This window comes from Mus caroli, unplaced genomic scaffold (genome assembly GCF_978045245.1).
Source record: "Mus caroli unplaced genomic scaffold, Mus_caroli_1 scaffold_1, whole genome shotgun sequence".
Lineage (NCBI taxonomy): Eukaryota > Metazoa > Chordata > Mammalia > Rodentia > Muridae > Mus > Mus caroli.
Window position 1 is genome coordinate 44,636,409 of NW_028227256.1, and position 72,089 is coordinate 44,708,497.

At 37.4% G+C, this 72,089-nt stretch overlaps 1 protein-coding gene, 1 non-coding gene and 1 pseudogene across 2 annotated transcripts; 1 reads left to right on the forward strand and 2 right to left on the reverse strand.

The window, feature by feature from the left end:
- The first annotated feature begins 3,956 nt into the window (after positions 1–3,956).
- Positions 3,957–5,897, forward strand: LOC110297159 (heat shock cognate 71 kDa protein pseudogene; annotated as a pseudogene).
- Positions 5,898–32,142: 26,245 nt separating this feature from the next.
- On the reverse strand, positions 32,143–32,518 carry LOC147006032 (large ribosomal subunit protein uL16-like). The gene has a single exon (XM_085837658.1). It carries the CDS (start codon positions 32,474–32,476, stop codon positions 32,174–32,176), a length of 303 nt encoding a protein of 100 aa, XP_085693784.1. The 5' UTR covers positions 32,477–32,518; the 3' UTR covers positions 32,143–32,173.
- A 22-nt stretch (positions 32,519–32,540) lies between these two features.
- Positions 32,541–32,678, reverse strand: LOC115032411 (small nucleolar RNA SNORA70). Its single transcript, XR_003838086.1, has one exon. It is a non-coding gene; the product is annotated as a small nucleolar RNA SNORA70 (small nucleolar RNA).
- Between the last annotated feature and the right edge of the window lie 39,411 nt (positions 32,679–72,089).

Below are 72,089 nucleotides of genomic sequence, written 5' to 3' on the forward strand. Positions count from 1 at the left end.
CAATTCTCCTCAAACTATTTCACAAAATAGAAACAAAAGGTACTCTACACAATTCATTGTATGAAGTCACAATGACTCTAATACCTAAACCACATAAAGACCCAGTAAAGAAAGAATACTTCAGACCAATTTCCCTTATGAATATCGATGCAAAAATACTCAATAAAATTCTCACGAACCCAAGAACACACCAAAACAAACATCCATCATGATAAAGTAGGCTTCATTCTAGGGATGCAGGGATGGTTTAATATATGGAAATCCATCAACGTAATCCACTATATAAACAAACTCAAAGAAAAAGCACATGATCATCTTGTTAGATGCTGAGAAAACATTTGATAAAATTCAAAACCCATTCATGATAAAAGTCATGGAAAGAACAGGAATTCAAGGCCCATACCTAAACATAATAAAAGCAATATACAGCAAACCAGTAACCAACATTAAGCTAAATGGAGAGAAACTTGAAGCAATCTCACTAAAATCAGCCAGTAGACAAGACTGCCCACTTTCTCCCTACTTATTCAATATATACTTAAAGTCCTAGCCAGAGCAATTAGACAACAAATGGAGATCAAGGGGATACAAATTGGAAAGGTGTTGGGAATTATTAAGACAACACAATTGTCCTGATCTCTGAATTGGGCCTCTTCCCCCGAGAAGAAAAGGGGGTCAAAAGCGGGCCATGATGCACCACTCCTAGAACGACCACAGATTATTCCATCCCTAAGTGCTGGATGTCCTGACCACAAGATGTACCCTGATACCACCAAGTTCCTGCTTCCCCGTGTAGTCAGCAAAAGAAAAATTTCTGCTGCCCTATCCCTCCTGCTGAGAAGTACTTCCTCCTTTTTCTTGTGCATTTCCGCTGCCCCATTCTTCGTGCTGAGAAGTACTTCCCCTTTTGCTTGTGCATTTAAGCCTTGAGCCTTGCTGAATACATTGAGACCTTGATGCTAATCAGACTGCTTCCTTGTGTCGTACATTGCATTTGGTTCTTGTCTCTCCGTACCCCCATTTGGTTCTTAGGAGAAGGTCCCTTCGAGATCCTTGAATAACTGCACCTGCTGGACAGGTCAGAAAGGAAGAAGTCAAAAAATTCACTTTTTGCAGATGATATGGTAGTATATATATATTTAAACCTAAAAATTCCACCAGAGAACTCCTAATCCTGATAAACAGCTTCAGTGAAGTAGCTGAATATAAAATTAACTCAAACACATCAGTGGCCTTTCTCTACAAAAAGGATAAACAGGCTGAGAAAGAAATTGGGGAAACACACCCTTGACAATATTCACAAATAATATAAAAGACCTTGGTATGACTCTAACTATGGAAGTGAAAGATCTGTGTGATAGGAACTTGAAGTCTCTGAAGAACAAAATCAAAGAAGATCTCAGAAGATTGAAAGAATTCCCAAGCTCACGGATTGGCAGGATTAATATAGTAAAAATGGCTATCTTTCAGAAAGCAATCTACAGATTCAATGCCATCCCCATCAAAATTCCAATTCAATTCTTCACAGAGTTAAAAAGGGCAATTTGCAAATTCATCTGGAATAACAAAAAACATAGCATAGCAAGAACTATTTGCAAAGATAAAAGAATCTCTGGTGGAATCACCATGCCTGACTTCAAGCTGTACTACAGAACAATTGTGATAAAAACTGCATGGTACTGGTAAAGCAACAGTCAGGTAGACCAGTGCAACAGAATTGAAGACCTAGAACTGAACACACACACCTGTGGTCACTTGATTTTTGTCAAAGGAGGTAAAACCATCCAGTGGAAAAAAGACAGCATTTTCAATAAATTTTGCTGGAACAACTGGCGGTTATCATGTAGAAGAATGTGAACTGATGCATTCTTATCTCCTTGTACAAAGCTCAAGTCTAAGTGGATCAAGGAACTCCACATAAAACCAGAGACACTAAATCTTATAGAGAAAATATGGAAAAGCCTCTTAGATATGGGCTTAGGGGAAAAATTCCTGAACAGAAGAGCAATGGCTTGTGCTGCAAGATCAAGAATCGACAAATGGGACCACATAAAATTGCAAAGCTCCTGTAAGGCAAAAGACACTGTCAATAAGACAAAAAGTCCACCAACAGATTGGGAAAGGATCTTTATCAATCCTAAATCAGATAGGGGACTAATATCCAATATATATATATATATTGGATATCTTGAGTTCTTCATATATATATATATATATAAAGAACTCAAGAAGGTTGACTCCAGAAAATCAAATAACCCCAATAAAAATGGGGTACAGAGCTAAACAAAGAATTCTCACCTGAGGAATACTGAATGGCTGAGAAGAACCTGAAAAAATGTTCAACATCCTTAATCATCAGGGAAATGCAAATCAAAACAACCCTGAGATTCCACCTCACACCAGTCAGAATGGCTAAGATCAAAAATTCAGATGACAGCAGATGCTGGCTCTTCTGTTCAGGAATTTTTCCCCTATGTGGAGAAAGAGGAACAATCCTCCATTGTTGGTGGGATTGCAAGCTGGTACAACTACTCTGGAAATCAGTCTGGCGGTTCCTCAGGAAATTGGACATAGTCCTACTGGAAGATCCAGCAATTCCTCTCCTGGGCATATACTATGAAGATGTTCCAACTGGTAATAAGGACTCATGCCCACTATGTTCATAGCAGCCTTATTCATAATAACCAGAAGCTAGAAAGAACTCAGATGTCCTTCAACAGAGGTATGGATACAGAAAACTGTGGTACATTTACACAATGGAGTACTACTCAGCAATTAAAAACAATGAATTCATGAAATTCTTAGGCAAATGGATGCATCTGGAGGATATCATCCTTAGTTAGATAATCCAGTCACAAAAGAACCCACATCATATGCAGTCACTGATAAGTGGGTACTACTCAGAAACTTAGAATATCCAAGATACAATTTACAAAACACAGTAAACTCAAGAAGAAAGAAGAACAAACTGTGGATACTTTGGTCCTTCTTAGAATGGGAAACAAAAGCCCAAGGAAGGAGTTACAGAGACAAAGTCCAGAGCTGAGGTGGAAGGAAAGACCATCCAGAGACTGTCCCACACGGGGATCCATCCCATACAGAACCATCAAACCACCAAACACTATTGCATATGCCAAAAAGATTTTGCTGAGAAGATTCTGACATAGCTCTCTCTTGTGAGTCTATGCCAATTCCTGGCAAATACAGAAGTGAATGCCCGCAGTCATCTACTGGATGGATCACAGAGACCCTAATGAAGGAGCTAGAGAAAGTACCCAAGGAGCTAAAGGTATTTGCAACCCTATAGGAGGAACAACAATATGAACTAACCAGTGCCCCCAGAACTGTGTCTCTAGTTGCATATGTAGCAGAGGATGGCCTAGTTGACCAGCAATGGGAGGAGTGGTCCTTAGTCTTGTGAAGATCATATGCCCCAGTACAGGGGAATGCCAGGGCCAGGAAGCAGGAGTGGGTGGGTTGGGGAGCAGGGCAGGAGGAAGTTGTAGGGAGCATTGTGGATAGCATTTGAACTGTAAATAATGAAAATATCTCATAAAAATACATGAAGATTTAAAAAAACAGTGCTGATTCTGAGTTAAGTGTGGTTATATTTGCTAAATAAAATCCATAATCTCAGACATTTGCATTTTCATAGTGACAGAGTATTTATTTATCATGTACATACACATATATGGGGCACCTTTCCATTCTTAAAGATTTTTTAAAAATTTCTTTAAACAATGTCTTGTAGTTTCATGTACAATTATTTCAACCTTTTAATTTTTATTCTTAACTACTTTATGAGTTTTAATGCTGTTGCAAACTTATCTTTTTGTTGCTGTTTGTTGTAAAAAATAGAACAGTTTAAAATATAGAATTGGGCTCATTGAACGCGGAGGCAGCTGTCGGGCATTCGTGTGGTCTTGTCGTCAGCGCAGCAGGGCCTACATGCAAGCAACCATGTCTAAGGGACCTGCAGTTGGCATTGATCTTGGCAACACCTACTCCTGTGTGGGTGTCTTCCATCATGGAAAGGTGGAAATTATTGCCAATGACCAGGGTAACCGCACCACGCCGAGCTACGTTGCTTTCACAGACACAGAGTGATTAATTGGGAATGCGGCCAAGAATCAGGTTGCAATGAACCCCATCAACACAGTTTTTGATGCCAAACGTCTGATCGGGCATAGGTTTGATGATGCTGTTGTCCAGTCTGATATGAAGCACTGGCCGTTCATGGTGGTGAATGATGCAGGCAGGCCCAAGGTCCAAGTGGAATACAAAGGGGAGACAAAAAACTTTTTACCCAGAGGAAGTGTCCTCCATGGTTCTGACAAAGATGAAGGAAATTGCAGAAGCGTACCTCAGAAAGACTGTTACCAATGCTGTGGTCACAGTGCCCGCTTACTTCAATGACTCTCAGCGACAGGCAACAAAAGATGCTGGAACTATTGCTGGCCTCAATGTACTTTGAATCATCAATGAACCAACTGTTGCTGCTATTGCTTATTGCTTAGTTAAGAAGGTCAGAGCTGAAAGGAATGTGTTCATTTTTGACTTGGGAGGTGGCACTTTTGATGTGTCAATCCTCACTATTGAGGATGGAATTTTTGAAGTCAAATCAACAGCTGGAGACACCCACTTGGGTGGAGAAGATTTTGACAAGCAAATGGTCAATCATTTCATTGCTGAGTTTAAGCAAAAGCACAGGAAAGACATCAGAGAGAGCAAGAGAGCTGTCCGCTGTCTCCGCACTGCCTGTGAGCGGGTCAAGTGCACCTTCTCCTCCAGCACCCAGGCCAGTATTGAGATTGATTCTCTCTACGAGGGAATTGACTTCTATACCTCCATTACCCAGGCTCGATTTGAAGAACTGAATGCTGACCTGTTCCGTGGCACACTGGACCCTGTAGAGAAGGCCTTTCGAGATGGCAAACTGGATAAGTCACAGATCCATGATATTGTCTTGGTGGGTGGTTCTACCAGAATCCCCAAGATTCATAAACTTCTGCAAGATTTCTTCAATGGAAAGAACTGAACAAGAGCATTAACCACGATGAAGCTGTTGCCTATGGTGCAGCTGTCCAGGCAGCCATTCTATCCAGAGAACAAGTCTGAGAATGTTCAGGATTTGTAGCTCTTGGATGTCACTCCTCTTCCCTTGGTATTAAAACTGCTGGTGGAGTCATGCCTGTACTAGTCAATCACAATACCACCATCCTCACCAAGCAGACACAGACTTTCACTACCTACTCTGACAACCAGCCTGGTGTACTCACTCAGGTGTATGAAGGTGAAAGGGCCATGACCAAGGACAACAACCTGCTTGGAAAGTTTGAGCTCACGGGCATCCCTCCAACACCCCGTGGGGTTCCTCAGATTGAGGTTACTTTTGACATCAATGCTAATGGTATCCTCAATGTTTCTGCTTTAGAGCACTGGAAAGGAGAACAAGATCACCATCCCTAATGACAAAGGCCGCTTGAGTAAGGAAGATATTGAGTGCACGGTCCAAGAAGCTGAGAAGTACAAAGCTGAGGATGAGAAGCAGAGAGATAAGGTTTCCTCCAAGAATTCACTGGAGTCCTATGCCTTCGACATGAAAGCAACTGTGGAAGATGAGAAACTTCAAGGCAAGATCAATGATGAAGACAAACAGAAGATTCTTGACAAGTGCAATGAAATCATCAGCTGGCTGGATAAGAACCAGACTGCAGAGAAGGAAGAATGTGAGCATCAGCACAAAGAACTGGGGAAAGTCTGCAACCCTATCATTACCAAGCTGTACCAGAGTGCTCGTGGCATGCCTAGGGGAATGGCCTGGTGGCTTCCCAGGTGGAGGAGCTCCCCCATCTGGTGGTGCTTCTTCAGGTCCCACCATTGAAGAGGTGGATTAAGTCAGTCGAAGAAGAGGGTGTAGCATTGTTCCACAGGGACCCAAAACAAGTAACATGGAATAATAAAACTATTTAAATTGGAAAAAAAATATAGAATTGGAGGTCTCTTTACCATAACCATTTAATAATTCTAGAGTGCTATGTGTACATGTGTGTCTTTGATACTAAGTATATAAATACAAACTTTTCCTTCTACATAATGTTATTTTTGTATATATATTTTCATGTATGACAATTTAGTATTGGATTACAAATTGCTGTCCTCTTCCCTGGAAAAGACTATTCTCTGAGTATCAGGATTTTTGATTGCTTATAATCCTCCTTCTGAAAAATTACTATCTATGGTCTCAGTAACATGAAGTCAGTCAAGTTCCAAATTTATTAGGTTTGAAGCTTTGTGAACTTTCTTCAGTCCATGCTAGCCTTTCTATTGGTGTCATCCTTGCTTAGATTCTTTGCAGGTAGTCAGAAGACTTTATGGATGCATATTTTGACATTCCTAGCAGTCAAAAATCAAAAATCTAAAAGAAACTCTGTAATCCTCTCTTCATCTTGTCTTTCTTTTAAAATTTTATTTAATCTTTTTTATAGTCCAGATTATATCCCCTACCAGTCAACCCTCTGACTGTTCCACATCCCATACCTCCTCCCAAACCCCATGCATCTCCAGGGCGATGTCCCCACACCTACACCCACCACCCCACTAGACCTCTCTACTCCCTGGGGCCTCCACTCTCTTGAGGGTTAGGTGCCTCTTCTCTGACTAAGTCCAGACCCTGAAGTCCTCTGCAATATATGTTTTGGGAGTCACTTGTCATATGGTGTATGCTGTGGCTGCTGTCCCAGGTTTTTAGAGATCTCAGGGCTCCAGGCTTTTGAGACTGCTGGTCCTCCTACAGGGTTGCTATCCTCCTCAACTTCTACCAGCATTTTCCTAGTTCCAACACAAGGGTCAGCAGCTTGGGTGTAAATATCTGCATCTGACTCAGCTTCTGGTTGAGTCTTTCAGAAAGCAATCATGATAGGCCCCATTTTTTGTGAGCTCACCATAGCCTCCCCTGGAGCTGAATCCCAATTTAGGCCTGTCACTGGACCTCCTTTTCTCCAGGCTTTTCTCCATTTTTGTCCCTGCGGTTCTTTCAGAGAGGAACAATATGGGTCATAGTTTTTGACTGTGGGATGGCAAACCAATCCCTCACTTGATGCTCTGTCTTTCTACTGAAGGTGGGCTCTACAACTTCCCTCCATACACTGTAGGGAATTTCATCTAAGGTCCCTCCCTTTTTGTTCTAATAGTCCTCACCTCCCAGGTCTCTGGGACAGTCTTGGGCGGGGGGGGGGGGGTTCCCCTACCCCCTACCTCCCAAGGTTTCCTGTTTCCATTATTTCTGCTCGCCTTGAGGTCTTTAGTCCTATTCCCAGACTCAATACAAGATCAAGTTCTGCTCTTTCTTCCCCTAACTGTCCTCTTTCCCACCCTTCCTCTTTCTCCCCTCCTGTGATTGCTCTCTTGTCCCTCCCAAGTGGGACTGAGGCATGCTTTCTTGGACCCCTTGACTTGTTAACCTTTTTGAGTTCTGTGGATTATATCCTGAGAATTCTGTACATTTTTTTTCTAACATCCACTTATTAGTGAGTACATATCATGCATATTGTTTTGGGTCTGAGTTACCTCACTCAGATGCTATTTTCTAGTTCCATCCATTTGCCTGCAAAATGCATGATGTCCTTATTCTTAATAGCTGTGTAGTATTCCACTTTGTAAATGAACCACATTTTCTGTATCCATTCTTATGTTGTGGGACATCTGGGTTGTTTCTACTTTCTGGCTATCACAAACAAGACTACTATGAACATAGTGGAATATGATGTATGGTAGAGCATATTTTGGGTATATTCCCAATAGTGAGTCGTATAGCTGGATCTTCAGGTAGCTCTATTTCCAATTTTCTAAGGAACCTCCAGATTGATTTTCAGAGTGGTTGTAACAGTTTGCAATCCCAACAACAATGGAGGAGTGTTCCTCTTTGCCCATTTTCTGGCCTACATGTGTTGTCACCTGAGTTTTTGATCTTAGTCATTCTGTTTGGTGTAATGTGGAATGTCAGGGTCATTTTGATTTGCATTTCCCTGATCACTAAGGACTTTGAACGTTTCTTTAAATATTTCTCAGCCATTTGAGATTCCTCAGTTGTGAACTCTTGGTTTAGTTCTGTACCCTATCTTTTGATTGGTTTGTTTGATTTTTTTGGTAGTTAACTTCTTGAGTTTTTATATATTTTGGATGTTAGCTTTCTATTAGATGTGGGGTGGGGGTGGGGTAGGTGAAGATTTTTTTTTTTTAATTTGTAAGTTGTCGATTTGTCCTATTGGCTACAGCATTTGCCTCACAGAAGCTTTCCAGTTTCATGAGGTCCTATTTATTAAAACTTGATCTCAGATATTAGCCACTGAAGTTTCATTTAGGAAATTTCCCTCTGTGCCAATGAGTTCAAGGCTCTTCCTACTTTCTCTTCTATTACACTGAGTGTTTCAGGTTTTATGTTGAGGTTCTTGATCCACTTGGACTTGAGCTTTGGGAAAGGTGACAAATATGGATTTATTTTCATTTTTCTGCATACAGAGTGCCAGTTAGACCAGCACCATTTATTGAAGTTTCTGTCTTTTTTCCATTGTTTATTTTTGGCTTCATTGTCAAAGATCAAGTGTCTGTAAGTGTGTGGTTTTATTTCTGGGTCTTCAGTTCTATTCCATTGATCCACATGCCTGCCCCTGTACCAATAGCAGGCAGGTTTGTTTGTTTGTTTGTTTGTTTGTTTTTTATCAGTATTGCTCTGCAGTATATCTTGAGGTCAGGGATGGTGATTCCCCCAGCCATACTTTTATTGTTAAAAATTGTTTTTGCTACTTTGGTTTTTTGCTTTTCCATATGAAATTGAGAAATGGTCTTTCCATATCTTTGATGAATTGTATTGGGATTTGGGTGGGGATTTCATTGAATCTGTAGATTGCCTTTGGTAGAATGGCCATATTAACTATGTTTATTCTGCCAATCCATGAGCTTGGGAGATCAATCCATTTTCTGTGATCTTCTTTGATTTATTTCTTGAGAGATTTGAATTTCATTTTGTACAGATCTTTCACTTGTTAGGTTAGAGTTACCACAAGATATTTTATATTATTTGTGGTTATTGTGAAGGGGTTTGTTTCCCTAATTTCTTTCTCAGCCTGTTTATCCTTTGTATAAAGGAAGGCTTCTGATTTATTTGAGTTAATTTTACATCTGACCACTTTGGTGAAGTTGTTTATCAGCTGTAGAAGTTCTCTGGCAGAATTTTGGGGGTTGCTTATGTATACTATCTTATTTTCTGCAAATAGTGATACCTTTACTTCTTTGCCACTTTTTTTTTAATCTCTTTTTGTTGTCTTATTGTTCTAGCTAGAACTGCGGGTACTATATTGAATAGATATGGGGAAGTTGGTATCCTTGTCCTTGATTTTAGTGGGATTGCTTCAAGTATCTCTACATTAAATTTGATATTGGCTGTTGGTTTGCTGTAAATTGCTTTTATTATGTTTAGGTATGGGGCTTGAAGAGGTGTTGTATTTGTCAAATGCTTTCTCAGCATCTAAGGTGATGATCATGTGATTTTTTTCCTTTAAATTTATTTATATAGTGAATTACATTAATGGATTTTTATATATTGAGCCAACCTTGCATCCATAGAATGAGGCCTATTTGATCATGGTGAATTATGGTTTTGATGTGTTCTTGGATTCAATTTTTCAAGAATTTTATAGAGTATTTTTGCATAGATATTCATAAGTGAAATTTTTCTGAAGTTCTCTTTTTTTTGGTTGGGTCCTCATGTGGTTTACATATCAGAGTAATTGTGGCTTCATAGACTGTATTAGGTAGTGTTCTTTGTGTTTCTTTTTATGAAATAGTTTGAGGAATATCATCTTCTCATTCAAAATTATCCCTGACCCTTCTGTTCAGTAGTTTACCTGTAGTTGTACTGTTGGGACTGAGATTCACAACTCCAGTTCTTGCTTTTGATTGGTTGTGTTTTCTTTAATCTGCTATAAGGAAATTCTTTTGAAAATTGAGACAAGGATTGAATTTATATGTAGGTATAAAAACAAAGGTTTACAATGTAGTTATGGATTGTGCTGGTTTAATAAATTGGTGTCTTTAGCTTCTTCTTCAAGAGACACTACTTCAGTTTCCCTTGTTATTGCTCTAGGTTTCCAGTACCACAACAGTAAGGACATCTAAAAAAGACACAATCAATAATACTATGAACTATGTGCCTAAAATTACCTATAATATTTGGAAATTACTGTATAAATATCCATACATTGTTTAAATGAAACTTTCCCTTCTGGGGTAAAATGCTTCTCCAAAGAGCCATAAACCATCTACCAAAAACTCCAACAGCATTCACAAGAAACATGCTTTTTAGTTGTTTGCCACAGTTTTCCAAGAGATTCCCAAGCATTGTAGGTCCATGGATTTCCCCAGAGGTAGAAGTGAAATTCCTATCATTGAAGATACCATGCACTTCAGACACATGGTCCAAAGGTCCCCAAGCTGGAGCTAATTTGAGAAGTTCCTTTATGACAGATACCTTTCATGGTATTGGAAATTTCCACATAAATTTCCAAAGAAGGAAAGCAACCTACACCCATATCCAGCTACAGTACTTATAAACCACAAAAGTTACTTGCATAATAACCAGTAATGAGGGGCAGTAGTGGCACACACACTGTGTCACTTACCAAAAGCATTCCAGTGGAGTTTAACACCTCCTCAACAAGAAGGAAGTAATGCCTGACACAGGAGTCTTTCTTCTGAAAATTTACTATTTATGGTTTCAGTAGCATGCAGTCAGTCATGTTTCAAAATTATTATGTATATTCCAGAAAAAAACAATTCATAACCAGGCAGTGGTAGTAAATGTCTTGAGTCTACCATTCAGGAGGTTAAACATGGAGGTAGAGGCAGGTTAAACGTGGAGTTTGAGGTCAGCCTGTTTTATAGTCATGACTACTCAGAGAAACCTGTTTTTAATACAACAAAAACAAACAGACAAAACAAAAACAATAACAACAAAGAAATCATTGACAAAATTAAATTGAATGTTATTATGAGAAGCATGGTAAAATTTACTGCATATGCCTCTCACTAAGAAGGTAAGTAGTTACTTTGTCTAGTGTGCTCTACTATATCATTCTATACTATGCTATATTACTTGATGACTAATTTAGTTATTATATCGGTTTTCCTAATGTTGCAATCCTTGTGTTATTTTACTCAACACTAGCCTCAAACTGATATTGATAATTTGAATATGCCAAAGAGAAGCTATTATTGTCTTCCTTTTAGACAATAAGAAAAAGTATTTCATCTAAGGAAAGACAATGGAGACCTATTCTGAGTTTGCTGATATCTACAAGCATGAACCTGTATGCAGAATTGTGAATTAGGAAAATGACAGTTTAGCTAATTTGCTATCACACTGCAGAGGCATATCTGCATTACACACACACGCACGCACACACACACACACACACACACACACACACACACACACACTTTTTCTTAGTTCACATGGAAGAGGAATAAATTACTGCTGCTTGAACTGTTTCTGGTGACTAGTAGGTATCTGAAAACATACTCTCATGGATAAAGTACCACTCTATTTCAAAATTATAGGACAGAAGTAATCAGAGAAAAGAAATTCTAGAGTGCAAGGAGCTAGCATAATTTTACTCCTTTATGTGGCATATGTCCATTTGGCTGATTGCTTGGTTCTGCCTGCAGAAGCTGAGCTCTATCTGTCATTATTTACTGGAGGTTTGTAAGAGAAGAAATTTATGAGTCACTTTGATTGCTAATTTGTCGATCTTACCCACTGTATCAAGAGATTCAACTGGTTATTTCACTTTCACTAAGAAATGTTAGCTCACCTAACACAATTAAATCCATTTTTCAAATAAAAATTCTTAGCCATTATTTTAACTCTATAAAATACAAATCTATAGCCTCTAGTTTATTGATTTAGGCCATGAATTATCTAATTCAATAGAGAGAGTAATTAAGTTTGTGTGACATGACTACTTTCCACAAATGAATCAGGCTCATTGCTGATGTTTCTATGGTATTTCGATCACTTATTATGTTTGAGTTAGTGGTTTATGAGTGATGTCATAGGCAATAGAAACATGGACTCTATGCTATCTAAGAATTCCCAGATAGCACTGAGCCCCCCTTGCTCATTGTAATTTCTTAATTTACTTGTTTTGAAAGCAACAAATAACATATCAAGTAGGAAAATTACATTCAATTATTTTTTAAGTTTTTAAATTTATGTGTATATGTGTGCCTGTAGGTATGTAGAGCACAAGTTTGTAATGTTTTCACTGCCCAGACAAGGATATTAGATCCACTTGAGCTGGAGTTAGATGTAGTTGCAAGAGATTGATGTGGGTGCAGGGAAGGGAATTCAGACTCTCTGGAAGAGCAGAAAAAACTTCTGATAGTGAAGCCATCTTTCTAAACACAGTTTTTGTCATAAGGATTGGAAAATATCTGAAACCCATTGCTGTATAAATATTACTTCTTTGCTGCCTACACACTTGCTCACCACCATTAGAATGTCTGTATTTCCAAGCCAGGAAGTTAAATGTTTTCACAGGTTATGAGTTATACATGAATTATTTATATCTTTTTGTTATCCTGCTATGTCAAAACAAAATCAATTAACAAAAGTGAAATATGGAGTGAGTATCATAAGCCAAGAATTGTGAGGCCCATAAAGTTAGGCCATGTTACTTCTGCGTCTGAGCAAGTTATATGCCCATGTTCTTTAGAAATCTTTAATATATTTTATTTCTTTATTTCAACTAATGGTCAGTATTACATGTCTTACATTAACCATATATTTTGATAAATAATGCACTCCTAATTATAATCAATATTACCATTATAAACACATCAATTGATTGTATTATATTATATTAGTCCCTATTTTAAAATTTTACTTACTCAATTTTTCAGGCATGAGTATTTTATCTGAATGATAGATGTCTATTATATTCAGGACTGGTGCCATTAAAAGTCAGAGGAGGCATCAGATTTTTTAAACTGGACTTACGGATAGTTGTGAGCCATGATGTAGGTACTGGAAACTGATCTTCAGTCCTCTACAAAGAAAGGCATTGGTATTATTTGTTGAGCCATCTCTCCATTTCATATTATTCTTTTGAAAGGCACAGACATTTGCTTAATTTTCATACTTGTAAGAATTTCATGTGCAACATTCAAATCCTATTTCTATGGATTAAAGATCACTTTATATACAAATTTATATATAATACACATATATGCACAGTTATATTAATGACAGAAAATACCAAGAAAGGCAGTGAAGGGATGATTTCTCATGTTTAGATAAGTATGACATATGTGCACTCTAAGTGTGGGATCTAACTCTGCATGAAAAAGTATAGTTATTGGATAAGGTGAACACACTAACCTCTCCTATGATTATTTTTACCTCTCATATCTTATTAGTATTAGCAAGAGATGGTCCTCAATCCTCCAGTTTTGGTTTATCTCTTCATTTTGTAAGGTGATCCCATTCTTCCTTTAGAACTAATTATAAAAATTGAATCTAGTATGTCACATCGGTTTGTGTTTGAGGGTATGGTTGTCTCCATAAGCTTTGTTGGCCATATTTTCTAGAAGTTTATTCAACATATTCTTTCTGTATATAAATTTTCTTTTAAGATCAGATACTTTTAAAATCTGTGAACATATGATAAAATATAAATATACTTTTCTTTAAAAAGCTACCTATTCATACATCACTCCTACTGACTCTAAGCAAATGTGAGTGAACACTGAAACAATTTAATAGACTGAATTTTGATATACCTAATTTAATAAACATTCATACTATAAAATAGATTGAAATTGTTAAGTACAAGTGGCTAAAAATTCATAATAAAATTATTCATAGTCAAAAGCTGAGATGAAAACTTTTTATCTTACATTGAGAATGTTTTTAGCTATTGGTCTTTATCTTCATGTAAATTCTAATATTACTGATAAATTCCTAAGCTAAATAACATTTTTAATATTCTTCTTTTGTGTGAATGTGAGCATTCATGTTCATTCATATGGACCTGTGTATGTGAATGTGTATGAATATGTGTGCACATTTGTGTGGATGACAGACCTGGACTTCAATTAATTCCTCTATTGCTATTTCCTTGATATTTGAGGCAGGCTCTCTGTTTGAACCTGGAGCTAATCTACTTCACTAGTCAGGATAGCTAGCAAGCTTTAGGTGTTTGTCTTTGCCTTACCTAGTGCTATAGTTACAGGCCTGTACAGTTATGTCTAACTTTTACATTTGTGTTGGTCATCCAAAGTCAGCTAATTATGCTTATGTAGAGAACACTTCACCTTCACTGACTGAGCTATGACCTCATCATCCCACATATTCAGTTCCCCAAATGTTAAATCCTAATTTCAAAATTAAAATTCAGCATTGGTGCATTTTTGGCATGAGTGGGTCTCAGTCTTAAATAGCTCCTATTAGGAAATGGAGTGTCCAGGTCACATGGATATATCATCTCTTTAGTAGAAACTGATCCCGTTACATTGGCTGTTAACACGTTTCTTGTTCCAGGACTTTAGAACTCTCTAAATTTACAAAATGATAGTCTGTGAAGGAGTCATTTACATTGAAATTGGATATTTATTATAGCAGGCAGCTAATTTTTAAAGTTCAATAGCTCTCTAGAGGGTCTCATAGGAGATGTAACTACCCCTCAGTTATTACTTTGTAATAAATATGGAAATGAATGTTCTTATATCTTTTTCTTCCTACCTGACAAGAAGTAATATTGGACATGTCTCTACATCATCAGCATCTGGGGTTAGATGAGGTATATGTGCTATTTCACAGATTCTTCTGTAGGGCTACTGGATGCATATTCAGTAGCTCACTTGCTGACTTGCTTCCTAGATGCAGAAAAGATTAATTCATTTCCTTCACTATTGATAAAAATATCGCATAGCAGTAAATTAAGAATATATTAATGTTTAGGCTGTAAACCAACCAAACATATTAAATATTGTAAAATCGATTTGTGTAACATGCAGAGCCTGAGTTTAAATCCCAGAATATGTATGTGTGTGTGTTTGTGTGTGTGTTTATGTATGTTATGTGTGTGAATTATATCTATATCTATCTGTCTGTCTATCTATCTATCTATCTATCTATCTATCTATCTATCTATCTATGAAATGTATGTACATGAATATGCATGTGTATGTGTATACACCACAGATGTGTGTACTAAACAAAAATAAACATAATTGGAGGCTTGGGAACTGGGGAGATGGCCTAAGTGGATAAAGTGCTTGCTGTGTTAGAACATGAGGATCTGAGTTCAGCTTCCTAAAACCCATATAAAAGATAGGTGTAGCATTGTAGTTCTATAATTCCAGTGCTAGAGCATTTTCTGGGACTCACTATCCAGCCAACCTCAACAAATTGGTAAGCTCTAAGTTCAGTGAGAGATCCCATCTCACAAAATACGGCAGAGAGTGACAAGCAAATAGATCTAATATCTGACTCTGGATTACATATCTGGACATTCTTACACCTACATGTACATAGAAAATAAATAAAAAATAGTGTCTGGTTTGTGGGAGCCAAACACATTCATTAAGAACCAGACAAGATGTGAAAAGCACAATCAGCCAGAGAGAGCATAACATTCAAGCATCTCCCCCGGGTGCTCCTCATTACTTAGCCTATTTGTGACTGTGGTATATATCATGGTTATTCTGTACTTATGATTAATATCCACTTAGAGAGGAATACTTAGTGTGTTTGTGTTTGTGTTTCTGGGTTTAGGTTTCCTCACTCAGAACAATCTTTTCTAGTTCCATCATTTGTTTGTAAATTTTATGATGTCATTGGTTTTTTTTGTTTGTTTGTTTGTTTTTTGTTTGTTTGTTTTATAGCTGAGTAGTACTCCGTGAATAAACATACTATACTTTCTTTATTCATTCTTTGGTTAAGGGACATATAGTTTGTTTCCAGTTTCTGGTATTATGAATGAAGCTTCTGTGAACATAATTGAGCAAGTGTCCTTGTGGTATAGTGGAGCTTCTTTTGGGTATATGCCCAGGAGTTGTATAGCTGGTGCTTGAGGCAGACTTGCTGAGAAGAAGGAACATATTAGACAATGAAAGGGGGTTGCTGGAGGGGACTGGATGGGGGAGGGGATGTGGATGGGATCAGGAGGGACGAGGTAACAGAGGGAGAATGTATTGGAGGTGGGAGTCTCTGGGATGAGCTAGAAACCCAGAACAATGAAAATTATGAATTTATGAGGGTGAATGTAGCTAAGACGCCTAGCCATCAGGAATATGGACTGTAAACTGACCATATTCTGTAAGCATGCAAATGATGTCATTGGAACACCAACCCTACCACAAAATCTTAGACCTACAGCTTATTTCTGCTTAAAAGATACACAGGGTTAAAGTTGGAGCAGAAATCAAGGGAAACTTTTTATTCATTTGCTTTTTTTCTTTTCTTTTCTTTTCACTGGGTATTTTCTTTATTTTCATTTCAAATGCTATCCCTTTTGCTAGAAAAAAAAAGGGAGAAGGGGGAGATGTTGGAAATACTCCATTTCTTAAACTGTCTCAAGATGCACAAGTGCCTAACACCATCATCAGCTTTTAAAATTGTTCATGTACTATATTAAATGGATATGAGACACATTTGCAGCAAAAGTGTAATATTTAAAACAGTCACATTTTGAATATAAAATTCTTCAAAAGGAAAAAAAAGAAGAAGAAATCAAGGGAAAGGTGAAACAATGACTGGTCCCCTTGAGACTCATGCTGTGAGAGGGAGCTTACCCCTAACACTATACTTGCTATACTTGCAAATAGGAACTATTGTAACTGTCATTGGAAAGGCTTCACTCAGAAACTGATGGAAACTGATGCAGAGACTCACAGTCAAACTGAATAATTTGTAAGAGAGGGAGGAAGGATTAAAAAGAGCCAGAGAGGTAAACAACACCATAAGCAAACCTAGAGAGTCAACTAATTTGAGCCCAAAGGGGCTCATAGAGGCTGAACTAACTACCAAACAGCATTCTGGGAATAGACCTAGGCCCTTTGCACTTATGTAACATTTTGAGTAGCTGGGTGTTCATGTGGGACTCCTAAAGTGGGAGCAGGGGTCTCTGACTACATTGCCTACTTTTGGATCCCTTTACTCTAACTGTACTGACATTTTCACAGTCTTATCCTAATATATGTTTTAAAAATATTTTTCAGATTATGATATAAGTAATATATAACATATGATGCATATATGTACATATATTTTGAAATATATATTCATTTAGGAATATATGTGAATATATATTCCTAAATAAATCAGTAATTTTTCAACCTGTGAATCATGACTTTTTGGAGGGTTGAATGAAACTTACTCTTCTGCTGTCTTCTGAAATTGATATCATCTTCTCTCAAACTGAGAAACACCCACTGAATCTACTCCTTAACTCCTCCTTAAATGTATTTTCATTTCATTATTCTGTCTCAAAGCTCTAGGGCATTCTGACCAAGGATAAAATCTGAAAGTGCTTTTCTCAGGCTGGATGCCCTTTTGTGAGTCTCCTATTGAAACACAAGTGATGTCCACACCCATGCTTGTACCAATGGTGGTCCTACTGTCTAAAATAGGCGTTCTTTCCCATCATATTTCCTAGGTGGAAAGAAAGAAGAAAGAAAGAAAGAAAGAAAGAAAGAAAGAAAGAAAGAAAGAAAGAAAGAAAGAGAGGGAAGGGAAGGGAAGGGAAGGGAAGGGAAGGGAAGGGAAGGGAAGGGAAGGGAAGGGAAGGGAAGGGAAGGGAAGAAGGGAAGGGAAGGGAAGGGAAGAAGGGAAGGGAAGGGAAGGGAAGGGAAGGGAAGGGAAGGGAAGGGAAGGGAAGGGAAGGGAAGGGAAGGGAAGGGAAGGGAAGGGAAGGGAAGGGAAAAAGGGAAATTTATATCTTCCAGGAAGCTCTTTATTTATTCTTTTAATCATTGCTTAATTTTTCTTCTCAGAATATATTTATTTATTTTTTTAATTTTTAATTTTTTTATTACGTATTTTCCTCAATTACATTTCCAATGCTATCCCAAAAGTCCCCCAAAGGCCCCCCTCTTCCCTACCCACCCATTCCCATTCTTTTGGCCCTGGCATTCCCCTGTATTGGGGCATATAAAGTTTGCAAGTCCAATGGGCCTCTCTTTCCAGTGATGGCTGACTAGGCCATCTTTCGATACATATGCAGCTAGAGACAAGAGCTCCGGGGTACTGGTTAGTTCATCATGTTGTTCCCCCTATAGGGTTGCATATCCCTTTAACTCCTTGGGTACTTTCTCTAGCTTCTCCATTGGGAGCCCTGTGATCCATCCAATAGCTGACTGTGAGCATCCACTTCTGTGTTTGCTAGGCCCTGGCATAGTCTCACAAGAGACAGCTATATTTGGGAACTTTCAGCAAAATCTTGCTAGTGTATGCAATGGTGTCAGCGTTTGGAAGCTGATTATGGGATGGATCCCTGGATATGGCAGTCTCTAGATGGTCCATCCTTTCATCACAGCTCCAAACTTGTCTCTGTAACTCCTTCCATGGGTGTTTTGTTCCCAATTCTAAGAAGGGGCATAGTGTCCATACTTTGGTCTTCATTCTTCTTGAGTTTCATGCATTTAGCAAATTGTATCTTATATCTTGGGTATCCTAAGTTTTGGGCTAATATCCACTTATCAGTGAATACAATTGACAAGTGGGACCTCATGAAACTGCAAAGCTTCTGCAAGGCAAAAGACACCATCAATAAGACAAAAAAACCACCAACAGATTGGGAAAGGATCTTTACCTATCCTAAATCAGATAAGGGACTAATATCCAATATATATAAAGAACTCAAGAAGGTGGACTCCAGAAAAGCAAATAACCCCATTAAAAAATGGGGCTCAGAACTGAACAAAGAATTCTCACCTGAGGAATACCGAATGGCAGAGAAGCACCTGAAAAAATGTTCAACATCCTTAATCATCAGGGAAATGCAAATCAAAACAACCCTGAGATTCCACCTCACACCAGTCAGAATGACTAAGATCAAAAAATCAGGTGACAGCAGATGCTGGCAAGGATGTGGAGAAAGAGGAACACTCCTCCATTGTTGGTGGGACTGCAAGCTTGTACAACCACTCTGGAAATCAGTCTGGCGGTTCATCAGAAAATTGGACATAGTACTACCGGAGGATCCAGCAATACCTCTCCTGGGCATATATCCAGAAGATGTCCCAACCGGTAAGAAGGACACATGCTCCACTATGTTCATAGCAGCCTTATTTATAATAGCGAGAAGCTGGAAAGAACCCAGATTCCCCTCAACAGAGGAATGGTTACAGAAATTATGGTACATTTACACAATGGAGTACTACTCAGCTATTAAAAAGAATGAATTTATGAAATTCCTAGCCAAGTGAATGGACCTGGAGGGCATCATCTTGAGTGAGGTAACACAATCACAAAGGAACTCACACAATATGTATTCACTGAATATATTTATTAATTTGTATTTATAAGCACATAGCACAAATCTTGGAAAGATTTGTAACTAATAAAAATGTGTCACCAAAGCTGCATCACGCTCAGGAGCAGGGAGCGACATCTTGGTTCCGGGACTCTGCTGAACTTAGGAACTTAGTCTGCACAGGTGAGAGTGTGCACCACAGAAGCAGACAGCTTCTGGGGCAGGAGGGAGTCACAGAGCCGCTGAGGCAGCACCGTTTTCGGGCCACAGACATCAGGCCACTCTCCCAGCTGGGGAGGACAGGAGTCTGCCCAGCACAGGAGCCCTCTGCCTCAGGAGCAGGGAGTGCCATCTTGGTTCCTGGACTCAGCCGAACTTAGGAACTTAGTCTGCACAGGTGAGAGAGTGCACCACAGAAGCTGACAGCTTCTGTGACCTGCCAAAGCAACACAGCATCTGGGAAAGGTCCTGTTTTGGGCCTTCTTCTTCGGCCAGGAGGAGGTCCAAACACCAGATATCTGTGCACCTTCACTGTAAGAGTAGAGCTTGCCAGCAGAAAGTGCTCTAAACACTGAAACTCAGAGGAGGGAGCCTGTCTTCCAGGTCTGCTGATAGATGGTAATCAGAATCACCAGATGAACAACCTCTAAACAGAGACAACTATAACAACTAACTCCAGAGATTACCAGATGGCGAAAGGTAAACGTAAGAATCTTACTAACAGTAACTAAGATTACTCACCATCATCAGAACCCAGCACTCCCACTTTGCCCAGTCCAGGGCACCCCAACACACCTGAAAAGCTAGACCTGTATTTAAAAGCATATCTCATAATGATGGTAGATGACATCAAGAAGGACTTTAATAACTCACTTAAAGAATTACAGGAGAACATTGCTAAAGAGTTACAAGTCCTTAAAGAAAAACAGGATAACACAATCAAACAGGTAGAAGTCCTTAAAGAAAAACAGGAAAAGACAACCAAACAGGTAGAAGTCCTTAAAGAAAAACAGGAAAACACATCCAAACAGGTGATGGAAATGAACAAAACCATACTAGACCTAAAAAGGGAAGTAGACACAATAAAGAAAACCCAAAATGAGGCAACAATGGAGATAGAAACCCTAGGAAAGAAATCTGGAACCATAGATGCGAGCATAAGCAACAGAATACAAGAGATGGAAGAGAGAATCTCAGTTGCAGAAGATTCCATAGAGAACATAGGCACAACAATCAAAGAAAATGCAAAATGCAAAAAGATCCTAACTCAAAACATCCAGGAAATCCAGGACACAATGAGAAGACCAAACCTACGGATAATAGGAGTGGATGAGAATGAAGATTTTTAACTCAAAGGACCAGCAAACATCTTCAACAAAATTATAGAAGAAAACTTCCCAAATCTAAAGAAAGAAACGCCCATGAACATACAAGAAGCCTACAGAACTCCAAATAGACTGGACCATAAAAGAAATGCCTCCCGACACATAATAATCAGAACAACAAATGCACTAAAGAAAGACAGAATACTAAAAGCAGTAAGAGAAAAAGGCCAAGTAACATATAAAGGCAAGCCTATCAGAATTACACTAGATTTTTCACCAGAGACTATGAAAGCCAGAAGATCCTGGACAGATGTTATAGAGACACTTAAAGAACACAAATTCCAGCCCAGGCTACTATACCCAGCCAAACTCTCAATTAACATAGATGGAGAAACCAAAGTATTCCACGACAAAACTAAATTCACACATTATCTTTTTAAGAATCCAGCCCTTCAAAGGATAATAACAGAAAAAACCAATACAAGGATGGGAACCACGCTCTACAAAAAACAAGAAGGTAATCCCTCAACAAATCTAAAAGAAGACAGCCACAAGAACAGAATGCCACCTTTAACAACAAAAATAACAGGAAGCAACAATTACTTTTCCTTAATATCTCTTAATATCCATGGACTCAACTCCCCAATAAAAAGACATAGACTAACAAACTGGCTACACAAAAAAGACCCAACATTTTGCTGCTTACAGGAAACTCATCTCAGAGAAAAAGTTAGATACTACCTCAGAATGAAAGGCTGGAAAACAATTTTCCAAGCAAATGGTATGAAGAAACAAGCTGGAGTAGCCATTCTCATATCTGATAAGATTGACTTTCAACCCAAAGTCTCAAAAAAGACAGGGAGGGGCACTTCATACTCATCAAAGGTAAAATCCTCCAAGAGCAACTATCAAATCTAAATATCTATGCTCCAAATAAAAAGGCAGTCACATTCGTTAAAGAAACTTTAGTAAAGCTCAAAGCACACATTGCACCTCACACAATAATAGTGGGAGACTTCAACACACCACTTTCACCAATGGACAGATTATGGAGACAGAAACTAAACAGGGACACAGAGAAACTAAAGAGAAATTGTGAATCAAATGGATCTGGCTGATATCTACAGAACATTCTATCCTAAAACAAAAGGATATACCTTCTCAGCACCTCATGGTACCTTCTCCAAAATTGACCACATAATTGGTCACAAAACAGGCCTCAACAGATACAAAAATATTGAAATTGTCCCATGCATCCTATCAGATCACCATGGACTAAGGCTGATCTTCAATAACAAAATAAATAATAGAAAGCCAACATTCACGTGGAAACTGAACAACACTCTTCTCAATGATACCTTGGTCAAGGAAGAAATAAAGAAAGAAGTTAAGGACTTTTTACGGGATGCCTGCTACCATATTAAGTTTCTTTAGCCATTGGAGGGGGGGGAGTTATGGTAAATTTTCACCCAGGTCTCAGCACTCTGAACACAGCACCATCAGGTTAGGGCTCCTCGATATTTATATTAGAATCAGATAAATTAAGACTAATAAAATAATACCATATAAAATTTCTTACTGGCTTATACTTTTAAACAATCCTAATTTTAATTAAAATCACTTAGAAAGTTAACATATGAAATAATTCTAAAAATAGTAAGGGCAAGATAAGGTTTTGCTGTGAAGAACTCATGGTACAAATTCTCTCACTGATAGAAAATTATAGTGTTGTTAGTTTACTTACTCCAATGAGTATGTATTGATTGGAACTGTATTTGAAACGGTGGTTCACAAAAGACAGAATTTTATATAAAGAATGTGATTAATTTTGGTGTTGTTAAAGCATTACAGCCTTATTGACATAATGAATGATAAAAAGAAGGAGCAGTTTGGAAATTACTTTTCTTATTGTATCAATGTTCCTTCACCTTTTCAACCATTTAAAGTTCTTTGAATAAAAATAGCAAAATAAGAGAAATTAGTTAAGTTTAACCAGAAATTGTTCTGGTTTGTGAGCCATACATATTTCTGGTCTACAAGAGCAAACTTATGTTTCCTTATTATTTATATACTCTACCTTTACAGTTCTAATCCCAAAGAGTTTATATTTTCAGTAGAAGCTACAAGAATAACAGTAGAACTAGTCTGCTCTTTAGCAGGTTATGTTATGTGTGGGTAAATAAATTATCCACTTCATATTAAAGAGGTGCCATGCATGGTTTCAGAAGACAAGCAAAATCAAAGCTAGAAGTGTGGGTGATGGGTTGGTGACTGGGTATCACAATGAGGTCAAGACTCTGAAAATGCAGCATGAATGTTTAAATCAATTTGTTGCCTGATATTGTGGTTTAAATATGCTTGGCCCAGGGATATTTGGATGTATGGCCTTGTTGGAGGAAGTATGTTTGTAACGAGTAGTTCTGATGCTTTGATCAGGAATCTGTGTGTGAATGCTGAATGTCCCGTTCCCCAGTTGGTTCTTGATCAATCAATAAAGATGCTAATGGACAATGACTGGGCTTTTCTCAGCCTCCTGCGGCTAACATTTCCTTTACTCCTTGCTCAACACTCAAAATCTGCCCTTATCTTAGTTGCCTGGTTACCTTCTCTTTGCTCAACATTTGCCCTCAGTTTAGTTGCATTTCTAATCTCATGCCTGGGGAAGCAGCCAAAGGCCACTCTACCTGAAATCTCACATGGCTAGTGAGTCTCCCTCCAATGCATGGCAAATTCTCTTTTCTCTCCTGCCTCTGCTAGCCTGCCTGTGGGAACCTTGAAGTCCCACCTCTTCCACCCATCAGCCACTGGCATCTTTATTGATCAATAAAAATGAATTGGGAAACTGGATCATCAGCTTTCATTCTCAGATTCCCAATCAAAGTATCAGAACCATCTCTTATATTTCACCTTTTCTGTCCAATTTAAAAAAAAACACTCTTCTTTCAAACATAATTTGAGCAAAACCACAATTATGTAAATTACAAAGTATGATATACAATTAATATCCAGTGCATCATATTTGTCAATTAGATAAAGTACTTTTCCATCATTCCTAACTTAAAGAGTTATAATTCTGTCCCTGAAATATGTTTAGATTTTAGCCTGTGATACCATATAAAAACCATATCTTCTACTCTATAACCTTTCTTTCAATGCTAAACAACTTGAGCTTTATTATGGGACTACAGTTAGTCTTCAACTCATCAGAAATCTGAGAATAAATTAAATATTCCCTGAGTGTATAGAAACCACCAAACAATTCCAAAAGTTAAACAATTATAGAGACAGCTGAGTACCTGGACAGGCCCTAATTTCTTATAACACTGGAGCATCTGTCTTCAATGTTCTAGCCCAGAACCATCTGACAGAGCTTTCATGGGGCAGGAAATATGAAGGACTAGTTTACCTTGTATTGGCAGAGTGTAGTATTCAACCATCCCACCTCTGTCCTTTTTGGACAGTATATGGTCTGCAGATGATATTAGCAACTTCAGTTTAGTGGCTACTTTGCCATAATAAGCAACCTTGTCTAGAGGTAAAGATGCTCAATTCTTCTTTAAAGGGGAGTGAGGAAGCTATCATAGCAGACATGTCTCATGGTCAAAAGATCCTTAATAATGAAATAACATTAAATGTCACATTCTTTGAATATCTGATTTTTTTTGAAGACGATCTAAGTAAAGTATCTCTGAACTGTTCAACCTTAAATACCCTTAGCCATTTCTATTGAGTAAACTGAAAACACTTTATTATTATAGTTAAATAAAATCTAACACAACCATGAATTTGTTATCTGGCCTTTAACCTGTGTTACTTAATCATATTAAACAGTTTGTAAAGCACCTATTAGAAGGACTGAGTTAGAAGTCTTTCATTCATAAATAAGTTTCATAGGCACAATGCCTATCTAAGAGCAACAACATTAATTTCAATTTTTTATCATTATACAAATTTGTACCAATGAAGACCTTAGCTTTATATCAGTATATAATTTCTGTATCAATACAAGAATTTTTAACTTCAATTTTGTATCAATTACAAAGATTTTCATCAATGGAAGACTATGGTAACACAATGCTTTGTTCACAAATAAAATTTAGTAATCCATTCCACCTATTTCCTTCCTGTTCAGAATTTGACTTATTTCCAAATTATCCCTTAAAATGAAAACCTATATACAATTGGTAAAATAACTATTACCAGACAGCCAAACCAGGGAATTGGGCTGATGTCTCTCCATAGCTTCTTCCTGCGGAACAGGTTTGGCAAGGAATTCTCTAAAGAGGAGTGGAGGAGTAGAAACATTAGAAAATTTGGTTAGACTTAAGAAAGCTAACTTTAGGGACTGTTATCCAGTCTCTGCATGTTTGGAAGGTTCAGAGCTTGACTGAAGTTCTGACTGGATCCTTCTGAAAGGTTGGATGAGGCAAGATGACCTGAAATCAGCTGCAATCCCACAAGGTGTTTTGGGCAGCAACTGTAAGCAGGAGGCCAAGAAAATCTGTTCAGCATCTCTGAGAATGAATCTTGCCAAAGCTGTACATTATTGAATATATGAATCTCACAACTAAATTTAGTACCATTAAGATATTAGTATGAATTGTGCAGGGTGCACATTTCAAGTAAGGATGAAATTTCGCTCCTTGTTTGAGCAGGTTAAAGATAGCTGTCTTTTTAACGAGTTAATTTTATCAATAACCAATTGAAATAAGTCTTCATTCATGCCATGTGAAAGATGACATGATGAATTTTTACCTGTCTTCTTTGATTTTCTCAAACTTTTTGAGTCCTCAGGAGGGTCTCTCCCTGTCATCTTTGATCCATATGACTCTAGATAGGCTCTACTTTCCTGTTAACATAAACTCAGAGTTCTCTCCCAAAATAACATGTACTTGGTCCAGTAACTGGAAATAATTAAATGTTTATCGTAAGGAATTTCTACAGGAATTTTAATATAACCACCAAACTCATAATCACACTCATTTTGATAATTAAAACAATTCAAAGTAATATTTAAGATGGAATGCCTCAATATTTCTATTTCTCCATAATTAACTTAATTAAATTCCCTCCTATTTACTGTATCACTCTCCCCTATATTCTCTCTTCTGTGGAGCTTAAGATCTGTATGTTTAAGTACATTTAAAGAATTACTATAATATTTTTTCTGTCCTTAAACACAGTTAAATCAAATTTTAAAAATATTTCCTTTGATATTTTTCTGGCTTGAGACAGGCAGCTTTATTATTTGTTTCTCTCTTTCTCTCTCTCTTTTAATTGGATACTTTATTTATTTGCATTTTAAATTTTACCCCCTTTCCTGATTTCCCCTTGAGAAACCCCTATCCCATCCCACTTACTCCTGCTTCTATGATGGCGTGCCCCACCCACCCATGCCTACCTCACTGCCCTTGCATTCCCCTACACTGGGGCATCGAGTTTCACAGGATCAAGTGCCTCTTCTTCCATTGATGCCTAACAAAGCCATCCTTTGCTACATATAGTGCTGGAACCATAAGTTGCTCCATGTGTACTCCTTGGTTGGTGCTTTAGACCCTGGGCACTCTGATTGGTTGATATTGTTGTTCTTCCTATCAGGTTGCAAACCTCTTCAGTTCCTTCAGTCCTTTCTTTAACTCTTCCACTGGGGACTTCATGATCAGTCCAATGGTTGGCTGTGAGAAACTGCCTCTGTATATGCCAGGTGCTGCTAGAGCCTCTCAGGAGACAGCTATATCAGGCTCCTGTCCGCAAGTACTTGTTGGCATTCACAATATTGTCTGGGTTTGGTGACTATATATGGGATGGATCCCCAGGTGGAACATTCTCTAGATAGCTTTTTCCTTCAGTCTCTGTTCCATTCTTTGTCTCCATATTTCCTCCCATGAGTATTTTATCTCCCCTTCTAAGAAGGACTGAAGCACCCACACTTTAGTCTTCCTTCTTCTTGAGCTTCATGTGGTTTATGAATTGTATTTTGGGTATTCTGAGCTTTTGGGCTATTATCCAATTATCAGTGAGTGCATGCCTGTGTGTTCTTTTATGACTGGGTTACCTCATTCAGGATGATATTTTCTAGTTCCATCCTTTTGCCTAAGAATTTCATGAACTCATTGTTTTTAATAGCTGAGTAGTACCCCATAGTTTGAATGTGCCACATTTTCTGTATCCCTTCCTCTGCTGAAGGAAAAATGGATTCTTTCTAGCTTTTGGCTATTATAAATAAGGCAGCTATGAACACAGTGGATCATGTGTCCTTGTTATATACCAGAGCATCTTCTGGGTATATGCCCAGGAGTGGTATAGCTGGGTCCTCAGGTTGTACTATGTCCAATTTTCTGAAGAATGGCCAGACTGTTTTCCAGAGTGGTTGTACCATCTTCCAATTCCACCAACAGTGGAGGAATGTTATTTTGCTACCTCCTCACCAGCATCTGTTGTCACATGAATTTTTGATCTTAGCTATTCTGACTGGTGTGAGGTGGAATCTCACTGTTGTTTTTATTTCCATTTCCCTGATGACTAAGGATGTCAAACATTTCTTTAGTTGCTCCTTGACTGTCAACTTTCCTCAGTTGAGAATTCTTTGTTTAGGTCTGTACCCCATTTTTAATAGGCTTATTTGATTGTCAAGAGTCTAATTTCTTGAGTTCTTTGTATATCTTGGATATTAGCCCTCTATTGGATGTAGGATTGATAAAGATCTTTTCCCCAATCTGTTGTTTGCCACTTTGTCCTAATGATAGGGTCCTTTGCCTTACAGAAGCTTTGCAATTTTATGAGGTCCTATTTGTCAATTGTTTCTCCCTGCCTTCCTCCTAGCATTCAGGGGATCAGTCATCTTGTCTGCACAGCAGGGCTTCCCAGGCTCTTGGCTTAAGCACTCACTAGTAGTGGCTGAATTCCTTGGTTCTAGATTTCTGGAACTGGAGCCATGTGACTCAACTCAACTTGCTGAGAAACAATTCTTGCTACTGCTAGACATATCATTCGTGCATGTGTGAATACCATCTGAGAATTCCTAAATTAATAGTGTATTTTCACCTTGTGCTGTGGGGTGTGTGTGTTTGTGTGTGTGTGTGTGTGTGTGTTTCACCCACTAATCCAAGGGAACCAGGGCAGATGCTAGTAGCATGGCCTGCCTGAAGCTTAAAATGGGGTAGTAAGCACTACATGCTATATAGACCACCATGGGCATAGGCTTTAAGTCCCTCATCCTAACTGCTGAAAGCCAGTCTTCTCCTAGTGACCTTCAGATAAAGCTGTAAAACTCTTAACTCATACAGCACCATGCCTGCCTAGGAACTGACATGTTCCTGCTTTCATGATATTGGACTGAACCTCTGAACATGAAGCAGCCCCAATTAAATGTTGTCCTTATAAGAATTGTCTTGGTCATGGTGTCTGTTCACAGCAGTAAAACCAAAACTAATACACCTAATAAGAAGGAATAAAATAAAAGAAAGAATCTCTGATGTGTTAAAGTTGTGCTCATATAAGGTTACTTGAAACTGCCTACCTGCAAAATAATTCTTCAGTTTGTTACATTTTAAGTTCTGGGTAGCTGAAAATCCTGGTACCATCCCAGATACTTCAGAGGATCAAGAGTTGGCATTAGCATACAAGCCTTCGAAATGTGAATGATGACTGCATATTTATTTGTTTTTCAAATCTATTCTGTAACATGTCAATCATGTTGTTAAAATGACAGTGATATTTTCTTATAAATATATATTGCATCTTTAAGTAAATATCACAGAACATATGTATACAAACCTAGACAGTGTAGCCTGGTACCCACCTAGGGTACATAATACAGTGTAATGCTCCTAGGCTACAACCATTCTATGGAATCATATTAAATATTGTGGACAAATTCATTACAAATGCCATTTGTACATATAAATATATAAAGGCATGGTTAAACAAATACATAGAATAGGAAATGCTCAAGTCCGTATAAACAGCAAAAAGAGCAAAAAAAATGGTTTCATTTTTCTAGTATTGGAGATCAACCTCACATACAACAAACAATTGCCCTATAAATTTGCATCCTCAGTGCATTTCCGTGGGAACCTAAATGTACATGGCATATTTTTATATGTGGTATATTTGCGATCTTCCATTGACCAAAATGTTATGTGCACACAACTAAACTTCCTACCTTATATTACAATAGAAATCATAATTTTAATATTGTTAATGTTATGGATATATGTGTGTGTGGTCACATCTAGAACATGTATATAGATGCCATCATAGTCGTGGACTATGGATAGAGTGCAGTTGGTGTAACCAGAAGTTTCATGGGTGCTGGATTAGGACTTGGGTACTGTGGAAGAGCAGCAAGTTTTCTTACCGAATGGAACATAAGTTTAGCCCAATGAATTTCAATATTTCTTGTCAGAAGAATTTTTCAGAAATGTGAAAATGCACAACAGCTGATATGGAATTCCCTAATGAAAGAAAATTTAATTTGTGTCTGTCTCCCTTCAAATTAAATTAGGTATCTTATTTGTATCCATTCAGCTGTTACTCTACTATTGTGTACATATTTCAGATATGTTGATTGTACTAATTAAGAATGGTTGGGCTTTCCAAGAAGTGTCCAGTTCTTTAACAAGAAAAAAGCATGTGTGTGTGTATGAGAGTTTAAAATTTGTATTGTCAGGATAGTGGATGGTAACTATAAAAGCAAGCATTCATTTCCTCATTAATGCATTTAAATATGTGAATCTTGCATTTCTTTTTTTTTTTTTTTATTACATATTTTCCTCAATTACATTTCCAATACTATCCCAAAAGTCCCCCATAGCGCCCCCCACTTCCCTACCCACCCATTCCCATTCTTTTGGCCCTGGCATTCCCCTATATTTCATACTTTCCAATTTCTTTATGGTGGGTGTGTGGCAAAGCTAGTTTAATCTTGGTTAGATGGGAAATAATGTTAAATCACTTCAGATTATTTTCTCCTGCTTCAAAATACCTTTATGTGTTGGTTATTATTTTGAAAATATCATTGTTCCAAATGATACATGTAGCAAGTGGTATTCCAATATTGTAAGTATTTTGGATGGATGAGATCGTAGGAAATGTTAGTATACGAGAATATCTCTCTATATTTTTCTTTATTTTAACTTATTGATTTTTGGACTTTTAACTTCAGTTTTTCACTTTCACTGTTTATATTTCTTAACAATAAGTATACAATAACTTACTTCTTGTTACTTTTAAAGGCAGACAAAAGCAAAATGAATCACAGTCAACATTTGCTTTTAGAAAGGGCCTCTTACACCTAACATCACTCAGCTTGAAAAGAGTGACTCGCAGAACAATTGCTATGAACTTGAAGCTTTCAAGGCATTGACACAAGATTGAAGGACTTGAAAGGAAGAGAAAATTGGACGCTGAGAATTTGCCCTGCTTATTTTCAAACAATCAATGAGAAGAGCAGTGATCTGACCAGTTGTCAGCACTCTCTTTTCAACAGTACTGGCTGGCAGGCTCCTAGATTTCTTTGTTAGCTTGTTGACTTTTCCCTCTGTAGAAAAATTATGAGAAAAAAAATCATAGAAAATTTTCAAAGATTGACTAAGATACTGTAGCCATTAATGCAGCAAGGATTAATTAACAGTACTATGAATATGTGAGTTGAATATCTCAGAAGAAATATAAGGAAAATACTGGGACATGAAAATCCTCAATAAAAACAGTAACTTTCCGAGATTTACCTGAATGACTTTAAAGTAATGTTAGTGCATAGTTAGATTTTTGCTTACACAAAACTATGTGACAACTATTTATAATCTACCCATTTATAAATTGGTACAACTGAAATATATTGAATTGCTTTTTAGTTTATCATTTTTTTTAATGTTTGTTCTAAGTTTTGACAAGAAATGCCATCATATGAAAATATTGGTAAAACTAAAAGTGTTACCATTGAATTTACATTTTAAAAATTATACATGCCAATCTTGAAACTTCCATGAATATATATCACACATTTTGGGCATATCCGTTTTCTAGCCCCTTTCTTCAATTTCTATTGGACGTACTTAAGACAGATTTCTCTCATGGTTGTATGGACCTCCTCTGAGTTAAATATAGCCTATCAGTGGTTGCCCCACCAAATAAAAGTGACCTTCTCTCCTCTAAAGCCATCAACTAGCAATAATCCCTTAAATAGATGTGGGATATTGGGGGGCTCTCCTACTTCATGCTAAAATTTTTAACTACCTGTAGGTCTTGTGCAGGAAATCACAGCTGTTATGAGTTCATGTGTGAAATAGCCATGTCATACGCACTGGCTTATATACTTATATTCTTTTTTTTTTTTGACAGGGTTTCTCTGTGTAGCCCTGGCTGTCCTCGAAATCACTCTGTAGACCAGGCTGGCCTCGAACTCAGAGAACCGCCTGCCTATGCCTCCCAAGTGCTGGGATTAAAGGCCTGCATCACCACACCTGGCATATACTTATATTCCTTTTTCCCATTTTTTAATAATTGCCTTCATTTACATTTCAAATGCTAACCCCTTTCCTAGTTTCCTCTCCGAAAATACCCTATATCCACTCCCCTCCCCCTGCTCCCTAACCCACCAACTCCTGCTTTCTGGCCCTGGCATTCCCCTATACTGGGGCATAGAATCTTTGCAAGACCAAGGGCCTCTCCTCCCATTGATGGCTGACTAGGTCATTCTCTGCTACATATGCAGCTAGAGACATGAGTGCCACTATGGTTTAGTCCCAGGGAACTCTGGGGGGTACTGGCTAGTTCATATTGTTGTTCCTCCTATGGGGCTGTAGATCCCTTCAGCTCCTTGGGTACTTTCTCTAGCTACGTCATTGAGGACCCTGTGTTCCATCCAATAGATGACTGGGAGGATACAATTCTGTATTTGCCAGGCACTGGCATAGCCTCACAGGAGACAGCTATATCAGGGTCCTGTCATCAAAATCTTGTTGGCATATGCAATAGTGTCTGGGTTTGATGGCTGATTATGGGATGGATCCCTGGGTGGGGTAGTCTCTGGATGGTCCTTCCTTCAGTCTCAGCTTCAAACTGTGTCTCTGTAACTCCTTCTATGGGTATTTTGATCCCCCTTCTAAGAAGAATCGAAGTATCCACACTTTGGTCTTCCTTCTTCTTGAGTTTCATGTGTTTTGCAAATTGTATCTTGGTTATTCTATGTTTCTGGGCTAATATCCACATTCACTGATATTCTTTTTTTTTTTTTTTTTTAGCGAACTTGATGTGAGATTTATTACTGAACACAATTTGGTAGGGTATAGGAGAAAACTATTGAAGCTTTCAGGAATGCAGGACTCTCCACTTGTCCAGAGGACCACGGTTGGGGATATATTTGACACCACAGCCATCAGGAATGAGCTGCTTCTCAGCAACCATGTCTTCAAATTCATCTGCATTAAACTTGGTGAAGCCCCACTTCTTTGAGATGTAGATCTTCTGGCGGCCAGGGAACTTGAACTTGGCTCTTCGCAGAGCCTCAATCACATGTTCCTTATTCTGCAACTTGGTTCGGATGGACATGATGACCTGGCCAATGTGAACCCTGGCCACTGTGCCCTGGGGCTTCCCAAAGGCACCACGCATCCCTGTCTGGAGCCTAGATCAGGGACAGCATTGTGATCAGAGGCTTGATTACCAACTGGCAGAAAATTGTCTCCAAGGTCCCTTGAGGCAACCCACATAGATAATAGGCTACATACACTACACCAAGGAGCTGCTGTTTGCAACCATTGCACACCAAAGTCCCCATGGGAAAAGGGGACTTGGTCGGCTTAATTAGCTGCACACTGATATTCTTATATTCTTATAAGCTTCTCTTCCACAGTATTACCCAGGCCTTCTAGGGTATGCTATCATTGAAAATTCATACTTGCACACTGAGCTTATACAAGTCTCTACTTTAGCCACAACCTACTGCAATAACCAGCTTCAATGACCATTATGGAAAATGGAATAAGTTTATGTGTATAAACAAAATATTTATAAGGCATTTCAAAAAGTGACCTTACAGTGAAAATAAAAAGGTATCAATATTGAAAGCTAAGGGTTTATGTAAGAATTGGGTGGAGGAGTGTGGAGTTGGGGTAGAATATGGGGCAGGGTTAACCAAAACTAAAGATGCACAAAGAAACCTTAGCAACCCCACTAGTTTGTGATATGATGAAATTATAACACTAAATAGGACTTTGAAAAGAAGTATTCTGCATGTGTGAGGCCTATTACTCTCAGAAGACATGGGTTATAAAATATAAACCTCTGTCAGACAGGGATTATCTTCGTATGAATTATTGGTCAGGGAGGCAGCAGAGGCATTTAAAACTATACCAATGCTTGCTATTTTTCTTGATTACCCACAGTAACTAAAAAGATCAACACTTTTTTATATAGCACAGAGCAATACATAATAGCAATGTAGCATAATAAATATAATATAAAATAAACCCATTGTCTTGCTTCTCTTTGAATTGTAACTATTTGGCAATTTTTGAGTTACTTCCTGTGTATGTCTGACATATAGCTATTGTTGCATGGATTTTTCTTCCTTCCACACATCCTTTCTTGGGTCAGTGTATGATACTAAGTGTTATCTTGTTTATCCAGTGGACCAATCGTGTTAGAAGTTCTTGCCTCTACTTTGGGAGAATAATGTTTATAAGCATTATCTGTGTGTATAGGAACATTGAGTATACCTGTTTTTCAACTGTCAGAGGACAAACACATATGCGTGCACATAACAGTCAATGTGTACTTATCTATAGATTTCCCTGTGTTCACACTCTTGTATCTCTAGCTTCTTACACATAATTATTTAATTTTAAAGTTCCATTATTTTCCCTTTCCCTCTTATTTTAAACTAAAAGTTCCCTGTGAACATTCAAATACCCACCATCTGCTAGCAATATTTTTTTTATTCTAGTGTACTTCTATATAACAATGACACATTGTTAATTTATCATCCACTGGCCTTTTATTCTCCATTTAATGATGCCTGGATTTCTTTGATACTAATGAATCTGGTTTCTTTTCTTTATTTTAATTTTGGAGAGAATACCTCACTAGTTATCCCTCAACTCTTATTTTTGAATATAACCCTGAACCTGAGGCATCACACCTCTATCTCTAGTGTTGGCATTAAAAATGTGTTCCCCCATGATCCACTAATCTTTTTTTTACTTTTCTTAGCATTGGTATATTTGTTGTACACACTTACACGAGATCATTTACATTCATCTATTCTTTCTTTACCCATAGCTGCATTTGATCTCCTCTTAAAAGATGTAAAAATACTGTGCCAGACCACTGTCTACTTGGGAATCCATCATGTCTGCAGACACCAAACTCAACAATGTTGCTGTGGTCAAGAGGCATTTGCTGACAGGAAACTAGTGTGGCTGTTCCTTGGTGAGATCCAGTCAGCAACTGGCCAATGCAGATGTGGATGCTCAGACCCAACCATCAGACTGAGCTCAGGGATCCTGGCGGGGGAGCTGGTGGAAGGACTAGAGGAGCAGAGGGGAATTGCAACCCCATTGGAAGAACGCCATAGGCTGGCCTGACTACCCAATTCTCCCTCAGTCTAGACCACCAACCAAGGCGTGTACCTAGAGGGATTCATGGCTCCAGATACACATGTAGCAGAGGATGGTCTTTCCTGACAGCAACAAGAGGGGAGGTTCTTGGTCCCAGGGAGGATTGATGCCGCAGCATAGGGGAATGCTGGAGTGGTGGGGTGGGGGAGAGTGGGTAGGTAGAGGAGCACTCTCATACAGTCAAAGGGGAGGGCTGATATAGAATGGGCAGATTGGTGGTGGTGGGTGGTAACCCAGAGTAGGATATCATTTGAGATGTAAATGAATGAAATGATTAATGAAAAGTTGAATATTATATCATGTATATTAAATTAATGCCACCTTTTTAGTTTTCTTTTTACTTAAGTAAAGTTATTTAAAACAATTTAATGTTATACCTTTGGGCTTTATAGTCTCATCCTGTTACTTATGTTGTTTTGACAAGTGTTTTACATTTTCAAAGAAATTAAAATTATAATATGAATATCTCCTCCTCCCTCAAATGGTCAGTGTAGTTTTTACCCCTCAACAAGAAAACTTCTCTTTGAAATGAACAATGACAGAACATCATAATTAATCAGACTGTAGTTATAGAGCACAGTCTCCATGGATTCATCTGCAAAACACTCACCTAAGACTCAAGGATAATTACAGAAGGGGAAGTAAAGGTGGAAAGACTCAGGTTCAGGAAAGGTTTCTTCAAGATAGTGTCTTCTAGAAATGCCAGAAGGTCTACCCATACAGTCTCACCACCATGGCTGCTGAAACATGACTTGAGCAAGGCAACACCAACAGAGACGTCAATGTGAAAGTGGAACAGCTCAGGATGCTTCAACCTAGAGAAAGAACTACACATCACTAAGGAACTTAGGAGAAACAGTTTTCTTCTGGAAAGAACATAGTAATTGCTTAGATAACACCAAACAAGCACTTGTTGACATCCACCATAGTCTCTGGGTTTGGGAATTGTATATGAGATGGAACCCCAGGTGGGACAGTCACTGGATGGCCTTTCCTTCAGTTTTTGCTCCAAACTTTTTCTCTGTATCTCCTCCCATGGGTACCTTGATTGCCCTTCTAAGACGACGAAGTATCCACTCTGGTTTTCCTTCTTCTTGAGCTTCATGTGCTCTGTCAATTTTATCTTGGGAATTCCAAATTTCTGGACTAATATCCACTTATCAGTGTATGCATACCATGTGTGTTCTTTTGTGATTGGGTTATCTCACTCAGGATGATATAAATCCATTTGCCTAAGAACCTCATGAATTCATTATTTTTAATAGCTGAGTAGTACTCAATTGTGTAAATGTACCACATTTTCTGTATCCATTCCTCTGTTGACAGACATCTGGGTTCTTTCTAGCTTCTGGCTATTATAAATAAGGCTGCTATGAACATGGTGGAACATGTGTCCTTAATACATGTTGGAGCATCTTCAGGGTATATGCCCAGGAGTGGTCTAGTTGGATTGTCAGGTAGTAATATGTCCAGTTTTTGAGGAACCTCTAAACTGATTTCCAAAGTGGTTGTACCAGCTTGCAATCCCACCAGCAATGGAGGAGTGTTCCTCTTTCTTCATATCCTCTCCAGCACCTGCTGTCCCTTGAGTTTTTGATCTTAGCTATTCTGACTGGTGTGAGGTGGAATCCCAGGGTTGTTTTTATTTGCATTTTCCTGGTGACTAAGGATGTTAAATATTTCTTCAGGTGCTTCTCTGCCATTTGGTACTCCTCCATTGAGAATTCATTGTTTAGCTCTGAACCCCATTTTTAATAGTTCTCTGGAGTCTAACTTCTTGAGTTCTTTGTATATATTGAATTTTAGCCCTCTATTGGGTGTAGGATTGGTAAATATCTTTCCCCCATCTGTTTGTTGCTGTTTTGTCCATTGACAGTGTCCTTTGCCTTACAGAAGCTTTGCAATTTCATAAGGTCCCATTTCTCAATTCTTGATCTTATAGCATTAGCTATGGGTGTTCTGTTCAGGAAATTTTCCCCTGTGCCCATGTATTTGAGGCTCTTCCCCATTTTCTTTTCTATTTGTTTGAGTGTATCTGGTTTTATGTGGAGGTCATTTTTCCACTTGGTCTTAAGCTTTGTACAAGGAGATAAGAATGGATTGATTTGCATTCTTCTACATGCTGACCTTCCAGTTGAGCCAGCACCATTTGTTAAAAACCCTGTCTTTTTTTCCACTGGATGGCTTTAGCTCCCTTGTCAAAGATCAAGTGATCACAGGCATGTAGGTTCATTTCTGGGTCTTCAATTCTATTGCATTGATCTACCTGCCTGTCATTGTACCAATACCCTGTAGTTTTTAATCACAATTGCTCTGTGGTTAGGCTTGAGATCAGGGAAGGTGATTCCCTGAGAAGTTCTTTTATTGTTAAGAATAGTCTTCACTATCCTGGGTTTTTGTTATTCCAGATGAATTTGGAAATTGTTCTTTCTAACTCTATTAAGAATTGAGTTGGAATTTTGATGGGGATTGCATTGAATCTGTAGATTGCTTTAGGCAAGATAGCCATTTTTACTATCTTAATCCTGCCCATCCATGAGCATGGGAGTTTTTTTCATCTTCTGAGATTTTCTTTGATTTCTTTTTTCAGAGACTTGAAGTTCTTGTCATACAGGTCTTTCACTTTAGAGTCACACCAAGATATTTTATATTATTTGTGACTATTGTGAAAGGTGCTGTTTCTCGAATTTCTTTCTCAGCCTGTTTTTCCTTTGAGTAGAGGAAGGCCACTGATTTGTTTGAAGTAAGTTTACATCCAGCCACTTTGCTGAAGTTGTTTATCAGGTTTTGGAGTTCTCTGGCAGAATTTTTTGAGTCACTTAAGTACACTACCGTATCATCTGCAAATTGTGATATTTTAATTTCTTCCTTTCCAATTTGTAACCATTTGACCTACTTTTGTTGTCTAATTGCTCTGGCTAGAACTTTGAGTACTATATTGAACAGGTAGGGAGAGAGTGGACAGCTTTGTCTTGTTCCTGATATTAGTGGGATAACTAGCAGTCATTTTATCTCTACAATATTTTTCTGTTTTCAAGATCAGTATTATTTGGTTTTACCCTAGATTTCTGTGCTATCTAGTCTCAGGTTCTTATTCACATAAGAAGTGTTGGGTATAGGTTCCATCTTGTTCAGTGGGCCTTAAGTTTATTCAGTTACTGGTTGGTTCCCATAAGCTTCTTACAATTATTGGCATAGTGCATCTTGCGGATAGCATACCATTTAAGATAAAGTGTTTTTGCTAGGTTGGTGTTTATGTTTCTTTTTTGATAAAGTGCAGATCTATGATGACAAGAAAATTAGTCAGTAATTCTTTCTTTGTTAGGTCTTTATGTGACTTGGGTATCAGTGTATAGCATCATAAAATGAATTGGACACTGTTTCTTATGCTTCTGTTTTGTGGGAAAAAAATGGAATAGTATTGTCATTTACTCTTCTTTGAAATGCTGGTAAAATTCTGTACTAAAGGCAACTGGTCCTATGCATTTGTAGTTGTGAAAATTTTAATGACTTCCTTTATTTCACTGAGGATATTAGATTTATTTAAATGGCTTATCCTATCCGGATTCAACTTTTGTAAGTGGTATATATTAAGAAAATTATTATTATTATTAACTTTTAATCATTATTATTTATTAATCATCATTATTATTATTTCAGATTTTCTGATTTTTGTGAACTTCACATTTTTATAGTATGTGTTTATGATTCTCTGGATTTCCTTAGTGTCTGTTGTTATGTCCATCTTTTGTTTCTGATTTCATTAAGATGGATATTCTCTCTGCCATTTAGTTGGTTTTGATAGGGTTTGTCCATCTCATTTATTTTCTGAAAAAATCAAATTTTTGTTTCATTTATACTTTGTATTGTTTTATTGTTTTTTTCAGATGTGTTCTTATATTCCAATTAGGATTTTTCTTCTTTTTTTTTTTTTTTTTTTGTGCTAAGAAGGTGCCTCTTAGAGTAGTCTTCATTGTGTTTTGATGAAATGTTCTGTAAATACCTGTCATAGCCATTTGGTTTATAATATCAGTTAGCTTCAATATTTCTTTGTTTAGTTTGTGTCTGTTTTTTTGTCTATTGGTGAGAGTAGTGTATTGACATCTTCCACTATCACCTTGTGAAGGTCAATATTATTTAACTAACACTATTTAAAAAGTCATAAAGTAAAATAATTTTACTTATTAATTAGTTATGTTTGCTTTTGTGACTTAAGGCAAAAATTGTGACATTAAAGAGATGATAGGTAGGAGATATGGCTCAGTGTTTAAGAACATTGGCTGCTCTTCCATAAGACCTAGGTTCCGTGTAACCACTGTAGGTTCCTGTTCCAGGAGATCTGATGCCATTTTATAATCTGTGAAAGCATCAGAAACACATGTGTTACAAAGCTGAAACATAATGCATGCAAAACATTAATATACATAAAATTAAAAAGAAATGCTGAATAAATATATATATATATGTATATATATATATAGCATATATAAAGCATATATACATATTCCCCTAACCTACTTTCAAGGCATGTGCATATAATTTACTGATGTTAGAAAAACTCAGCTTTGAGCAGCATTCTTATGATTGTGGAGTGAGGATACATCTGTCCTAACACACAGGCGAGTATAGGACACTTCGAACAAAAAATGGCCCTAATAGATGGGCACATATATGTGAATATTTGTTTTTCTGGTGGTGGAAATTTGGGGGAAGGACTAAGAGGTGTGACTTGTTAGATGAGGTGTGTGTGTGTTTGTGTGTGTGTGTGTGGCCTTTGAGATGTTAAATGCCACGGTTATTCCCAGTGTTTCTTTCTCTCTGTGTTCTACTTGTGGATCAAGATGTAAGATTATAACTGTTCCTGCCCCAATGCCTTTGTTCCATCATATGAAATCTATTCCTCTCAAACTGATAAAGCAAATTAAATACTTTCTTTTATATATTATTTTAGTCACAGTATATTATCACCATAAATAACTAAGACTGGTAACCCCGAAAGAGACCATTGCAAAACATGGAAGCTCACATGGATTATGATGTCCAGGAGTTGCTTCATTACATACGCATACATCACTGAATCATTAGCTATTCTAGTGGACTTTATTCCCAGCCACTATTTGCTCCTAAAGGTCAAAGTAGGATAATGTGTCTCAGGATCTCAACATTCTAATTGCAGTGTGGTCTTTCTGCCAAGGCCAGTAGCTGTCCTGAATCATCTAATTAATAGGGACTTTCAGAATCCTCCTTGAATAACAAATATATTCCTGTCACATGGGGAACATTTAGGATTTATAAGCTATTTTCCAGAAACCAAGGACAAAGGCTAGCCAAATTCTTTATTCCATATGAATTAGCAACCAAGAGGTAGAAGAACCACAGTAAAATATTATTATTGGATGAATATTTATAAAACATTTTCCAACAATATTTATAAAATGAATTTATATTTGCATGTATTTATGGGTACATATACCATATTTTATATTACATTTAAAAAGTTACACCTGAAAATATAGATAAAGCAGAAAAAAATCATAATAAATTTACAAGATATAAGAAGCTTCAAGGGTTCCAAATCTATTTTAATTTTTATACTTACATATTTTTTTATCTACAATGGCAACAGTGTACTAAAAAATGTAATTTAGAGAATTTTTGACAATAATATCTATTGATTTTTTGAAATTGAGATTTGAGATGTTTTAATTTTGAAATCTATAGCAGCTTATATATTAGAGGGTGCAAAATTAGAGTTATTGCTTATAATGCAATAACAGGATTGTACAACCCTGTAAAACTGAAGTGTTAAAGTTAATAATGAAAGGCATTGAAACATTAAAGTTAGCCATCATGAAGATGTATGAAACTCAGGTACTCAGAAAATGTAATGTTAGTTGTACTAAAGCAAAGGTGCACCTGAAACAGAATGCATAACCCCAGGAATGTCTTCCTATTAAAAGGGAAGATAGAGTTCTCGCTAAAACAATTTAATAGACGGCAGATTGGCTTGTACTATTAGAGAAATACAGATGAATAAATATTTGGAAGATAAAACAGAGGAACAGAAATAATTACAGCCCAACTTACTACTGATGAGGGCTTATTGAAATTTTTTTTGCATAAACAGAGAAATCTAGTCCTGATGAGAAGGCTTTTGTCATAAAGAGATAGCAACACTACATCTGGAAGGCAGCCTACATGAAAGGGGAAGATCTATTTAAGCAAAATCTGAGAAATAGTATGTTCCCCTTGTGTCTTTGCTGATATAATTTCAGTGTGTATAACAAGATTATTAAAAAACTGATGGTGGACACATAGATGCACACTATAGATTAAAAATCAATCAACCTTTAAAGAAAAAAGGAAAGAAGTAAGATAGTTGAGGGAAATTACAAAACTGAAAATTCATTAATATGTTATTTCTATAAAGTACATTGTCTTCTGCTAGCAGCATATTCTGCCTGTTGACACTAGGACATTATTTCACTGAGAGCAAATAAGTGCCATTTCTTTGTGAAAATACACTTTATTTAAAAAAAAAATGGGTGTCTTGGCCACATTGTCCATGCAGTGTCTTTAACACATTATGTATCACTTTGACCTTCATCTTGACTCATTGTACAGCAAAAGCAAAGCATAATTTGTTGTTGTATGGCTTATGATATGATGATAATAGAGCTTATTTTTACACAGAGTTTTATGTAACATTGTAACCGCAAGGCAATTAATAAATAGAAAGTTGTTGGGCATATATATCAACAAACCCTAATTACATTTGATACTTTATTAGTATCATTTTCTATGGTAGTTTCTTTGATTTGGCTCACATAGGCTAATTAGGTCCTAATACAGTCGTGAACTGTGCACGTGGCTCTAACCATCCATGCAATTGTGTGAACTATACACCAGACTCTAACCACCTATTCACTGTTGTAAGCTGTGTGCCAGGCACTAAACATCCATCCATTATAGGGAACTGTGCAACAGGTCTGACCTACCCGTACACTTTTGTGAACTTTGCATTGGTGTCAATCAGAATCTTCCTATCAATGTGGGAGCCGGCTTTTCAGTATTACAAGAAAATAGCTGAGTTGTAGAGCATTAAATTTTTTTAAAATTAAGTTTGCTCATATTTTGAATTAATGTGACAGACGTTCTGTGTGGCCTAGTTCATGCTTGAATCACACCATGACCAGTCGCAATAGTTGTAATCTTAGGGGGTGATTGGCTATAACTATTAGGAGCAGGGAGAAAGAATGTAGCCATAGCCTATTATACTTTTATTAAAAATAACTTTCTTATGAAAATTACCAGTGCATTAAATGTGAATTACTAAGGGACTGAGAGAGACAGATTTCATACCAACAACTGCTGGATGACAGCCTATATAGTTCTACTTTGTAAAGACTCACTTCTCTACCAGTACTACCTTGAGTCCAAGTATGCCTTGGGGATCTCAAACCACATTCAAAAACAAAGGAAAACTTTGTTTTAGATTGAGAAAAAAAAACATGCCTCCAAATGTATTCTGTGTAAAACCTTTACAATGTTTTTTAATTAAGCCTTTACAATTAAAAACAAAGTCCAGAGTCTGTGACTTTTAGTCATTTGACGTTCAACAAGAACACAATGCAAAACAGAGTGACTAATTAGAAGACTGATATCATCAAGGTGTAAAGCAGCCATATGTTTGTGCTTTTTGAAGATAGTCTACTGGTAAAAAAATATATATCAAATTATATCAGAAATAGGAATAAAGAAACAAATGTAACAGCTAGCCAAGGCCTTCTGAAGAGTAGCCCCAACTAGGAAGTAGAGTGGGAAAGGACAGATGAGAACAGACTGTGAGGGTAACTGGTATTTAATTCCTAATGATAACACATATTGGTGTTCAATAATTAATTTTACTCTTATACCTTGCTCTATACAACAACCGACATGACAGCATTCTATCAATTATTTAGAAAACACGAACCATATAGCATATTAATATCAGACTCAAGTTGTTGAGAGAGTTGCTTTGATCTGCTTCTGAATGTTTCACAGAAAATAATGCAGTAACTAACAAACATCTTTGTCTGTTTCTGAGAGAAAAAATAGTACCTTATCAAGATAGTTAAGCCATTTTGTTTTGTTTTGATTTTTTTGTTTAATTTTTTTGTTTTTGTTGTTTTGTTTTGTTTTCTGGGAAAGGGTTTCTCTGTATAGCCATGGCTATCCTGGAACTCACTCTGTAGACCAGCTGGCCTCGAACTCAGAAATCCTCCTGCTTCTGCCTCCCAAGTGCTGGGATTAAAGGCGTGCGCCACCACTGCCAGGAGTAAACCATTTTCATAATTGAAGAAATAGAACGATTGCTTCTGAGACTCTCTCGGAATCCTTTAATCCAGGGGTTAATTTACATAACAAAGCTTTATAGATGTCATATACTTTCCAATGCCATCTAAACATCTGTTTTTTTTTTTCCTGTCTCTCAATACAGGTTTGTGATGTATTAAGATATATAAGACACATTCATCTTTTTGATATTCGTCCACAAAATCAGTTTCTCTAAGCATGATAGAATTATCCACTAAACACCAGCCATGTGCAGTCAGTCATGTGGCTTATAGGGAGAAACGTGGTCCTGATGATACATGGCATTTTAGCAGTTCTCCTGATCCAAAGTAAAATGATTGATCTCAAATGAAGCCCACCACAGTGTTTTACATGGCTGGAACAACATTTCATGATAGCAAGATTTATCAGGGTTACAATTTTCTCTGACAGGAAATTCTTGAGACTAGAATTCATGTATGAAATTTTGATTGCTATTCTTTAACACTAATAATTTTGTTACTAGTTTTAAATGAATCTCATTACTTAATGCCTTTGGGGAAGTGGTGAAGTATATGTGAATAAAATGAAAAGAATATGAACACATTTTTAAAGTAATACAAGAAATGGCTCTAAAGGCTTTATTTTTTATTCTATTAAAAGACTGTTTAGGGGGCTACTTAAGAGTTTTATGAATTATGCATTTACATTGCTTTTGACAGAATATTGAACAAGTATTTTCATCCAAGTGAATAAGTTATATGCATCAAATCATTGTACTAATTTTTAGAGAAATAAAGTAATTCTAGAGCCATCCAAAGAACTTTATATTACTAAGATTTCTAAGTTCTGTTAGAAGAATTTGGAAGAAACATCTAAATACAGAAAAGTTTTTTTAATGACAGATAATTTGAAACAATTTGTTACATTTTTATGTTTGTATCCTGGGTACTATAATATACATAATAAATTAATATAAAAAGTAATAACAAAATATGATTTTGAAGTTTAATTATAAAAAATTGCAAGTTTATTATTATTATATCTGTCTGGGTTTACACACAATTGATAAAATGGAATTTAGATCTTATTAAAATAGTAATAATTATAAATTAGCAATAATAAATATGCTGCAAGCAAACTTATACAAATCAACCAAGTTTCATGTAACTTTAAGTTATGTAATAATTATGCTTGGATATCAGGAGAAAATTATAACACATGTTATAATTGCCTTATAAATTGATATAACATGAAATTAAAATTTATAATTGGGAAAAGAAAGAACTCCAAAGTAAAATGTGTCTTGTAAAAATTTTAAATTCATTTTTAATATCTTATTTGTATACTACATACAAAGCATTGAATTCCAATAAACTTGATATTGCTTTTCTAATTTGAACTGTATATGATCTTGAATGCATCAGATATAACAAATAATAAGCAATCATTCAACATTATGCTCCTAAAAAATAAAATAAATCATATCAAACTATCATATTTATCTTATGCCTATATATACAATTCCATTGTGTAAAAATAGATACCTTAATTTAAATCTCAGCTAAGAGATAAAAAGTGTTATATGTGAATTGAATTAAAATATTGAAATCATTTAAATACTAAATTATTATTAATATTAAATATGTTTTTAAAATTATGCATATATGCAAACTTTTATGTAATAGAAGTCTTACTTGTATCATCTTCTACTGCAGAACTAGTGTTGACTGTCACTAACAATAAACACTGAGGCTTCGCTGGCATAACTTAATACAAATCAATTTTCTCTATCTATAGAATCAGCGTGGAAGCTCAGGACTATCATTTTCTGCCTTGTGATTTAACCACCTTCTGGGGTGTCAGGGTCCTGGGGATGTCCAAAATAATTATCAGGGATGGAAGTACATGGGAAGCTATGACTGATTATCAATCATCTCAGTTTAGAAACAACCCAATTGTTTTCTTTCACATATTTCTAATGAGGGTTAAGAAAAGCACAGCTCATCTGGCGAGCTGCTTCCTAGAAAGTACTATGAGTGTTATGCTCTGAATATCTACACTCAGCCCCCATACAATGCATTCTGGCTCTGATTGATGGGATTAGATCATTACCTTTCTTGGGAGATGATCCGGTAATAATGTTAGGGTTCTCCTAAAGGGGATTGATTGCCTTATTTAATAAGTCCATGGTTTTATTGCTTTTATTTTGTGAAGGCATGAAAAATCACTATCCATGAACCAGAAAACAGGCTCTTGCCATATAGCCCATCTGCTTCAGCCCTGACCTTGTACATCCCACAATCCAGAGAAGTAAGAAATAAGACTCTGCTGAATATGAGATACTCAATTTTTTCCATTTTTGTATATGTATATAGGCAGAGAAAACAAATGTTTGGGTAAGAATTATCCCTTCTATCAGAATATAAAAACTAGATGTAGGCATTATGTCATACAACAAACATGAAAACACATATGTGCATATACATTGTGTGTGTCTGTGTCTGTGTGTGTGTGTGTGTGTGTGTGTGTGTGTGTGTGTGTGTTAGTCTTAGTCCTATACAACTTGAAATTAGAAACGGAGAACATCTCTTTTATGGTTGCTTCTAGAGCATAAAAAAAATAATTTACTCAAGGTAGTGTTGCTTAGTAGCTGTGTATCCCAGCACCTTCAAGACATTTTGGACTTATTCATCAGAATTGTTGACTGAATGAAGTGAATGTTGTGTTTTAAACATGGTCTTTGTGAGAAACCTGGGTCTTCTCACCTAGGGAACAGTTCTGGAAGAAATCTGCCCCAAGACCTGGGTAGGACTCAAGAATTGCTATCTCAGACTCCAACTTGTTCTGCCTGGTTCTGAGATAATTTTCATCTGAAAGAAAAATGGAAAAACTATTGACCTTTCCATTTCCTGAACCTTGATTGAAAAAAGAAATCCTTTGACTAAAATTCCCATTCCAACTTTGATGATCTTGTTATGTAGTATCCTTTTCTGAAGGTAAGTTGTAAAAGTTTGGTATTTACTGAGTTTTTGTACATGATTTGATCTGTTCTACAGTGCTATATACTTCTGGTCACCACAGAATAAATTAATGAGGCATGGTGAGTGAAAACATATTTTCAAGAAGTGGCAAAACCCTGCAGGATTGTAATCTCAGCATCTAGAGAAACTGAGCATGTGGTCAGACAGTTGCAGCCCTGCCTGTATACAGTCATTTCACTACCAGTCTGGACAATAGAGTGAGACATTTCAAAACAGAAAAAAATTTAAAGGCCTCAGATATAGCTTAGTGGATGTACAGTTGCTTACCTTGTGTGAGGCATTGGCTCAAGCCCCAAGGTACAAAGTAAATAAATGAATAAATTAGGTGAATGCATGAAGGAAATAAAATGGCAATATAAGGACCATTTTAAAGTATATTGAAATAGCTCTCAAAGACAATGACTGTATAAGCAATGTTTTAAAGATGTTACAAAATTAAGAGAAAATTGTTTCAATTTTACTTCCCTTATGGGTATCAATGTAAAGGTATATATATTTCTCCCATTATGGAAAAATATAGTTCTAAGTAACACAGCTTTTCCATTATTTACTCATCTCCAAAATAAAAATATGCTTTTAATTATATAGTCTGCTTGACTGGAGATTATTTGACTAAGGTGCAGGAAACATCACAGAAGAGCAGAAGGACTGTAAGAACCACAAGTACAAGGATAACTGCTGGAACAAATTGTTTTTTAGATCTTATAGAAAGTGTCATGAGCTCATGAAACATCAGCAATATGACTTTGTAAAAGCAAGTCCTGCATAATGACAAAACAGTCGACATGCCAATGTAATAGGTTGCATTTCACAAGGTCTTTGTCTTAAGATGAAGAACTTAAAAGAAATCAGTGGTTACTGAGATATCAGAAATCAGCCTTCCCAAAAAACTAGACCTCTGAGAGAATATTCAATTCCATAGGCTCAGCCATAAACACATGTATATTTAAAAAAAACTCAGATGAGCTCAGTGTGTGTGTGTGTGTGTGTGTGTGTGTGTGTGTGTGTGTGTATGTGTGTGTGTGTGTGTGTGTATGCAATAAAAATAATTGTAGAAGAAGGGATTATGAATTTAAGAGTGGGAGCATGGGCCTAATTACAGGTGGGAGAAAGGAGGAAGAAATGATGATGTAAATATGTACTTACATAAAATTATTTCTATATTTCTGGGATTATAATTTAATTACATTTCTTGCTTCCATCTCCTCCCTTCAAATCCTCCAATATACTCCTTCCAACTCTCCTTCAAATTCATGGTCTCTCTTTTCATTGAATATTATTGCATGTATATATGTATTTGTATATAAACATATTTGTAAATAATACCTGCTGAGTCCATATAATCCAACTTGTATGCATATTTTCAGAATTCACCATTTGGTACTGGATGGCCCATTGGTGTGTCCTTCCCTCAGAAAGTCCACCTCTATGGTCATCACCTTACTCCTTTACCTGTCATACTTTGTTAAGGGGTTAAGACCTCATGAGGCTTTTCCTGATCAGTTTGGCATATTTGTTTGTGTCATTTTTGTTGGGTAGCCATGTTTTTGAGACTTTTTAGGCATAGCTCCTTATATAACTGGGATTTGCAACCTCACAGCAAAGTCCCCAAATCTCTTGTTGTATAATCTTTCAGCACACTCTTTTGGAATGTTTTCTGAGCCATAGGTTCATTAGTGTTTTGTATATGTTTCTGTTGGGACTGGACTCCCAAACTGCAGAAATTGGTTGTGGATTTTCTGTAATGTTCTCTGTCTATTGTAGAGAAAAGATCCTTTAATGAGGGACAAAGGCTACACTTGTCTGTGGGCCTTAGGACTGATGTTTATAAATTGTTATTAGGGATTATGCTATTTAGTAAATTGGTGACTATAGATGTTCATCCTATAATCACATAACTAGCACTGAAATGTTTGCTAGGTCAGCACTATGCATGGTATTCTTTATGGTGAGTGAGTCTTAAGTCCAATTAGAAAGCAGATGGTTATCAACAAGTATGGATGCCACTACTATACTTGTAGGGTTCTTATGCCAAACTGGTCATTCATGTGGTTCATAAACATCATACCTGGGTAGAACTGTTTATTGTCTCCTTCATTTGGAGGCTTGCAAGGCACTTTCTGGTACCAAAAATATTAGTTCTCAGGGAGGAAGCATTCAGATCAATTCTAGTACAAGGCTGGTTCCCTTTGCCCTGATCTGAACTGCATGCTGTCTTCAGCATTAGGGAGTAACATTCCACCTCTGAAGGTAAGCACCAGCATTCATATTGATATTTTACCCTCTTCCTTTTCTTTCCTGTATTTACTTCCTCCATCCCTCTAAGATTATTCTGTTTTCATTTTCTCTGTCAGATTAACTATATTCTGCTAGTCCCTCTTACTCTGTTCCCAACGTTTTTGTATCTACCTCTCTCTCTCTCCCTCTTCCTTATACACAACTTTTTAAACATTTTTTTAATTGGGTATTTATTTCATTTATATTTCCAATGCTATCCCAAAAGTCCCCCACATGGTCCCCCACCCACTTTCCCACCCACCTACTCCCACGTCTTGGCCCTGTCGTTCTCCTGTACTGAGGCATATAAAGTTTGCACAACCAATGGGCCTCTCTTTCCACTGATGGCCAACTAGGCCCTTTTCTTATTCATTTGCAGCTAGAGACATGAGCTCCAGTGGGGTACTGGTTAGTTCATATTGTTGTTCCACCTATAGGATTGCAGATCCCTTTAGCTCCTTGGGTACTTTCTCTAGCTCCTCCATTAGGAGCCCTGTGATCCATCCAATAGCTGACTGTGAGCATCCACTTCTGTGTTTGCTAGGCTCTGGCATAATCTCACAAGAGACAGCTTTATCTGGGTCCTTTCAGCAAAATCTTGCTAGTGTATGCAATGGTGTCAGCATTTGGAAGCTAATTATGTGATGGATCCCTGGATATGGCAGTTTCTACATGGTCCATCTTTTCGTCTCAGCTCCAAACTTTGTCTCTGTAACTCCTTCCATGGGTGTTTTGTTCCCAATTATAAGAAGGTGCAAAGTGTCCATACTTTGGTTTTCGTTCTTCTTGAATTTCATGTGTGTAGCAAATTGTATCTTATATCTTGGGTATCCTAAGTTTCTGGACTAATATCCACTTATCAGTGAGTACATATTGTGTGAGTTCCTTTGTGATTGGGTTACTTCACTCAGGGTGATGCCCTCCAGGTCCATCCATTTGCCTAGGAATTTCCTAAATTCATTCTTTTTAATAGCTGAGTAGTACTCCATTGTGTAAATGTATCACATTTTCTGTATCCATTCCTCTGTTGAGGGGCATCTGGGTTCTTTCCAGCTTCTGGCTATTATAAATAAGGCTGCTATGAACATAGTGGAGCATGTGTCCTTCTTACTGGTTGGGACATCTTCTGGATATATGCCCAGGAGAGGTATTGCTGGATCCTCTGTTAGTACTATGTCCAATTTTCTGAGGAACCACCAGACTGATTTCCAGAGTGGTTGTACAAGCTTGCAATCCCACCAACAATGGAGGAGTGTTCCTCTTTCTCCACATCCTTGCCAGCATCTGCTGTCACCTGAATTTTAGCCAGACTCACTCGAGGGCACAGGGAAAGCATCCTTATACACAATTCTTAAAAATATAAATTAAAAATAAATGAAGAAACAAGCAACACTCTAGAAACTTAACCTAAAATGTAAGGTTGTAATATTCAGATTAGATTAATCTGTTCCATACTCATGGTATTTTTAAAAATTTGTTTTTATTTTATGGTAAGAGTGTTCTGTCTATGCATACATAAGTGCACTGCATCTGTGTCTGAAGTATACAGAGGTCAGGAGATGTACATTATCTCATGGTACTGACGTTTCAGAGAGTTGTAAGCTACCATGTGTGTACTAGGAACTGTACAGATCCCCTGTAAAAGCAGCGAGTGCTCCTAGTGCTAAGACATCTCTCCATCCTCTTCACTCAAGTTTTTATTGATATTATTTGTACAGCTCCAGATTTATATTTTAAATAACACTAGAGGATTGTATTGTTGTTCTTCACTAGACAACCTTAAACAGGAATGTCTAATTTTCATGAATGACTTCCTCTATTTATAAGTTGAATTAATGTATTTTATGAAAGATGACTGATATAAAGTAAAATTCAGATTGCACATTTGATATATTGTTCAATATGAAATATGTCTGTTCATGTCTTTACCATATAAAATTGTTATAATTTCAGTTAATAACAATAAAATCACTTTTTAGTATGGATTATCCAACTTTTACACTTCTATATTGTATTGGTCTAAATCTATATATGGAAAAATAAAGAAAGGCATGGTATTCCTTTGTAAGCTTATTGAATGTAATTATAACCTGAAGTTGTGTTTTGATGTACTTTATATTACTTTTTAAATAACTTTACTAAAAATGACAAGAGAAGAAAGATGTGGGATTAATGATGTGCTTCCTCCCTTGTGTTTTTTTATTACCACTCTCCACTGGCATTAGAATTCTGGAAGCCATATTTTGCAGGATAACCTATTTTATCTCTACTTTACTCTAACTAACAGTTGTTACTTCTCTGGTCGTTTTGTTACTTACGAAGAGCCCAGCAGTTTAACTAACTAGTAGCAGGAAAGAATGTAAATGGAGAAAACAAAACACCTATACAATGCTTTATGTTAAATAAAAATTATATCCTGTGTCCAGCCTGTTAACAAGCACTAAATCGAAAACCTCAGTGAGCAATCAAAATATAGTTTGATATCCCGAGCTTTTGTCCCCGCCGGCAAGAACACACTCAGGACAACCGGAATCTTCTGCAGCAAAGCTTTATTGCTTACTTCTCAGGAAGATCTCGACCCCAGAAAATGGAGTCCCTTATATAGCACTCAGTCATGACGTTTCAGCACCTGATGTGGCGTGACAGCTCTTGATTCGTTGCTCGCTCATCACACCACTATTACACCCCGAGAATGGGCAGTGACTAGGAGTGAGTTCACTCTCGCACTTGCGCACAAGGCTTGTTTACTAGTTTGTCACAGCGGAGGCCAGCGCCATCTTATAATGGTGATTGCTCGCGGCACGCGCACGGCTCTCCACAGCGATTGCTCGCTGCACGCTGCACGCTGCACGCTGCACGGCTTTCCACATCTCCCCCTTTTTATTTTATTAAATTGAGGCTGGACTAGGTCTGTGTAATTATGCCCATCCGCTGTGGCTCCTGTCTTAGGTCGTTCCTCCAATGTCACAGCCTTTTCCTGTCATAGGGTAACCCTATCGCCACTGGGCCCCGTGTCTTAGGATGATCTGTGCATGAGGAAAGTTGCCCGTCCCTGGATACCGCAGTGCTATGTGACAGTAACTACTAAATGACCTAGGGCGAACTCTACAAAAGAGGCCAGCCACCAATGTCAACTAATTTTTGAGCATAGATAGCCAGATTTCGGGGGAGGCGCCTTGCTCAATGGCAGCAAGTGCTTGAGCTATCACAACCTTGTCACGTGTTTGTTGGGTTCTGAGCTTGCAAACCAACCAGAGCATGAACACAAGTCCACAGCAGGTGGCAACGCCAAATAAACCCACCCCCACCCATTCCTTAAAATAAGAAAATGCAGATGAAATCCAGGAGGAGAGGCCCTCTGTCAATGACAGGTCCACTCGCGTTGAGTTGATCTTTAAAACTGCCACCCTCAGGGCCTCAAGAGTCTCATCGAATCCCTCAGACCAATTTCCTGCAAGATACAAGGAAAGCTGTCTAGACAGATTAGCTGCATAAGTAAAATTTTCATATTGGACACTGGTAATACACAGGGCTCCCAGTTTTCTTTCACAACCCAACTGGGCCATCTGGTATAGAACTCCTATCTGTTCTTCTGCCAAGTCAAGGCGCTGATTCAATATCATCAGCCCTCCCTTTAACTTGGTACTAGCAGAAGTTTGGACAGTGATGGCATCAGCCAGATCTGCTGAAAGCTGATTTAATTTTGTGCCTGATTGAACCGTACTAACCATAGCATACCCTGCAGCTGTAGCAGCAGCTGCACTGGCTGAAATTGCTATGATCACGGCAGCAGTAATTCCAAAATCTCTTTTTTGTCGAAACAGGGATAAGGTGGAGGGTGTTTCCACCGGAACCGGGATCCAACGTGGGATCCCTGCTACCATGGCACGGGTGTTCTTTGTTATGTCCCAACATTGAGAAATCCAACAAGAATCATTGGAACAGACTTCAAATGAATCATTTGAAAGAATAAACAAGAAAGGGGGGTAAACACAGACTGGGGTAGATGGATAATTAATCTGGTTTACCAAAGTTTTATTGAACCCAGTGATCTCTACACTGGTATTAGTATATCCATAAGAATCCTGGGAGGCAGCATGTATTCCCCAATACTGAGCAAATCTTGAGATGCCATTAAAAGAAGCTTTTCCAACTGCTCCTCCCTGGATAAAGATCAAAGGATTGAGTTCTGTACAACTGCCATTGACTCCACAAAGCACCCACTTGTGAAAGGGATGCATTCTAAAGTCCTGTATGAAAAGTCCCTTTTTCATAACAAATTCCTTCTCTGGATCATCTATCATGTTGGGAGAAAAGGAAAAGGTTTTACTCTGATCTGCCCAACGAGTGATGGAGGATTGACAATCAGACAAAGGCAATATCAGCAGTTCATCTTCCAAGCTACAATGAGGGGCTATTTTTGGTTGGTGGGGACGTTCTTTGTCTGAAAAGTTAGGTGGTAGAAATGTACCATTAACCCAAATTGCCTCCTGCCAAAAGGTCCGATTTGTAAAGGTTATATCTGCATTGGAAGTATCTTGGGTTGTGCTTACCCAACCTCCTCGGTGCTCATTAAACTTCCCCAAAGCTCGAGCTGTGAGGTTGATACATTTTCCTGGTCCATTCATTTGAAAACATAAAGAACCCTGTTCTAATAAAGAGCGATTTTCCCCTAATGGTGCTCGGGTGGGATCATAGGGTAGATATGGCAAATCTAATGTTTTATTAGTAGTAAAGAATTTTGGAAAAACTATAGCATTATGGCGAACTGGCATTGGTTTAGGGAAAGTCGAGAGAATGGCCCATCTCTGTTCGCCCCTCATACTAGGAACCTGAGACAAGTTCAGCATTGTCAGGATCAGGAGCAGTCCTCGGGAGGTCTGCATCTTCTGCACCATCCTTGATGAATATCTTGCGGGTGAGTCGTTCCGGCAGCCAAAATGGGTTGTCTTCACTCTGTGGAAAAACACAAACAGCTCCCCTGGATCTTATCAAAATAGGATCCGGGCCTTTCCACAGACCAGTTAAGACATCCTTCCATTTGACCATTTCTTTTGGTCTTTCAGGGTCTAAGCTATGTCGATCAGCTGCAGAGCGACCTTGCTCGTCAAGATTCAAAAAATTGAGTGTAAAGAGTGCCATAGATACAGCTACTCTTGGCACTGAGGGCAGAGTCTCATCAACTCCCCTTTTTTGTTTTATGAGATAAGACTTAAGTGTACGGTGAGCACGTTCCACAATGCCTTGTCCTTGAGGATTATAAGGAAGGCCAGTCAAGTGAGTGACATCCATTTGATGACAAAATTGCTGAAATTTAGTAGAGGTATATGCTGGCCCATTATCAGTTTTAAGAATTGTGGGCTTGCCCCAAGCACTCCATGCTTCTAAACAGTGCTGTATAACACGAGAGGCTTTCTCACCTGTTAAAGGTGTAGCAAATATAACACCAGAGCAGGTGTCAATGGAAACATGTAAATATTGATTTCTTCCAAAGGAGGAAATATGAGTGACATCCATTTGCCAGACCTGTAATGGTCTGATGCCTCGGGGGTTTACCCCTACATGAGGAGTAGGCAGAAATTGACAACAGTTTTGACATTGGGTGACAATGTCACGAGCTTCTTTCCTAGTTAAAGTGAAACGGCGGCGTAATGATCCAGCCGTCACGTGGAAGCGTTTATGAAACTCCCTTGCAGCCTCTGACTGCGAGGACAGAGCAGCAGCCACTATTCTAGTAGCTTTGTCTGCCAAGTCATTTCCATGAGACATGGGGCCAGGAAGGCCAGAATGAGCCCTAACATGAGTAATATACACAAGATGTCTTCTATGTAACAAGGCTGACTGAATTTGCTGAAAAATGTGAGCAAGCTTGCTAGAGGGTCTAATTAAGCCAGCAACTTCAAGCATATTAACTGCATTGACCACATATGAAGAGTCAGATACAATATTGAGCGGTCCCGGAAAAGTTTCAAGGACTTCTAGAACTATCAAACACTCTACAATCTGGGGTGATGTCTCATTATATTGTTTAGATGTTACTTGGCCATTTACTACATATGCACCTATGCCAGATTTGGATCCATCTGTATACACTACTACCCCATCCGGAAGTGGGTGTTTGGCTGTTATTACTGGAAACACTATGGCTTGGCTTAAGGCAAATTGTAAAATTGGATGTTTTGGATAATGATTATCAATTTGTCCTGAATAAGAGGCAACCAAGACTGCCCAATCGTTTGTTGTTGCTGCCAGGGTTTGAACTTGAGCAGAAGTATAAGGTACGATTAGCATATGAGGTTCTTTCCCAAAATAAGTAATAGCTGCTTTTATCCCCCTAAGTGCAAGTTGAGCAATTGCATTAGGATACCACTCAATGATTTTTGCAGGGGAAGCATTAGGATGGACCCACAATAAGGGTCCTTTTTGCCATAAGACTGCTGTTGGTAACTGTGCAGTTTTTAATATGCACAATTCAAATGACTTTGACTCCTCAATGCGTTGTAATTGAGCATCTTGTAAGGCCTTTTCTATCGTTTGTAAAGCTTGACATGCAGCTGGGGTAAGTGCTCTGTGGGAGGAGATGTGGGTATCTCCCTCTAATATGTCAAATAAGGGCTTTAATTCTGCTGATGGAATTTTCAAAAATGGTCTTAGCCAATTAATATCTCCTAGCAATTTTTGGAAATCATTCAAGGTATGTAGTTGATCTTTGCGAATCTCTAATTTTTGAGGAACAATTTTGTCAGGATAAATGAGTGACCCTAGGAAGGCTCCCATTCGAGCAACTTGCACCTTTTCAGTGGCCACCTGCAATCCCCATTGCCCTAACGTTTTTATTAATATAGGGTATGCATCTTGCAATAACTGTGAATTTTTATGGCAAATCAAAATGTCATCCATATAAATTATCACCTGTAATGATGGAAAATGCTCTCTAACTGACTTAAGTGCCAATTGCACATACAGTTGACACATGGTGGGGCTATTCGCCATCCCCTGAGGTAGGACCTTCCATTGGTATCTTTGATCCGGTTCTAAATGATTAATGGCTGGGATGGTAAATGCAAATCTTTGCCTATCTTGAGGGCATAAAGGTATAGAGAAAAAGCAATCTTTAATATCTATAATTATAATTTCCCAATTTTTGGGTAAGGCAGAAAGCAATGGTAGCCCTCGCTGAACTGGTCCAAATAGACGCATTTGTGCATTAATAGCTCTAAGATCATGTAATAAGCGCCATTTGCCAGATTTTTTCTTAATTACGAAAATAGGTGTATTCCAGGGTGAGGTAGAGGGCTCTAAATGACCCAAGCGTAGCTGCGCTGCACGCTGCACGGCTTTCCACAGTTTGAGATTTTTGTAGGGCATAGACTAAGGTCTAGGAACCTAAACATTAGTTATAATATATTTAATTATTAAATATAAATTTCTAAAACTTAAATTGTAGTCAATATTAGGATTTATTCAGAAGCCAGAGATTAAATACAAACTCAGAATGACTAGGAAGATAGCACAATCAGTAAAATGTTTACCTTAGAAGCATGAGGGATGCAGTTTACCTCCAATATGTATACCAGCAAGTCTTTTACATCATATCCTCATCTGAAAGATTTGGTTATTTATAAAGTTTTAATAGCATAGCTGTTTGAAAATAAAATTTTAAATTTTTCCAAGATTTCTACATGCTTAGGCAACACAGGCTTTGGGAAAGATACACATTTTTCATACTTATGACTGCTACTCTGATTTATAGTGTTTTCTGGGTGTTTTGTGTAACTAACATTTTCTCCCACCTTGAGAGTGGAGGTCTAGGGTATAAATCCAGGTTCTCTTTCCCTTTAGGAACACAGAAGGTCTTCTAAGAAGCCAATTAATTTGATCTAAAAATGTAGATGACAAAATATGTTTACCTTACATTTTCTTTCTTTTCTTCTTCTTATTTATGTATTTGTTTGTTTTTGCTTTTGCAAAAACATTTAAATTAATATCTCTGAAGTGTAGTAATCCATGTGATTTAATTTCTTTGTATGATAATGGAGAAGAGGGTGAAAAACAACATGATTATCATTCTAAAAATGTCAAGAGCTGTTTCTGAATTGCTTAAAATTGTTCTTCATATTTTGTTTGGGAAAGTTTTATTATTATTTGATATTACTATAGCAGAAAATGTGGCAGTGTTATACTAAAATACTTATCAGAATTTTTTTTATTTACTGATGATAAAAATTAGATATTAAGAGAAATTTGACAAATCCTCTTGATTTTGTGTTTCTTTTCCTTTAAACTCGTATTGATTTCTCACAGGAGGAGTTACTAAAAGGATGGTTAGTGTCCCTTAATTTTTTGTCATGTCACTGTTTACATAATCATTCAGTTGGGTGAGCTTCTTCCATTTAAATGTTTAATTCATTTTGTTTTATTTTTTTTTTGAAAATAGGTTTTTTTTTAAAAAATTCTGATTATTGATTTCTCTCTCAAACTGCTCCAAGATCCTCCATATCTCTCCTCATATCTCTATCCACACCCCCATTGTCACTTATTTAAAAAGCTAACAGAGATGTAAGGAGTAATTATTAAATAATATAAAAGAAAGCACAACAAACCAGAGTAAGATGAAACAGAACAAAAAGATACACATTCATACATATAGGAATCCCATAAAAACACAAAAATGAACTCTATAATATGTATGGAAAGGAACTCTAAGGTAAAATAAAAAACGCCCTGGGCAAATATTATGAGACAAAGGACTTCCAAAGAGATCCTTGATTTGGTCATGAGTCCTGGCCTTAAGTGTGGTTTGTATCCCCAGTGAGAATATGCAGAGAAATAATTATTTTATTTGTGAGTGGCTATCAATTGGTGCTAGCTTCAGAGTTAGAGTTGGGAGAGTGTATTCACATCTCTCAGCACTGAGACTTCATCTGGCATAGACCACGTGGGCTCTATTCATGCTGCCTGTCTCTGTGAGCCTTGCTGTGTTTAGAAGACCCCATTTCCTTGGTGTTCTTCACGCCTGTGGATCTTACAGTCTTTTCTTCTCCCTTCCACGGGGTTACCTAAGTAATGAGAGTAGGGATTTGATGGAGAAATCCCATTTGGTTTTGATTGTTCTGAAGTTACACTCTCCACATTGTTCAGCTGTGTGTCTCTGTGTTCCCATCTGCTACAAGAGAGAATTCTGATGATGGCTGAGCAAGGCACTGAACTGAGTATTGCAGAATGTCATTAGGAGTCATTTCATTGCTACCTTTCTTAAGCAGAACAGCAACATTTCTATTCCCCTAGATCCTTGGCCTATTTGTTTTTGGCTACCCAAGCAGTACTGGGTATGAGTCCCATCTCATGAAGTGGGTCTCAGTCAAATCAAAACTTGGTTGTGTGGGCACACCATCTTTGTGGCATTATTGCACCGTGCATCTTGCAGGTGGGTGGCTATTATTGTGGATTGAAGAGTCAGCAGTTGGGTCAGCCTTTATCTTTAACTGCTGGAAGCATACAGTGCACAGTGTACCGTCCAGTACCAGGATCATCAGTCCATAGAGGAAAAGGATCTATGTAAGCAGTAGCTCAAATTCTCTGTATTCAATGAGTTGCATAGATGTTGTCGTCAGCAATAAGGACTTACCACAAGTTTCTGGAGAACAACCAATAGCCTTGGCTTTATTTGTTTGAGTGAGAAAGGACCATGAAACCACTTCAGCCACAACTCCATTAGATGTACTCCTGGGAAGCTTTATTTGGGGATTAGAGATGTCCAGTGGGAGCACCATCTCTTCTCCTATTTAGTGATTTTGCTTAGATCATCTTAATATAGGTGTATATTTTAGAAAGTTTCTACTGGATTAGGTTTCAACAAAACCCCTTAAATGGCCTTTAGTTTTAATTTTTCCTTCATGTACTCCTTCTTGCCCCTCTCTTCTTTAATCCTGTTTGATCTTCCCATTCCTGTAGCCCTCAAACCCATCCATTGTTTTTTATTATTTTTTTCAAAACCCATCCATTCTTAACTGTCTATTGCCCCTCCTAAGGACACCCATCCCTCCCCACAAAAATCATCTCTTACTCTATACTTAATCTCTTGCTCTGTGGATTATAGCTTGTTAACCAGTGAAGTATATGTGTATAGATTAGCTCTCTGTCAAATATAAAATTGGCAAAAATATTTTTCCATTCTGTACCCTTCCACTTTGTATTATTGATTGTGTCCTTTGCCTTACAGAAGCTTTTCAGTTTAATGAGAATCCATTTATTAATGGATGGTATTAGTATCTGCACTATTAGTATTCTGTTAAGGAAGATGTCTCATGTATCAATGCAATCAAGACCATTCTCCAATTTCTCTTCTATCAGTTTCAGTGTATCTAGTTTTATGTTTAGGTCTTTGATCCATTTGGAGTTTGTGTGGGATGATGAATAGGTATTATTCTATTTACATTTTTCTACATGCAGCCATCCAGTTTGACAAGCACCATTTATTGAAGATGCTGTTTTGACCCAGTGTGTTTTTCTGGTTTCTTTAGTGGAAATCATTGTCCATAGGTGAGTGGGCTTATGTTCAGGTTTCAGTTTGATTACACTATTAAATGTGTCTGTTCTTGGATCAATACCTTGCTGCATTTATTACTATTCCTCTGTAGTACAATTTACAAGCAGGAATAGAGATGTTTCCTGCTGTTCTTTTTATTATTTAAGATTGTTTTATCTATCCGTGTGTGTGTGTGTGTGTGTACACATTTCCATATGAAATGAAAAATTGTTCTTTCAAATTCTGTGATTAATTGTGTTGGAATTTTTATAGGGATTTCATTGATTCAGATATTGCATTTGGTAGTATGGCCATTTTTTGCTATATTAATTCAAACAATCCATAAGCATATAAGAACTTTTCATCTTCTGAGATCTTGAATTCCTCAATGTCTTTAATTTTTATCATACAAGACTTTTATTTGTTTGGTATGAGTTACCCCCAAGATATTTTATAATAACCAAGGCTATTTTAAAAGGTTTTGTTTCTATTGTTTCTTCTTTAGTCATTTGTCTATACTATAGGAAGGTTATCAATATTTTGTGTAGATTTTTTATTCTGTTAACTTGCTGAACATTTATCAGCTGTAGGCATTTCCTGGTAGAAATGTTAGAGTCATATATATATATATATATATATATATATATATATATATATATATATATATATCACATCATCTGCAAATAAAATACATTGACTTTTCCCTTTTTTTTGTATACCCTTATTGCTCCAGCTAAGAATTCAAGTACTATACAGATTAAAAGTGGAAAGAGGGCACAACCTTGCCTTGTTTCTGATTTTAGAGCAAATACTTTGAGTTTCTCTCCATTAAATTAATGTTGGGTATGGTCTTGCTATAAACTGCCTTTATTATACAATGTCTTTATATGTTTAATCTCTCCAAGACTTTAGCATATAATGGCATTGGAATTTTTCAAAGGTCTTTTGTACTTCTATTGAGATGGTCATGTATTTTTTACATTTCAGTCTATTTATATGATAAGTTATATTTATTGTTATTTGTATAAGGAATAATACACATATCTTGGGAATTAAGCTTAATTGATCATGATGATCTTTTGTGTATTCTTGGATTTTGTTTCCAAATATTTTATTGAGACATTTTTGCTTCTATGTTTATAAGGGAAATTGATCTGTAATACTCTTTCCTATGTGGGTCTTTATGTGGTTGAACTATCAGTGTAGTTGTGGCTTTACAAAAAGTATTGGAGAAGGTTCCTTATTGCATACTTTAGGAGGAATTGGTGTTAATTAACTCTGTTGAAAGTCTGGTAGAATTCTGTGCTAAAAAATCTAGCACTGGAATTTTGTTTTGGTAGAGACATCTTCAATTTCTGTTTCACTGGGAGTCAGAGGTGTAATGTATTTTTAGGTATCAGGAGCTGACACTAAGGAGTGATGTTTTCTACATGAGAGATCGAGTTGTTCACAAGAGGGAAGAAAGCTTGGAGTGCCACCAGGATCTGTAATAACCCCTAGGAATGTGAGCAGAGAGGAAGGAGCATCCACAGCAAGCTGTTTGATACATAGGTGGGGATAACACTCATGGATTGGTATTGGAAGGAGGATAAGATTAAATGTTACCTGATACTCTTTTAGAGAAAACTGATTTTACAATTACAAATATCTTAAAATTTCTGCAAGTCTAGTTTATGCTGCCACAGTGTTTATGACTTTATATATAAATCAGTCATATTGTATTGAGGATACACTACTTCAAATCATCCATCTCCCCTAGATCTTAAGATCTTTCTGCCTTCTCTTCTATATAGATCCCTCATCCTTGAGAGAAGAGGTTTGATAAAGACATCCCATTTGGTACTGAGAATTCCTAGTTTGTCATTCCCTGTACATTGGTATGCTATGGGTCTTTGTGTATTTCTCAACATATTCCAAGAATAATCTTTTATAATGAGGGTTGAGTGAAACACTGATCATTAGGTATTACAGTATACCATCAGGAGACATTTTCTTGCTATATTCCTTTGTCAGTAAAATAGTAATAGGATTTCCTTTAAGCCCATCACCTGCCTAATTTTAAGATCTTGGTTAATTATGCAGTCATGTGATGTGAGCCTTCAATTCAATTATAAACAGTGATTAGTTATTACCATGACATTTGTGCCACTATTATACAAGTATATCTCATAGGAAGGTCATTATCATAGGTTATAGTGTTTGTAACTGGATGATATTGATAATTATCTTTCCCTTCCACTACCCTGTGAGTATCTTCCAATATCAGGAATGCTTGTCAATAGATGTGATTCTTCTAGTTGTGCATTAGTTTAACTTCTTTGTATTTGGTGACATAATTGAGTGTTGCCTTTGGCTTTAGGGCCTAATTTCAGGATGTGAAGAACAATCAATAATCTTGAAAATAGCCTATGATGTTTGATGGTTTCCATGAGACCCCTAGTCCAGTGGTTCAACAAGAAGCAGCTTATTCCTTATACTGGAGGTTTAGTAGGTGGCAGGACATATCTATAATTGATGTACTCTCTCTCTTTTTCTGATAATATAAATATTAAGAATTATAAATGAATTTTTCCTTTCACACTTTGAGCTCTACTTTTTTCTGGAGAATTTATAGTTGAATATTACTCTGTATACTATGAGTCCATCTTCATTGCTATGCTTAGAGAATTTGCATTTAAAGTGATTGATTTACCCTGTATTTATAACTCTAAGTTAGGTAGACAAATGAGAAAAGGTTTATAGTGTGAGGCTTTTCTTTATTTGAGTAGAAGTTACTCTGCTGGTTGCTGTGGGTGTTCTGTAAGGGCTTAATGTTTCTCTTTATTTTTATGTTTGTGACTGTACTGCTATCTCGGGTTTTTCCTCATGTGCCTGCATTTTTTAACCCCAAAACTCTGTTATTATCTTGGTGCTCTCCTGATGTGCTGGTTGTGCATGGAGGTGAGGATGGACAATGTTCTTCAAGATAAGGTTAGTTTAACATGAGTGCAAGTAGTACATTTTCCGTTTCTTAGTATGCTTAGTCTATGGGGGGGAAATCCCTCACTAGGTTAATTTCTTATCAAATTGTTTCTCTAGGTATGCTAGAGAGAAGAGACAGCCCTTGATATTGTCTTTAATGATCACATCACCTTTCCATATATTAGAGTGTGAAAGTATTCTCCAGTATTTCTACAGGGAGCCCATTAAGTTTCCTGGTGGGAAAAGTAAGAACAGTACAGGTTCCCCATACTCTGGATCTTTTTAGAATTTTTACTTTTAATACACTTTTCCCTGAATCCGCAACAATACATTAGTTTGTGTGTTGGACATATTTTTTTCCAATACTGACTCTAGAATAATAGGCTTTAGCTTCTTCTCCAGATAAAATGTGGGTTTCTGCACACATTTCTTTGTCTTTCTAGTTTTGGCTAGTTTGACCCATGGCATTAATTTTCTGTAACTCTGGGATAGCTTGCTCAGATTATTTTCCTTGTTAGAACAATGGTGTGTGTTATCTAAGACTTTTGCCTGTTGTATCAGAACTGAGAAGTCTTCAACCACCTATATATTCACCAATGATTTTCTCCTAATGTCTTTTGTAATCTATGAAGTTTGTTTCTACTTCCAAAACTTTCATGGACCAAGTAACACCATTAACATAAGCTTTGATTTATATGAGTCTTAAATATAAACACATTTAGACACTAAAAATAATTAAATGCCTTTGTCTTTCTCAGTATCTATCTATACAGGGACTCAGGCTTTATAGAAGAAAAAGATTGTGCTGCACTGATATCAGGTTTGAACAGTAACTACTCAACACTAGGAATAAAGTCAGTGCAGCAAAATCAAAAGTTTCTTGTTCTTCCTACCTTATTACAAGGCCTGATCCTCTACACTGTCAAAGGATAGCATGGCTTTATGAATTCATTACTATCTAGTACAGTCTTCCCTTTGATGTCCCTCTCAAGATCCTAGCCATGCAACTTTTTATCCTATCAAATGTTTAACCTTCTCTACTGTCACAAGATGCATATTTCTGGATGAATACAGGTGAAAAACGAAAACAGAGACAACAATGTATGACATGCTTATTGGTTGATTTTTTTCTTCCCATAACTAATTAGCTTATAATAGTTTCACTGAAAATCCAATGCTTACTTAGTATGCATTTATTTCCAAGTCTGAAGGCTGTAAGTGACATCTCTTTTAATTTTCACTGGCATGTGTTAATATCTACATGATATAAATGTCTTTTCCTGGATAGTATTTCTAGTCTTTTCTTTGGAAGTAGGGAAAGAAATAACAGTTAATATAAAACAACTCCAAATCTCTGATTTAGAGAAAACTTTTCTGATTGTCAAAATACAGACTTTATAACTTCAGAAATACCTACCTAAGCAAAACTTCACATAGCAAACTTTAACAAAGCTAAGTAAGAAATAAGTACTAATATAAACAGTAAATATGGTAAAAGGAACCCTGCTTTCTTAGCATCCTTCAGTTCCTCTTTTTCACTGCTTCACACAGCTCATAAAACGCACATTCTGCACTAATTCTTCTTTAAACACACCACAGTAAAACAAATCCTATGTAGCTGTCAAATTATAATGATTTCTCACTGCCTACTGTATCCTATCATCCTCTCTCTTAACAACTATAAAGTGCAAATGTGATCATATTCGTTTATTTACTTATTATACATTCATTTCAACTCATTTTGAGTGTGTCAGTGATACTCATTTCATAGCCAACTCTTTCAGAAGTGGTGGCTGTTTTTATATTAAGAACTGTGAAATAAATTCCAGGATGACACGACATAGCACATGGAGCATGTTGATTGTGGAAAAGGTATGGCCACAGTTCAGCAAAGGCTGGAGTATGTGCTTGCTTCTAAATTATGTTTTTAAGTAATAATTTCAGTTGAGCATTTGATCCCTCTGAGGTACCCAGCCAGACATTTAATCTTAGAAGAAAGAGAACTAATGCTGAAATGGCTGAGGCTGAAAAATGTGAAAGGTATGGTGAGAAGAAGAAAACATCCTGAAACTGGACATTTGCAGTTGGTGCAGTTTTGCACTGTATATAACTCTGAAGCTCAGAGGAAGTATGGGAGTAAATATGTGGTGTATATACTCTGACAACATGGTGGGTAACAGTATTCATGCCCCATAACACTGCATGTCTGGAGCTTGATTTGTATAGAGAAAAATAATCCTGAGGACATTTCAAAACTAGATAATATAAAAGTTAGCAATGAAAAGTGTGAGAACCAATGGATAAAATAGCCAAAAGAGTAGCAATCATTTCAAAGCAAAAGTAAGACATTCTCTCAATATATGAAGACCTGTAATTATATGATGTATCTAAAATGATAACAAAAATGACTTTACTCCATATAAATTTGTTCTAATAAAATAACCAAAAGAGATTTTACATAAGGAGCACTAAATATTACATTCAAATTCAAAAGCTATTAAGAATTATGAAGTTAGTATATTATTTAGCATATCATATAACTATGTGTGTTAGTGTATATTATTTATGTTTATAAATGTGTATGAAAAAGTGGAGAGAGAGGGAGGGTGTGGGGCATTGGGCTATGCACAGACAGGCTAGTCTCCAGTTGATCTGGGGTATGAACCCCAAAATGGTGATAATTCACCTACATGACACAGCAGGTGTTCCCTCGTGCTCCTGGAACTCTCGCTCCTACCTAAGTTACTGCCCCCCACAGCCCTCACAAGAAAAGCATGGCTAGAAGTCATGTAGGCAATGTCCCAAGCTTCAGACCTTCAGGCTAAACTTCTCCCCAGAGACCTAGCAACAGTAAAGACCATAAGAGGGGCTGCTTGGCCCCACCTCACTCTCTTACTATTCACTCTCACCCACTCACTCCTCTCTCTTTGTCTTTTCTCTCACTCCTCTCTCATTCCTTTGTTCTCTTACATCTCACTTCTCTCACTCCTCTCTCCCCTCTTTGTCTTCTCTCCTCTCCTCTACCTCTCTCCTTCTTACTCTCTTTCTCTTTAGCCTTTTCTCTCTCTCTCTCTCTCTCTCTCTCTCTCTCTCTCTCTCTCTCTCTCTCTCTCTCTCTCTCTCCCCCTACCTCTTTATAATAAAGCTTAAAAAAAAAACATAGATAGCCTCTGCTCTTCAAGATCCACTGCGCTCACTCTCAATGGTGTGGCAACCTTTCTTCCCTCTCTCCCTTAAGCCTGGGGCTACAGGTGTGGGCCCAGGGCCCCGAGGAGGTTGGGCTGTCCCTTGTTCACACCCTCCCTGTCTAGTGGGTCAGAGCCTTGGATGCCCACCCGGAGCCGAATGAAAGCATCTGGCAACCCTCCCAAGTGTGCCTGTCCAGAGTATAGGTGAAACTCTGGCTGGGCATGCATCCTTCCTCCCCCTCTTCCCCAGGGCTCACTTTTAGTTCCCACGGGAGAGGAGAAAGTTAAATTTTAAAAACTATTACTATGCTTTGATTAAATCCTATGTCTTAGTCGGGGTTTTTATTCCTTCACATACATCATAAACAAGAAGGAAGTTGGGGAGGAAAGGGTTTATTCAGCTCAAATTCCACATTACTGTTCATCACCAAAGGAAGTTAGGATTGGAACTCAAACAGGTCAGGAAGTAGGAACTGATGTAGAGACATGTAGGGATGCTACTTACTGGCTTGCTTCCCCTGGCTTTCTCAGCTTGCTTTCTTATAGAACCCACAACTACCAGCTCAAGGACGGCACCACCCACAATGGGCCCTCCCAACCTTGATCACTAATTGAGAAAATGCTTTACAGCTCTATCTCATGGAGGCATTTCCTCAAGCGAGGCTTCTTTCTCTGTGATAACTCCAGCTTGTGTCAAGTTGACATACAAAACCAGCCAGTACATCCCATATTGTTGAGGACCATTTACTTTATTTCCCATTTACTTAAATATAGGTTAATTTTATCCCTTCCCTAATAATATCTTAAATAACCACCAATATTAACATTATTGAGCTAAATAACTTGCATATTGTCCAATGTTGTTGACCAGTAATTTTTAAAATGAACCAAAATAAACAAAGGGCACCAATACAAGAAATATAAAAAGAGCCAGTTAGAAAACATGAAAGTTAAATTTTATGCATATGTATATAATTATGTATGTGTGTATGTTATGTATGTAAGTATGTATGTATACCATATTCACATTAACATAGAATATATTTTATATATATGACACATACTGTATTTATATTAACATAAAAATAGTGGCTAGCATAAAGTTATAGTTGAAGTATAATGTAAAAAATTATCTATCTTTTCAAATATACACATCTGAGCAGTATACAGAGTCTGAGATTGTGAAGAAATAATTCAGACATGTAAAGAATGGATTGTGAAATGAAAAGTATAAACAAGACTTACCTGTTAAACTTTATTGAGGAAAAGTTTTTAAATATTCCCTTCTTGACCAGATATCTGTCTTTATCCAGTGACAAAGGATAACCTTTCACCCACTAAGTAAGTTTCTGTCCTATGGTCATAAATGTCTCTGGGTCATAGCTTAGGCTCTGAGAATGTCATGTCTCTGGTGACCTGAAAAGTGAAAAAGCCTAACTGGTTCTTCTCATTTATGCCAACAGAAGAACATCTATAATTGGTGTCTACTATAGTGCTGAATAAATGAGTGAATCTCTGTTAGCACCCATGCTATGCAGAGCCAACCTGTTCAGACTCATTTGCTCCATGATGTTGCTGGTGGTTGTGGTAAAGTCTTGATTCAGTATTTAGTTTAGAGTGACTCTCTTGATTCTGACCTGGTGTGGTACCTACCCAAAGGCCATTATTTTTACTCTTTAGAATGTTTAGAGTCCTTTGAATGTCCCTACTTGACAGAGAGATGAGTGCTTTCATTTGCTCCTTCACTATACAGGTCAGTGTTCTCTGTGGCTATTCAGAGCAAGAATCTACAAAGGGATTGTAATTATAACTAACATGGAAAAATATTCTTCTTAAAACATACCCACCAGCAAGACAACAATGTATCATGCAGGGAAGAGAGCAGAACATATAAATAAAACATCTTGCCTCATTTCACTTACCGGTTTATACTCTACCACTCAGATGAATTAAAAACCTCAGTGTCAACTGTAAAATTGTATCAAAAATAATGAAAGAATAAATATAAACCACAGATCATCACAATATCCACAGAGTAGAAATCATTCAATTTGTTCATGAGAAGCATTCAGGACAGATATAAAGCAAAACCAAGCAACAGAAACATGTCTTCATTGAAAGTGCCAATGAACTTCCCTTTCAAGAAGATAGGGAAGTTTCTTTGAGTATTGACAAAAAAATCAGCAGAAAAAAGCAAAGACAATTCAGAAAAACAAATATATATTAGTTTGCAAATAAAGGAATGGATGCTAAAACTCACAATTAGAAGTAAAAGATTTTTCACGAGTGACACTTGCATTGTAGCCATTAGGAATACTCAGCAGTTTGATGATGCCAGGAAGTTTGGAAAATTCAGTCTCTGAAAAAACATTTAATTTAAATTGAAATAAAAATACTTTGGTCAGTAAGATGTGTCATTCCTCTATAGATTTTCAACCTGTTTTTATTTTTTAAATATTTTTATTAGGTATTTTCTTCATTTACATTTCCAATGCTATCCCAAAAGTCCCCCATACACTCCCCCTCCACTCCCCTACCCACCCACTCCAACTTCTTGGCCCTGGCATTCCCCTGTACGGAGGCATATAAAGTTTGCAAGACCAATGGGCCACTCTTTCCAATGATGGCCAACTAGGCCATCTTCTGATACATATTCAGCTAGAGGCACAAGCTCTGGGGGTTACTGGTTAGTTCATATTGTTGTTCCACCTATAGGGTTGCAGATACCTTTAGCTCCTTGGGCACTTTCTCTAGCTCCTCCATTGGGGGCCCTGTGATCCATCCAATAGCTGACTGTGAGCATCCACTTCTGTGTTTGCTAGACCCCAGCATAGCCTCACAAGAGACAGCTATATCTGGGTCCTTTCAGCAAAATCTTACTAGTATATGCAATGGTGTCAGTGTTTGGAGGCTGATTATGGGATGGATCGCTGGGTATGGCAGTCTCCTTTCATCTCAGCTCCAAACTTGTCTCTGTAGCTCCTTCCATGGGTGCTTTCTTCCCAATTCTAAGAAGGGGAAAAGTGTCCTTCTTCTTGATTTTCATGTGTTTTGCAAATTGTATCTTGTATCTTTAGTATTGTATGTTTCTGGGCTAATATCCACTTATCAGTGAGTACATATCATGTGAGTTCTTTTGTGATTGGGTTACCTCACACAGGATGATGCCCTCCAGGTCCATCCATGTTGCGCTCACCTCATCCAGCAAGAAAAAACGCAAAACAGTCGGATTCTTCTCAACAGCCTTTTTTTATTTCAGGAACACCTCGATGCTATGGGAACTCCAGAAACCCAGGGAGGACTGCTTATATACACCCCAGAACTGGGGAGAGCTATGTGTCCTCCTGGGATTGGTCAGTCTGCCAGCACTTTGATTTGTATGCACCCACTCTGGAGGGGTTGGCGCCAGATTCGGGCTAGCACCTGCACAGTGGCTTGCTTACAGTGACAGTGTACCTGAGGCCAGCGCCATCTTTTAGGCGCCCAGCTGCCTACACATCCATTTGCCTAGGAATTTCATAAAATCATTGTTTTTAATAGCTGAGTAGTACTCCATTGTGTAAATGTACCAAATTTTCTTATCCATTCCTCTGTTGGGGGACATCTGGGTTATTTCCAGCTTCTGGATATTATAAATAAGGCTGATATGAACATAGTGGAGCATGGATCCTTCTTACCATCTGGAACATTTTCTGGAGCATGTGTCCTTCTTACCAGTTGGGATATCTTCTGGATATATGCCCAGGAGAGGTATTGAGGGATCCTCCAGTAGTAATATGTCCAATTTTCTGAGTAACCACCAGACTGATTTCCAGAGTGGTTGTACAAGCTTGCAATCCCACCAACAATGGAGGAGTGTTTCTCTTTCTTCACATCCTCACCAGCATCAGCTGTCACCTGAGTTTTTGATCTTAGCCGTTCTGACTGGTGTGAGGTGGAATCTCAGGGTTGCTTTGATTTGCATTTCCCTGATGATTAAGGATGCTGAACATTTTTTCAGGTGCTTCTCAGCCATTCAGTATTTCTCAGGTGAGAATTCTTTGTTTAGCTCTGAGCACCATTTTTTATGGGGTTATTTGATTTTCTGGAGTCCACCGCTTGAGTTCTTTATATATATTGGATATTAGTCCCCTATCAGATTTAGGATAGGTAAAGATCCTTTCACAATCTGTTGGTGGCCTTTTTGTCATATTTACAGTGTCTTTTGCCTTACAGAAGCTTTGCAATTTTATGAGGTCCCATTTGTCCATTCTCTATTTTACAGCACAAGCCATTGGTGTTCTATTCAGGAATTTTTTCCCCTGTGCACATATCTTTGAGGCTTTTCCCCACTTTCTCCTCTATAAGTTTCAGTGTCTCTGGTTTTATGTGGGGTTCCGTGATCCACTTAGACTTGACCTTAGTACAAGGAGATAGGAATGGATCAATTTGTATTCTTCTACATGATAACCGCCAGTTGTGCCAGCACCATTTGTTGAAAATACTGTCTTTTTTCCACTGGATGGTTTTAGCTCCCTTGTCGAAGATCAAGTGACCATAGGTGTGTGGGTTCATTTCTGGGTCTTCAATTATATTCCATTGGTCTACTTGTCTGTCACTATACCAGTACCATGCAGTTTTTTGTTTTTTGTTTTTTGTTTTTATCACAATTGCTCTGTAGTAAAGCTTTAAGTCAGGCATGGTGATTCCACCAGAGTTTCTTTTATCCTTGAGAAGAGTTTTTTCTATCCTAGGTTTTTTGTTATTCCAGATGAATTTGGAGATTGCTCTTTCTAATTCGTTGAAGAATTGAGTTGGAATTTTGATGGGGATTGCATTGAATCTGTAGATTGCTTTTGGCAAGATAGCAATTTTTACTATATTGATCCTGCCAATCCATGAGCATGGGAGATCTTTCCATCTTCTGAGATCTTCTTTAATTTCTTTCTTCAGAGACTTGAAGTTCTTATCATACAGATCTTTCTCTTCCTTAGTTGGAATCACGCCAAGGTATTTTATATTATTTGTGACTTTTGAGAAGGGTGTTCTTTCCCTAATTTCTTCATCAGCCTGTTTATCCTTTTTGTACAGGAAGGCCGTTGACTTGTTTGAGTTAATTTTATATCCAGCTACTTCACTGAAGCTGTTTTTCAGGTTTAGGAGTTCTCTGGTGGAATTTTTAGGGTCACTTATATATACTATCATATCATCTACAAAAAGTGATATTTTGACTTCTTCCTTTCCAATTTGTATCCCCTTGATCTCCTTTTGTTGTCGAGTTGCTCTGGCTGGGACTTCAAGTACAATGTTAAATAGGTAGGGAGAAAGTGGGCAGCCTTGTATAGTCCCTGATTTTAGTGGGATTGCTTCAAGCTTCTCACCATTTACTTTGATGTTGGATACTGGTTTGCTATAGATTGTTTTTATCGTGTTACATATGGGCCTTGAATTCCTGATCTTTCCAAGACTTTTATAATGAATGGGTATTGGATTTTGTCAAATGCATTCTCTGCATCTAACGAGACGATCATGTGGGTTTTGTCTTTGAGTTTGTTTATATACTGGATTACATTGATGGATTTCCGTATATTGAACCATCTCTACATCCGTGGGATGAAACCGACTTGGTTAGGTTGGATGATTGTTTTAATGTGTTCTTGGATTCTGTTAGCAAGAACTGTATTGACAATTTTTGCATCGATATTCATAAGAGAAATTGGTCTGAAGTTCTCTATCTTTGTTTGGTCTTTTTCTGGTTTAGGTATCAGAGTAATTGTGACTTCATAGGATGAGTTGGGTAGAGTACCCACTGTTTCTATTTTGTGGAATAGTTTGTGAAGTACTGGGATTAGATCTTCTTTGAAGGTCTGATAGAACTCTGTACTAAACCCATCTGGTCCTGGGCGTCTTTTGGTTGGGAGACAATTAATGACTGCTTCTATTTCTTTAGGGGATATAGGACTGTTTAGATTATTAACCTGATCTTGATTTAATTTGGTACCTGGTTTCTGTCTAGTAACTTGTCCATTTCATCCAGGTTCTCCAGTTTTGTTGAGTAGAGCCTTTTGTAGAAGGATGGGATGGTGTTTTGGATTTCTTCAGGATCTGTTGGTATGTTTCCCTTTTCATTTCTGATTGTGTTAATTAGGATGCTTTCCCTGTGCCCTCTAGTGAGTCTGTCTAAGTGTTTAATCTATCTTGTTGATTTTCTCAAAGAACCAGTTCCTTGTTTTGTTGATTCTTTGAATAGTTCTTCTTGTTTCCACTTGGTTGATTTCGCCCCTGAGTTTGATTATTTCCTGCTGTCTACCCCTCTTGGGTGAACTTGCTTCCTTTTGTTTTAGAGCTTTTAGGTGTGTTGTCAAGCTGCTAATGTGTGCTCTCTCTAGTTTCTTTTTGGAGGCACTCAGAACTATGGGTTTCCCTCTTAGAAATGCTTTCATTGTGTTCCATAAGATTGGGTATGTTGTGACTTCATTTTCATTAAACTCCAAAAAGTCCTTAATTTCTTTCTTTATTCCTTCCTTGACCAAGGTATATTTGAGGAGAGTGTTGTTCAGTTTCCACGTGAATGTTGGCTTTCTATTATTTATGTTGTTATTGAAGATCAGCCTTAGTCCATGGTGACCTGATAGGATGCATGGCACAATTTCAATATTTTTGTATCTTTTGAGGCATGTTTTGTGACCAATTATATGGTCAGTTATGGAGAAGGTATCAGGAGGTGCTGAGAAGAAGGTATATCCTTTTGTTTTAGGATAAAACGCTCTGTAGATATCTGTTAGATCCATTTGTTTCATATCTTCTGTTAGTTTCACTATGTCCCTGTTTGGTTTCTGTTTCCAGGATCTATCCATTTATGAAAGTGATGTGTTGAAGTCTCCCACTTTTACTGTGTGAGGAGCAATATGTGCTTTGAGCTTTACTAAAGTTTCTTTAATGAATGTGGCTGCCCTTGCATTTAGAGCATAGATATTCAGAATTGAGAGTTCCTCTTGGAAGATTTTACCTTTGATGAGTATGAAGTGTCCCTCCTTGTCTTTTTTTGATAACTTTAGGTTGGAAGTCGATTTTATTAGCTATTAGAATGGCTACTGCAGCTTGTTTCTTCAGACCATTTGCTTGGAAAATTTTTTTCCAGCCTTTCATTCTGAGGTAGTATCTTTTACCCTGAGATGGGTTTCCTGTAAGCAGCAAACTGTTGGGACCTGTTTATGTGGCCAGTTTGTTAGTCTATGTCTTTTTATTGGGAATTGAGTCTATTGATATTAAGAGATATTAAGGAAAAGTAATTGTTGCTTCATATTATTTTTG

Coding starts and splice junctions, on each gene's coding strand:
- LOC147006032 (XM_085837658.1), bottom strand. CDS start 32,476: ATGCGTGGTGCCTTTGGGAAGCCCCAGGGCACAGTGGCCAGGGTTCAC.